Here is a 72,089-nt window from a genome sequence, read left to right as displayed (position 1 = left end):
TTTATGTCATGGAGTGTATAATGAGCATTTTTCACAACAACAACAAAAAAAAAAAAAAAAAAAAAAAAAATCATCATTTCTGTCTTCTTTTTTTTTTTTTTTGTTTTTTAAATATTGTGACTAATGGTCCGTTTGGTAAGAAGGAAGAATGGTGGAGAGAAGATAAGAAGTAAGAAAAAAAACTTCCTTCGTTTGGTGGAGATGAAACAATAAAAGGAAGAGAAAAGTCATCCTTCATGTTTTACTAACTTCCTTTGTTTGTTGTTCAGCTTGTATTTTCCATTGTCATTTCACGGCTTTTGCGTTGTATGTCTTTGGCTTGCTGTGTCCTTTTGGGGACTATGTACATTTTTTCTCATTTATACTAATTTTAAATTACAATACTACCATTTATAATTTTTAGATAAACTCAATATTAACAATCTATCTCCTTCATTCTCTTTTAACAAACAAATTAAGTAAATTGTTGTCTCCTTTCTTTCTCTTCCATCCAATCAAACAAAAAGAGAGAATTATATATGCTGTCATTTTTCGAGAAATTTCTTATCCATCCCTTATTCTTTTTCTTCCATTTAATTTTCTTCCTTCTTAACAACAAAACTGGTTGTTAAGAAGATTATGCGCATATTATGTAGAGAGAAAGAAAGAGAAAGAGAGAGAGAGAGCCAATATTAATTTCTCATAAAAATTATGCGCATGCTTAATATATATTTTTTTCTCATATATATTAAGGCATGCTTTCTATATATATATATATATATTGTGGTGCTACTGATTTAGTTTGGGAATCTTTGCCAAACTGGTTGTTACAAGTCTGTTTTGTTGATTGTGTTTGTTTATTCGTTTCTTAATGACAATAGTTGCTTTTGGTTAAAAATAATAATAATAATAATAATAATATATCATTAATTAGTCTACTTTTTGATTTTAAAGATAAGAAAGTCCTAAAAGAAATATGAGGTCCAGAAAGTTCTACTTTTAACCAATATTTTCAACTAATTTCAGAAGTCTATTAACAACATTTTCTTCCCAACATTGCCATTTCTTATAAATGCCTTAAATGTTATTTTCTTATTAAAATAATAACTATACCCTTTACCTCTAATTTTCTAATTACTATCAATAATAATTAAAAAAAAAAGCACATAGTATTAATTGCCACCAAAATTGACAAGTTATTTCAATTTAACCAATTTTCAGTTTTTTCGATGAGGTGCATTCATATACAATTAATTAAAGTTTTTTAAAAAAATAATGATAACTTTTTTCTATTTATGCTGTTTACAAATATGTAATTTTATGTAAATTTAAGATTATATATATATATATATATATATATATATATATATATATATAATATTTATAAGTCTATCAAGATAGTATAAATTTTTCTTGGAATATTTTTTTATATAAGAAAATGACATTAATGATATTTTCATTTAAAAAATAGGGCAATATTGAAAAAATAAATAAATAAATAAATTTGCAGCCGCCTCCTTCTGTGGTCTCCGTTTATTTAATTATTTTTATCTTTCTTTTTATTATACTCCTAGACATAGGTCATGAAAAGAGGTACGATATTGCTCTCTATCTCGTTAATCAATAATTTTCATCGTAAAATATATATATGTTACTAATCCATTTATAAATATTAGCATATGGACTTATTATTAAAAACATTAAGCAGGTTCCATAAAATTCACCAAATATGGGTTATGTTGAATTATTTTACACATCCTAACAAGTCTAACCTGGGCAAATTAATAATCTTGTTCCAAGATAATTGAGAGATTCAAAGTCAACGACATAAACGACATAAATGCACCATATATGTAAGTAGAGTTTGATTTATTCATAAGCATGCACTTTGATTTATTCATAATGCGACTGATTCCTTTGATTAGATTGGCACTCAATATTTTATACGATCGATTTGGGGCTTTTGAAGAATTTTTTTTTTTTTTTTTTTTTTGTCCTTTACAAAATTCAATACTTAATTAATTGGTTATTGGTATCAAGCCCGGACCATTAGTCCAGTTATTATAATCCTTCACGCGTTTTAGTTCAGTAGTTTACCACACCTCCTAAAAAAATGGTAGGGGGCTCGAGTATTTGTGGATGTGTGAGAGTAAAAGAATTTATGATTTTTTATTATTTTTTTGCATTGATGAGAAACACATTCGTACTTTCACACACGCACATTTTTGTCTGGAGGTTAAATTCCTCTATTCTTTGAGGATGAGAATATTATACCATTGAGTTACATATTCACTAATACTATCTAACCACCCACATACTCCAAACTTAAGTGTGTGTGTACACACACAGCATTATCTTCATGAGATTGACACCAAATTTAAGGCCTAAAGTAAAATTGTTAAATTAGGCATTCTACATGATTATATTAATAATAATTTTTATTAAAAATTTATTCTTTTTACTTAACTTGTAATAAGTTTAAGAAAATATAAAAACAGTATTTATGTTTTTAACTTAACAAAAGTTTGAGCTAGCATTCTATGCAAGAGAATCTAAAAATTAGAAGTACAAAACTAAAATATGCCCTCCTACTATATAAGCATAATAAATAAATATTACCAAACAACTCCTTAATTATCAAGGTATAATTTGTAGTTAGAAGACCTCGCAAAACCAACACACAGGGCCGGCCCTAAGTTTTTGGGGGCCCTGTGCAAAAAATAAATTGGTTCCGACTTAGCATAGGTTTCACTCTCACATAAAAATATAAAAATAAAAATTATTGTGCTTAAACTAATGTCATAAAGTAAGTTTTATAACTAAAATTTATCAAGAGTTTACAAACACCGTAAACACGTAGGCAATGAAACTGTATATGATCAATACAATAGAAAATTAATCATATATATATATATATATATATATATATATATGTGTGTGTGTGTGTGTGACAGTCCAAGTTTTTCAACCCGGTGCATCAATGAAGAACAGAAAGATGATCCGATAACGGATCCGAAATGCGGAAACAAAAGAAAAACAACAGTCTCTAGAGATACAACATGACTCTAAGACACCATTGTGACCCTCAACGAGGTCACGGGACCCAAAGGAATCAAATGCGGAAACAACATTTCAAAAACGGACAAGAATGTACCTAGGGGCAAAATTGTCATTTTCAGCCTAAAAGTGGGTGCCACCGAGAACACCATTGGAAATTCAACGAAAAAACAATGAACTTAGACTCAAAAATCGCTTGATTCGGAGTCCGGATGAAGAAGATATGGCTAACGGAAGAAGAAGGGGCAAAACGGTCAAAAAGATAGCAACCAAGAACATCTAACTGGTTAGGAGACCTTCCTAACCAGTTAGGAAGCCAAAAATCACAAGAAACACACTGCCCATGCACATGTAACCAGTTACGAAACCATTCGTAACCGTTTACATGTGAAGGAGGCAGAATGGGCAGCCCAAAAAACCTGGCAACAGGGGTTTTTCCGGGAAAAATGAAAATTTGAGGCCCAAGACGACATTTTCTGGAAAAACTCAAAGAAGAAACCCCCCTCAAAATTGAGCTTTCTATTCAACCATGTGAAGAACGGAATTTATTTCCCAAAGGAAATTCTCAAAATACCCTTAGGTCAGAAAATGCAACAAAAGTGTAAAATAAGTCCGTAGGAGGCTCATTTCACCAAAGAAGAAGCTTTGCCCGGAAACGACCATGCACGCAAATGTAACTTACCTAGTAAGATGTGCTACAATGGTCCATGGCCCAAAAATATGGCCGATGCAAAATATGACCCCCCCCCCCCCCCCCCCCCAACGGCCAAAATGCCAAAAATGAAGTTTAGAACGAAAACTTGGAATTCAAAACTATGAAATGGTTTCAAAATGCCGCTTGGCCCTTGGCTACACTTCATACATGGTGAATAAATGCTAATAAAAGAATCAAAATGGAATTCTCACACCCAATGTAAACATGGTGAATTAAAAACTCAATATTTTACGATATTTTCATAATATTCCATGAAGTCAAAATTTACATAGGATACAATTTACATGTCATTGGCCTCCGGCCTCATCTCATACATGTCAAATACATCGTAAAGAGTGTACTCATGTACACATTACATATAAGGAATCAAATGTACACATGTTGACATATAAGACTACAATTGGCATTCCAAGCCAACCTTCACCAAAAATGGAAGTCTCCAAGTCCGCAAACCATCCAAGCATAATGAAGACCTCAACTTTAATTTTTGTATTTGAAATATGCCCCAGTATCGTAAGGGTGAGTAACATAAAGCTACTCATAGGAAATGAGCATGCATCGACCTACGTTTTACAAGTTGCATGATTTAATCATTGTGGTTCATTCCACCTAACGTCTATGTCAAATGTGAGACTCAATGAGCATCCTAGCTACCTAAGATCATTTCTAGCATCAATCACCTCATTCATGCAATTTTAGCAACACAGGGTCATGCTTACACAAAGCAACAACATAGGAGCATGCTTACACAGAGCAACAACATAGGCACATGCTTACATAAAGCAACAACATAGGATCATGCTTACACAAAGTAACAACATAGGAGCATGCTTACACAAAGCAACAACATAAGCGCATGCTTACATAAAGCAACAATATAGGATCATGCTTACACAAAGCAACAACATATAGATTCTCAAGGTTATCAACTTGAAGTCTAAAATGCAACATCAACTAAATATAACAATTTAGTATAATTAGAATATCTAATACCACACATCATGACATAGATTCTCTAGGTTATCAACTAGAAATCTAAAAGTGTGAAATCAACTAAATATAGCAATTTAGTATGGATGTACTTAACAACATCAAAATCGCCAATAGCCAAAACCACAAGTTAATAAGGTAAACATGATTAGCAACTTGGAATTAAATACGAAAACAAATAGTAGGAGACTTGGACATCACAGCTCGGATTTCCGCCGAGACAAGGCAAATTTGGAGCTACTAACCCCCAGGCAGCTTACCCAATGCGCGAACTTTATAGGGCTAATTTGGAGCTACTAACCCCCAGGCAGCCTACCCAACGCGAGAACTTTTGACTTAGAGGACTCTTGTCCCCGTACTAGAGCCAAACCCTAGCCATCACAGCTTAACAATGTCCCAAGCAACTCCAAAATAAATAAGTTAACAACTTATACACATTATTACTACATAGTAACAAGTTAGCAATATAACTCTCAATTGTGCATAATAAGCATTTCATATCCATAATGCTACGAAATCACAAGCCAACAATATATTCATATAGAAACATACTCTCATGAATATAAATTTAACAACAATACTCTTCAATGCATATAACACAATCTAGTGAATACATCACAAGCCTAAATCCATGTTCTTAAAATAGAAATAACTTCCAAAACATGATTAGATCCATAGATACACAAGATAGAATTTAATTATATCAAAATAATTAAACTCTTTAGATTTCAAATCATTTCCAATTAGCCCCAATTTAATATATGTTAATAGACATATCATGGTCATTACATATGTTCACACACAAGCTTAATTAGGCCCATGAAATCACCAAAATAGATTTTAATTAATACCCTTAATTAAAGTCTCTAGATTTCCAAACTCAACCAAATGCTCTCAAATTAAAGTATGTTAACACACATGCCAAAACTTAATTTAGAAGCATAATACAACTCAATTCCATGCAAGGTATGACCATGAACTTAAATCTCTCACAAAAGATAAATATTAATTAAAAAGAGCAATTCTTATTTAATTAATCCAATTTTAATATATGTTAACCAACATACTAAAACAAGATTTTCTACCATGCCACAATTCAAAACAAAGTTATATATCATCATGAATTTTAAATCTTATGCAAAGAATTAAAAATTACTAACTTTCTAGATTTGATACAAGGCACATATATAAGTTGTATAATCATGCTAAACACTCAATACAATACACACAAAAGCCTAAAACATTCCCTACCTCCATTTGAGATGAAATCTCAAATCCCCACCAAAATAAATCGGCTCTGAATCCGACGAAACTCTTAGGTTTTGTCGGGGACAACACCACGAACATGAATCCCAAGGAAGCCCCATCAAAAACACAACTTGATTTCAAACCCAAACTCAAGAAATGGCCAAAATGAGATTCCAATCGGTTGGAATCGAAGGCCTCGCCGAGGGGAGCAATAAACACAAAGGCATCGCCACTTTTTAATGAAGGGAAGAAGTCCAAAAGAGGAAAGAGAAGATGGCAGCCATGGATGGAGCTTGGACCGGCCATGAGAGAGGAGAGAGAGAGAAAAATCTGATTTTTCTTTTTAAGACCTCCTATTTATAGAAAAACTCAAAAAGTGCCCCGAACGGGCCCTACCGGGTCCGGAAAAGTGGAATTCATGCAGACGCACTCAAGTGGCAAAACTCCGTGAACAAAAAAGATTCCAAATTAGAAAATATGAATAACGAAAGAAACGGCGTCGAAAACTGAGTCCCGAGGAGAGAGTTATGCCCAAAAAAAGTTTAGCGCAAACTGGGGCCAAAAACCCTGAAACTAGAAAACATCGTCCAGGAGGAAATTTTAAGAGTCCACGACTCGACGAAATGTGAAAATGAATCCCGTACGAGAATCAAGGCTCAAAACAAGGCATTGAGCAATAACTTTCATTAATTGCACAATGACCCCTCCAAAAAGTGAAAACTGTGAAACTGCCCCAGAATGAAAATATCTTCCAAAAGATATTTTCTTAGATACCCCTGAAATAAAATATCTTCAAAAGATATTTATGAAAACACCCCAAGAAAAGAAAAAGTTTTCAAAGAACTTTACATTTATGCCCCTATGGACACCGGGAGCAACCAGAGTACTTTCTCACGAAAGTAAAGATACGTATCTCATAGAAATCATTGGGAATGAAGATACGTGAAGTCAGAAATCAACTCCGAACACAAGAAGTGTGGTTACGCAAACAGAGTGACAAACGAGGAAAAGACGAAGTAGGGAAAAAGACAAAATAGGGAAAAGACAAAAAGTGAATAGTGTCGAAAAACGAAAAGTACAGAACTGACTCGGTCCTCAAAGGAAATTGTCAATCCACAGAAAAGAGTCTCAGAAATCACTCCAGAGCACTCGAGACGATACTAATTAACAAGAAACCAAACTTAGAAGGGAAAAGACAACGGAAAAAATTTATTCAAAAAATCCGGGTCATTACAATATATATATATATTTAAACAATTATCAAACATTCAAACTAATACTTTATTGGCAATTTAGCAAAGCATCAAGTTTAATTTTTAATATAACATAAAATTAGACATATATATTAAATTATTAATATATATATATAATATAAACATTATTGTCCATCACAAAACAATTATATATCAAACTAATGCTTCAAATTATAGGGAAAGTATATATTAGTACATAAGAAAAATTATAACAAAAAAAAAAAAAAATTGTGAAATTTACCATTGCCCAATGACCTATTAGAGTGTTTCTTAATTTCATAATAGTGTTTTATTTGAGGTGGAAAAATCTTTAGTTAAGGTGAAGCTATGAAGAGATCTGACGAGGCCACTTGATATATGCCAAAATAATGTAGTGAATGTGCGGTTCAAGAAAAGCCTTTTGGGTCAAATTTAAATTTATAAAAACCACTACCAACACTACTACTAACGTAGTAAGGGCGAGTAGGGATCGTCCCAAGGGATTGGAGTTGTCCTTGGTTGTGAAATCGCAATTAGGGTTAGTAGGTCAAGTAATCAAACAAATAGTTGGTTGGTTGATTAAACTAGAGAGCAAATTAAACTAAATAATTGAATCCAAATAAGAGTAAGTAAGAGAGAGAGAAATCTTAGGGTTTAGAGATCACCTCCAAGCAATGCTTTTCTATACCTTTAGCTAGTGACTAATGAGGGTAACGTATGGTGCAAAATTGATGTGTGTATGTGTTTGGTAGATTCAACTAGCAAGGGTGACCAATTAAGCATACATTGTCTAATCAACATGTGAAAAGTACAATATATCTAGTAATTAAGTATATTTTGTCTAAATAGTATTTGAAAAGCACAACATATCTAGCAAGTCATTAATCCTTTCATTAAGCTCACAAGCCAAAAACACCACAAGGTTAGAGACATATGCTTCTTGCATTCAAAAGTATAGAACATCAAACAACTAGCATGGATTGTCCTCTCATCTAACAACTGTGCTACCACTACGCTACAATTAAGCTAATGACATGAAATTAAACTAATTGAGCTAAGGGAGAGACACAATCCATCAAGAAATGAGCATGGACCATATACAAAATCACAAGAGCATTCTTTTAAACACAATGTTTTGACAATCTCTAGATCTATGGCATTAATACACATAGACATGTATCAATAACACAAGAAATAGAGGCAAACACATGAACATCTATTCTAGCATACATAGACATATGGATAGAATGCAATGATCAATTGGAAGTATTAAACCACATAAATCATTGAACAATTAAGATCTATATATATCAAAGTGTCAAAACATTAATTACAACACTAATCCCTCAATGATACACAAGATTAAGATATAGAAAGCATGCTCGGGGCTAACTCTAGCCCCAAGAAGATGTCTAGCCACTCATGGTAGTGCTTCTCCAACCCTCAAGGGCTAACTCATGGTTAAGATTTGCTCCTTGGATGATGAAGAGTCTCCAATGGTATCTCTAGCCTCCTCCTCCTGTAAACTTGCTCTCCAAGAGATGATATGAAAATGATATTAGCCTCCTCCCTAAAAAGCAATCCTTATCCTTATATAGGTAGGTCAAATGACACCCAAAATGAGCTGGAGTCGTGCACACAATATTCCCTAATGATTGGATAAAGGACAACTTTCAATGAGCTGAAAATTTAACTTTTTCGTACTGGAGGAAGTTCAATCGATCGAACCTTGGACTTGGATCGATCAAACTTGGCTGAGATCCATCGAACTTAGGCTAGATCGATCCAACTGGTTGAGCTTTTTGGGAAAAGACAAATCTGAGATATTTTTGAAGATATTTTTGGCAAAAGGACAAAAGTAGTTGGTAGGGTAGTACAACTAGATAAGATCAATCATTTGAATAAGGACAAAAGTGTTCGATCGATCGAACGGTGGTGTTGGATAGATCAAACTTTGGACTTCATGCTTTGGGTCAAGGTTTGGATCTATCTTAAAGTACTGAGATCGATCAGTGTTCGATCGATCGAACCTTGAAGTTAGATCGATCGAACTTTGCTGCTTCCCTCCTTTGGCTTCATTTGCTTCTTTCTTTCTCCACTTTGCTCCTTTCTTTGTTTCATCCCAGAATTGTTTCAATTAAGCTCTTATTTGGCTGAGTTAGCTTATTTTCAGGATAAGTGCCTAAAAATGGAAATAATACGAAATCAATCTAAAACGGTAGAGTAAGATAGATAAAGGTACTAGAATATCTAAGCTTAAGGGGTTTAAATACGTACTTTTCAGCGCTCATCACACCCCCAAACTTAAATAAAGTAAAGGAATGAAATGAATAACTATACAAGTATGAATCTAGAAAATAATAACTGGATAACGCCACTTTCGTAGGGAACACAATTGCACTTAGCATATGCAACAGGGCTTTTAAACCCCTAGGTTACCCCTAGTGGACGAGTGAAGTCTCGTGAGGGTTTCTAGAAATGGTACCCATAAACATTAAGCTCATTATCACAAAAGAGGTACCAATATTGCAAATAAGCATTGGGAGAAAACTACCTTAAGTATGCAATTTTTAAAACATTTCCAAGCAATCTCCCAAAATCTCAACATCAAGCAAGCAAGTATGGTCCTCTACACATCAAGAAAATGATCATGCAAATCAAAACAACTCTAGAATCCTTTTGAGTGGATCGGCATCAAATGTGTTGCTATCTTAGCTAACTAAAGAATTAATCACATCCTTACCCTCAAACTAGCACACAAATCTAGTACCGATCATCAAGACAAGAAGTGGATCTTTTATTAAAACTTTATTGTTCTAGGTGCGTTTATTCTTTTCACTCGATTTTTTTTTTTTTTTTTTAGGATCAAAGATGGAGCATGGTGCAATGTGTTGATCTATTAAGCTTTCTAGTGATTCATGAGGTCGAGCGTTAGGTCAATGACTCCCAAACCAAACGGCTTTAGGGCATTAGGCATTCAAATACCCCTACGGACTTACAAGCTCAAATCAATTAGGCTACAAATCAAGACAACAATCATCTAATCATTTCCCACTTCTCACCTTTTGGGAGAAGTCCTCACTTTTTTATTGCTTTTGCAACTTTTTTTTTTTTTTTTTTTTCATTGAACAAGTTCAATTATTAACCTAGAGTTTGGGCCCTCCACCTTTCGGTGCGAGAAGTTCAGTGCTTGATGAGGCTAGAATCCCGGCTACTTAGTAAAAAGGGGTTAATATCCACCTTTATCAAGAATGAAAGCTTTCAATGCACTACTAGCCCAATTGGGATATAACCAATTCAATAATCAACAAAGCATGTACCCCACAAACGAAAACTAGTATGCACCTGTGCTAGTGTAGTATATTAGAGTGAATCTCAAAACAATTACAAAATCAAGATGATGTGGACCACAAGTGCAAGCAAGATATCAATCTTTCGAAAAATTTACTCCTAAATGGCTTCCATAAAGCATACAAGGAGTATTGGACTCTCAAGTCAAACAATTTTTAAATTTTAAGCAATATAGTCCTCAAAAGATCAAAATCATAGCTAGATATGAACCAATTATAGAAATATCCCTCAAATACACAAGTTATGCTCAAAATTTAGAAATTTAAAGCTAACACTGCAAAGCACCATTCCCCCCCCAAACTTAAATGACACAATGTCCTCAATGTACAAGAAAACAAGGGAAAGAGTATACCAGTGCAACTAAGCAAGAATGATCGGGACTGAAGTATCCGAAGTGGGTGGCATGGTCCCTCCAAACTTGGGATGAACTGTGGTCCTGAAAATTGGCACTTGGATAAACTCATCAGATAACAAAATGGGATAATTAGCGCGCAATGGACATGCTAGTGTAAATGGGATAAACAGATAAAGAGATGAGAGAGGTATAAGGGTGGTCCTGAAAATCGGGTAGCACTCTCTCACTGAAGTCACTGTGATGCACCTGACGGAGTTAAAAGGACAGATGTATCAATAAAAGCATACGACATCCATCATAGATAAAAACAACAATAAAGTGCAATACATCCAGTGCCAAAGCCGACAGACCCGGTTGAAAAAATAATAGTATCACAAGTGTGGTAGACACACAACATAAATAGAGAGCATAAAAAGATAAAGAGACTGGGAGTCTTAGGCAGAGGGAACTCCGCGGATCTCCCTGGCTAAGTCATCAATGGCAGTCAAGATCTCCGTACGGAGGCGAGCAATGTCAGCTCTAATAGCGGCCATCATAATCAAACGAAGGGTAGCAATGTCAGCTCTAAGGGCAACCAGCATATCCTCTAAACTCTGAAGGTGCTCTTCTAAGTGACGTATCTGATCATGAGCCTCAGGTGTGGCTGAAGTAGAAGAACTGTCATTCTTAGCCATGGTCTGCAAAAAGGAAATCTTGCAATGGGAGTTAGCGCTAGAATAATTAATTGAAAGTACAAAATAGAAACAAGCATGTCAATTAAGATAGACAAATCATATAGATGACATAAATCTATACAAGTGACAAGATATGAAACATACTAAACAATGTAAGTATAAAATGCATCCAATGTGGAATATCACAGGCATTTGACATATATAAGATAGCATGAATACAAGATATGAAGAATGAAGTGTGTGTGTGTGAGATCTGTGAAATTCAATCGATCAGAAAAAGAAGTAAGATTGATCACAAAAGTTGAATCGATCGAAAATAAGTGAGATTGATCTCACAACTTCGATCAATCTGAGACACAAGTTTGATCGATCGAACTGTGTTCTGTGAAAAACGAGAACTCACAGATCTGTGACTGTGAGAGCACGGGATCCACATGAACATGTTCGTGGGCCCATCAACACAACAAACATCAATCCCAATCACCTAGAATGGCTCACACTCCCAAAAATCAAAGTGACTCATTACAATGGACACGACATAAAGACGAATATAGACATATATACATGAAAAGCTTAAAACTTCATCCATGGCCAACAATCATCATGAATATTGGAACGGATCAAACACTTAAAGCATACTCTTAACAAATCGAGGTGTGAAATCAATAATGGGGTCACGGATCTTACCTTGAATCAAAGAGAAGAGAGATGAAATGTGAAGAGGAAGAAGATCCGAGAAGAGGGAGAGATCAACACTTGGTTCACTTCGGAGATCTCGCCGGAGATAGAGGAAATGGAGGAACTAGGGTTTAGAAATGAGAGTGAATGAGATCTTATCCTTGGTTCTATTTAAAAACTGTCGCTCATTAGTTCGATCGATCGAACTAGAATCACAGATCCATCGAACTTTGAATAATCTCTTCACAAAGTCTTTTTTTTTTTTGAACAATCAGATAAAATAAAATGTGAATAAAATAAAATAAAAATATTTTTGGATTTTTGAAAATTGAAAAGTCAAAACAAAGTCAAACAATGAAATGGAGAACTAAAATCGATTGGAACAAAAGTTTGATCGATCAGACAGAGAGCAAAAATATACAGGTTTTTGGTTCAAAAATTTGGCTAAGTGTTAGAACTTGAAGATTGATCAAACTTTGAAGTTGGATCAATCGAAGAACTTCCGATCGATCTTGAAATGTTTCGATTGATGAGACAGAGAAGTGAAATATGCAGGTTGATGCAGGCTCAAAATTTTTCTAAGTGTTGAATCATGAGATCGATCGAACTTTGAAGTTGGATCAATCGAAGGTCTCTTGATCGATCTGAGAATAAGTTCGAACGATGGAACAGAGAGGTGATTTGGATGCAGGTGGATGCAGGTCGAAAATTTTTCTAAGTGTTGGATGCAGGTGGAAGTTCGATCGATTGAACTCTCATTTGAGATCAATCGAACTTATGCAAAATGCTTAATCACAACACAAAATTTCATGCAATCCTAATCAAAGTTCTTAGCAACGCATATGAACCAAAAACAAGTATCTAGACTTCGCAAGAAATGAAATTTAAGATAGAAATGAGGGAAGAATAGGGTTTTGACACCCTGCGACATGTTTTTGCTAGTCTTTAACATCTCTAGCAAGACATTGGGCTCTTTTAGCCCGGATCAAATATCTTATTATGCATCCCCTCCTTATTGGGGTGATGAATGCTTTGAACTTTTCCCAACAAATGGTTCTTTGAAGAACTTGTTGGATTAAGCTCAAAAGGAGCTTTTGGTCCCTTGTCAATGCAATCTTCTATGTTTTCATACATCGGGTCAACTAGATGTACAGCTTCCAAATGTCTTTGAAAGACTTGACCCTCTATGTGAGGTTTTGACCTTTGTCCATAAACTTTGAAAATGTTCCCCTTCTTCAAGTTTTTGATTTCAACCGCCCCATGAGGTGCAACAGAGATGATTTCATAAGGACCCTCCCATTTGGTTCTCAATTTCCCAGGAAAGAGTTTCAGTCTAGAGTTGAAAAGCCAAGCTTTTTGACCGGGTTCCAAAGACTTTTTCATAATATGCTTATCATGAAAGGCTTTGGTTCGTTCTTTGTAAATTTTGGCATTATCATAAGCATTGTGTCTCAACTCTTCTAACTCACTCAATTGAAGTAGCCTATTCTCTCTGGCTTTATCAAGGTCAAAATTGAGCTTTTTAACTACCCATAAGGCTTTATGCTCTAGCTCAACCAGAAGATGGCAAGGCTTTCCATATACAAGTCTATAAGGAGACATGTCAATGGGAGTCTTGTATGCCGTCCGATAAGCCCATAAAGCATCATTTAGCTTCCTTGACCAATCCTTCCGGGTGGTGTTAACCATTTTCTCAAGAATATGCTTAATTTCTCGGTTAGACACTTCAACTTGCCCGCTTGTTTGAGGATGGTAGGGAGTGGCTACCTTATGAGTGACGGAGTACTTAAGAAATAAGTGCCTCAAGAATTGATTGCAAAAATATTTTCCTCCATCACTTATTATAGCCCTTGGCATACCAAAACGAGAAAAATATTGGATTTAATGAATTGAATGACCATGGAGTGGTCATTTGTTTTGGTAGCACATGCTTCCACCCACTTGGAAACATAATCAACGGCAAGAAGAATGTACTGAAAACCATAGGACATAGGAAAAAGACCCATAAAATCAATGCCCCATATATCAAAGATCTCAACAACAAGTATATTAGTTAAGGGCATCATATCTCTTCTAGACATTGTCCCCATCTTTTGACATATCTCACATGATTTGCAAAAATTGTAGGTATCTCTATGAATAGTGGGCCAAAAGAGCCCACTATGAAGAACCTTCAAGGCCGTCTTCTTTGCACTAAAATGCCCACCACATGCAAAAGTGTGACAAAACACTAGGACACTTGGAATTTCACTCTCTGGAATGCATCTCCTCACAATTTGATCCGGACAATATCGGTATAAGACAGGGTCTTCCCAATAGTAATTCCAGATTGTTGGCAAAGAAATGATTCTTTTCGTTCTTCGACCAAGAAGTTGGTAGCTTGCCTACTGCCAAGTAATTCACAATGTCGGCAAACCAAGGCATTTTTCCATTAGAAATTTGAAAAAGTTGTTCATCCGGAAAAGAGTCACAGATTGGTAGACTAGGGAAAAGCTCTATTGATAACCTAGAAAGATGATCGGTAACCATATTTTCTGTGCCTTTCTTGTCCTTAATTTCAAAATTGAATTCCTGAAGAAGCAAAATCCATCTAATTAACCTAGGTTTTGTTTCCCTTTTTGTCAATAGATGTCTCAAGGTGGCATGATCAGAATAAACAATAACCTTGGACCCTAAGAGATAGGAACGAAATTTATCAAGAGCATATACTACGGCAAGTAATTCTTTATCGGTAGTGAAGTAATTCAATTGAGCTCCTGAGAAAGTTTTACTTGCGTAGTAGATGGCACAAGGAAGCTTACCCACTCTTTATCCCAAAACTACCCCCATGGCATAATCAGAAGCATCACATATGATTTCAAATGGCAATGACCAATTGGGAGGTTGCATGATAGGAGCAGATGATAATAATTCACGCAATTTATGAAAAGCGTCTAGGCATGCTTAGTCAAAGACAAAAGGAGTTTCCTTCGCAAGAAGGTTGCACAAGGGTCAAGCAATTTTGCTAAAGTCTTTGATAAAACGGCGGTAAAAGCCAGCATGACCTAGAAAGGAGCGAACTTCTCTCACCGTTGAAGGTGAAGGAAATTCAGAAATAAGCTCAACCTTCGCTTCATCAACCTCTATTCCTCTCCTTGAGATTACGTGACCCAACACAATACAGTCTTGAACCATGAAATGGCTCTTTTCCCAGCTAAGTACAAAGTTGGTTTCACGACATCTCTTAAGCACTAGATCTAAATTTTTGAGGCATGCATTAAATGAAGACCCAAAAATAGAAAAATTATCCATGAAAACCTCTAGATACTCTTCCACCATATCAGAGAAAATTGACATCATACACCTTTGGAATTTGGCAGGTGCATTGCACAAACCATAAGGCATCCATCTATAAGCAAATGTGTCGAATGGACATGTAAAGGTGGTTTTCTCTTGGTTTAGTGGATCGAGGGCTACTTGATTGTACCCCAAATAGCCATCAAGGAAGCAATAATATTGTTGCCCAGCCAATCTCTCTAGAATTTGATCAATGAATGGCAAGGGGAAGTGATCATTTCTAGTGGCTGTATTCAATTTGCGGTAATCAATGCATGCACGCCATGAATTGGTGGTACGCTTAGAGATTTCCTCACCCTTTGCATTTTCCACCACCGTAATCCCTGATTTTTTGGGAACTACTTGAGTTGGACTCACCCATTTGCTATCGGAGATTGGGTAAATGATTCCGGCATCTAAGAGTTTGACAACTTCCTTCTTAACTACCTCCTTCATGTTTGGATTAAGTCTCCTTGGGGCATCCCTAAAGGGTTTTGCATCGTCTTCCATAAGTATGTAATGCATACAAATAGAAGGGTCAATTCCCTTAAGATCCGCCACACTCCATCCTATGGCTTCCTTATTTTCTTTAAGCACACTTAAAAGAGCATCTTCTTGGTTTTTTTCAAGACTTGAAGAAATGATAACCGGAAAGTCTCTTTTGGTCCTAAGAATGCATACTTGAGATTGGAAGGTAGAGTTTTAAGCTCAAGAATTGGTGGAGAGACTAAAGATGAGACCGGTGGAGTGCTAGAGAGTGGAGGAAGAGGTTCTATTGGAGTTTTCCAAGATGGAAAATCTAAGCTTGCAATAGATTCCATGAGATTACTTACTTCATTCATTGATTTTTCATCATCAAATCCACAACTTCCATACATTTCAAGAAGACAAGAAGTAAGAGGATCATCAGATAAAAGAGATGAAAAACTATCCTCAATTGGTTGTTTCATTACCATCGTTGGAATCGATTCCTCTATAACCTCATCTAACATATCTACGAGGCAACACTCATCTTTATTTATGGGATGTCGACTTGCATGAAAAACATTAAGTTTGATCATCATATTGCCAGAAAAGAGGTCCATAATCCCGGATCTACAATTAATTGTTGCATTTGCGGTGGCAAGGAATGGTCTTTCCAAGATGATTGGGATGTGGTTAGAGGGATTAGCAACCGGTTCGGTATCAAGAACTACAAAATCAACCAGAAAGTAGAATTTATCTACCTTGACAAGAATGTCCTCAACCATGCCCCTAGGTGTTTTGACGGATCTATCGGCCATTTGAAGCACCACTGAGGTTGGCTTCAATTCATTTAACCCTAATTGGACATATACGGAGTAAGGAATCAAATTAACCCTTGCACCTAAGTCAAAAAGAGCTCTACGAATTTCATGGGTTCCAATTGCACAAGAAATAGTCGGAGCACCGGGATCTTTGACCTTAAGTGGAGTGTTTTGTTGAAGAATGGAGCTCACTTGCTCCGTGAGGAACACTTTTTTAGGGCTTGGTCCCTTGCTCTTCCTCTTTTGTGTGCAAAGATCTTTCAAGAATTTTGCATAAGGCGGAATTTGCTTAATGGCATCCAAAAGAGGAAGATTGATGTTAACTTATTTTAAAACTTCCATCATGTCATGTGTTTTCCCTTCTTGCCTCCCATAAGGTGAATTTTCTTTTAAAGCATAAAGGAATGGAGCTTTTGGCTCACAAGACTTTGCAATTTGAGAGGATGATGGAGAAGATTGAGAATTCTGGTTAGGAACATTTTCATTCAAAGGAGTAGGAGTGGAATTGGGAATTGGATGGGTGACAACTTTAGGTTGCACCGGTTCACTATCTTCCTTTGGTAGTTCAACCTTATTGTCCACTTGCTTACCACTTCTTAAGGTGGTAATAGCTTGTGCTTGAGCTTGAGAAGAACACCCCGATGTACGGTTTGCTTCCACACAAAATTGGACTTTTGGATTCCTCTTAGGTTGACTAGGCAATTTCCCAATTTCTCTTGTATTCAATGCATTAGCTATGGTCCCAATTTAGGATTCAAGCTTTGATATGGAGCGAAAGTGGGAATGCAACAAGTTGGTATCCTTTTCTAAGCTACCCAAGGCCATCAAAACCTTATCTTCAAATGTAGAATTACTATAAAGTGCTTGAGGATAATGAAAGCCAACTTAGGAATCATACAATTTAGGATGTAAGAGGTTATGCATTCTTTGATGAGGGGAAGAGGGAGAAGAAATAAACCCTAGAGAACCTCCATTTCTTTTATGAGGTGGAATGTATTTTCTTTGAAGATTTTTTGCTTGATAAGGGCTTTCATTCCACAATGGAACATATGCATTTGAATAAGGGTGAGCAAATGTAGCATTAACTTGTTCAAAGTGTTCATTAACAACATGTCTATGGGGACACTCAAAAGTAGTATGCAAAACACTTGAACATGCCATGCAAGGCTCACAAAGATGAGTTGTATGATGAAAAGGGGGTGAATTGATAGCCGGTTTTTGATTCAACAAGAATTAATCAAGTTTTTGAGAAATAGTTTTAACCTTGGCTACAATTTCCCTTGAACTTTCAATTTGACACACTGTTACACTTTTCTCCTTTTTATTAAAACCACGATCAAGCCGAGAAGTGTAATATTTGTGCAAAGAATTTTCACTCATTTTTTCAAAAAGGTGTCAAATGTCATCTTCATGTTTTCCAAAATATAAACCTTCACATGAGGTATCAACTATGTCCTTTTGTATGTCGGATAGGCTTTCATAGAAGTATTGGACAACTTGTCATTTTGGAATACCATGGTGTGGACATTTTCTTAGCAAATCATTCAATATTTCCCAAGCCTCATGCAACAACTCTCTTTCCCTTTGAGAAAATTCTCTAATTGAAGCGCACATTCCATTGGTCAAACTTGCGGGGTAAAATTTTTTTAAAAACTCATTTTGCATTTATGCCCAAGATGTTATTGAATTTACTCCTAAAGTATTGAACTAATGTTTTGCTTTATTTTTAAGTGTGAAAGGGAAGAGGAGTAATTTAAGAACTTCCTCTGGAACATCCATGTACCTCACGGTGGAACATAGTTCAAGAAATTCATTAAGATGCCTATATGGTTCCTCTTCATCCAAGCCATAAAAGAGTGGACACATTTGAATGGTCTCGGGTTTGATTTCATATTGATTAGCCTCAAAATTAGGCAACATAATGCAAGTAGGTGCATGGTATGCATGAAGATTATAATGATCACAAAGGACCATTGGAGGAATTGGAGTTTGAACTCCGATGCCATGTTGATTAAGAGGTAGGTTGTGCATGAAACATGGGTCTAAGTAGCCAAGATAGAATGTATGATATGACAAGGTCTATACAAGACTACAAATGACACACAAATCACAACAAAACAAGCATGCACTCCTCCTACGCAACAAATCAACAATCAACAAACTTCCTCCACATACAATGTTCCCAAACTCCCATGCTTTGATAACAATGCAAAGAAAAGTAAATTACCTCCACGCAGACTCACGATTTATCTAAGAAATTAAAAACAAGCCTCCACGCGGGCCGACGATTTAACTAAGGGATTGAGTAAGAAAAAGCTCACAAAGGTCCTTTAGCACTTCAACTCCAAATTTATAGCTTAGCATAGCAAATTTTTTAAATTTTTAGCATTTTTCCTTGCTTGCTTAGCTCCTTTGCTTGGATGCTCCTTTGCTTGCCTGCTAGCTCAATGCTCCTTATCAAAGATAAACAAACACAATGAGTAATCTAAAGAAAAATAAAAACAAAGTAAAGACACGATCAAAAGAGTACTAATTCCTAATGAATTCCACAAATACGAAGTTGCCTAATCCCCGGCAACGGCGCCAAAATTTGACGAAGCCGCTTGATATACGCCAAAATAATGTAGTGAATGTGCGGTTCAAGAAAATCCTTTTGGGTCAAGTTTAAATTTATAAAAATCAGTACCAACACTACTACTAATGTAGTAAGGGCGAGTAGGGATCGTCCCAAGGGATTGGAGTCGTACTTGGTTGTGGAATCGCAATTAGGATTAGTAGGTCGAGTGATCAAACAAATAGTTGGTTAGTTGATTAAACTAGATAACAAATTAAACTAAATAATTGAATGCAAATAAGAGTAAGTAAGAGAGAGAAAAATCTTGAGGTTTAGAGATCACCTCCAAGCAATGCTTTTCTACACCTTTAGCTAGTGACTAATGAGGTAATGTGTGTTGCAAAATTGATGTGTGTATGTGTTTGGTTGATTCAACTAGCCATGGTGACCAATTAAGCATACATTGTCTAATCAACATGTGAAAAGTACAATATATCTAGCAATTAAGTATATTTTGTCTAAATAGCATGTGAAAAGCACAACATATCTAACAAGTCGTTAATCCTTTCATTAAGCTCACAAGCCAAATACACCACAAGGTTAGAGACATATGCTTCTTGCATTCAAAAGTATAGAACATCAAACAACTAGCATGGTTTGTCCTGTCATCTAACAACTATGCTACCACTACACTACAATTAAGCTAATAACATGAAATTAAACTAATTGAGCTAAGGGAGAGGTACAATCCATCAAGAAATAAGCATGGACCATCTACAAAATCACAAGAGCATTCTTTTAAACACAATGTTTTGACAATCTCTAGATCTATAGCATTAATACACATAGACATGCATCAATAACACAAGAAATAGACGCAAACACATGAATATCTATTCCAACATACATAGACATATGGATAGAATGAAATGATCAATTGGAAGTATTAAACCACATAAATTATTGAACAATCAAGATCTATATATATCAAAGTGTCAAAACATTAGTTACAACACTAATCCCTCAATGATACACAAGATTAAGATATAGAAAGCATGCTTGGGGCTAACTTTAGCCCCAAGAGGATGTCTAGCTACTCATGGTAGTGCTTCTCTAACCCTCAAGGGCTAACTCCATGGTTGAGATTTGCTCCTTGGATGATGAAGAGTCTCCAATGGTGTCTCTAGCCTCCTCCTCCTCTAAGCTTGCTCTCCAAGAGATGATATGAAAATGATATTAGCCTCCTCTCTAAAAAGCAATCCTTATCCTTATATAGGTAGGTCAAATGACACCCAAAATGAGCTGGAGTCGTGCACACAGTATTCCCTAATGATTGGATAAAGGATAACTTTCACTGAGCTGGAAATTTAACTTTTTCGTACTAGAGGAAGTTCGATCGATCAAACCTTGGACTTGGATCGATCGAACTTGGCTAAGATCCATCGAACTTAGGCTGGATCGATCCAACTGGTTGAGCTTTTTGGGAAAAGACAAATTTGAGATATTTTTGAAGATATTTTTGGCAAAAGGATAAAAGTGGTTGGTAGGGTGGTACAACTAGATAAGATCAATCATTTTGAATAAGGACAAAAGTGTTCGATCGATCGAAGGATGGTGTTGGATCGATTGAACTTTGGACTTTACGCTTTAGGTCAAGGTTTGAATCTATCTTGAAGTACTGAGATCGATCACTGTTCGATCGATTGAACCTTGAAGTTGGATCGATCGAACTTTGCTGTTTCCCACCTTTGGCTTCATTTGCTTCTTTCTTTCTCCACTTTGCTCCTTTCTTTGTTTAATCCCAGAATTGCTTCAATTAAGCTCTTATTTGGCTGAGTTAGCTTATTTTCGGGATAAGTGCCTGAAAATGAAAATAATACGAAATCAATCTAAAACGGTAGAGTAAGATAGATAAAGGTACTATAATGCCTAAGCTTAAGGGGTTTAAATACACACTTTTCAGCGCTCATCAAGATCTTTGTTCAAGGTGGAGCACGTACATACGTGAAGAATTGTGATGCTCAAAATTACTGATTTTTTTGTTTACCTTGGCTACTGCTAAGTGGAACCGGTTCCATATATGGGTGGAACACTTAGCTACTGCCAAAATTCAACCGTTTCCAAGGGATAGAATCGGTTTAAGTTGGACTGTGAATAATATTGGGAATCTACAAATCAATCTCCTAATTAGTTTTGGAAGCCAGAAGACTTAGGAAAAAGGTTAAAAATTTAGGAAAGAAGTTATAGGAAAGAAGTTGTACCTGTTATTTTAGAGTTGAAGACTGATATGGTAACTCCTTATAGGCAAGTTGTGGAATACTTGTCCATTAAGAAATTGGGTTTGAAAATTTTATAAATAAAGATGGGTATGAGAGAGAAGAGATAAAATGTGTAAATAGTTTAAGGATGAGTGTTGTGAGGAGATAAGAGGGTATATTTAATTACCGAGTGTATTCATATTGCCTAAAAAGAAATGACAAATGGTTGAGTGTAGCCTTAAAAGAGACGATGAATGAGTGAGTTGGATTTTGACACGTGGTTGTATATTCTGTTTCGTAATTCATAATTAGTGAAAATCTCTTTCTCCATAGATATCCTGGAGTTGGGTGAAACATGTAAAATATTGTATTGTGCATGGATGTGAATGATTATTATCTCTATATATGCTTGTGATAATGTGATGCATGTGGTGATGCTTCTATTATGTGTAATGAAGGTGGGATTTAACTCTCAACAACAACCAACCGTGGAGTGGGTTAGGGGAAGTTAATTATCCCCAACATGTCCCCCGAGTTAATGGAAAAGAAAATTTTCAATTTTTGGTCATTAATCACTATCAGTAAATCAACGTGTGTTAGGTATAAACTTTGACCTCTCTCCTTTAGGTTAAAATAATATATCATATTCTACTCTTAAGTTTAAAAATAAAAAAAATAAAAAAAAAAGGAAAGAAGTTATAAGTGGGTTGGCTCAATTATAAATGGGTTGGATTAAAAACAAAATAGATTATGTTGTATTCTTCTCCACTCAGATTGGACTTAAAAAATAAAAAAAAATAAAATAAAAAAAGGGTTACAAGTGGACTTTATTAAAAACAAACAGTATTTACATGGAGCCCTTCATCAACTAGGCTGTAATTCAATTTATAAATAAAATATTTTTTTATAGTATATATACTATATACTATATATATGGGCTCACAAAAAAATTTGAGGACCCCATGTGGTGGCACCACCTAAGGGCTGGCCCTAATTGTGGGAAGAAAATCGTCTCCATTCGCTTCTCACTGGAACTGGTCCAGTGGTGGGCCCTGCGGCTAATGTGGCAAGGGAGGTGAAATGTGATTTTATTGTAGTTTTGCTTATACCCTTTCTGTAATGTACGCCCTTTCTGTATGTAACCTTTCCCTTTCTGTACCCTTTCTGCTCAAACTGTATTTCATTTTCAAGTTAAAATTCTCCCCAAAACCAAAATTAAGTTTGCCCCTAAAACTGATACTGATATATATATACAGATATACGCCTCTGCTCTGTAAATGTTCCACAACTCTCTTCTCAAACATCCAATAGTTCAATCAAGGAAAAAGGAAACCGAGTAAGAAGGCAACCAATACATTAAACACATAAAGGGAAAGATTTCTGAAGAGAAGGTCCCTGTTTAGACACACAAAGATTTCTGAAGAGAAGGTCCTTGTTCAGAAGCTCCGTTCGGAAAAATCACCATACATTCCGGCGAGAAACTGCAGTTCCGATCAGGGCTTCTAACAAGAAGCTGAAGCTCCGATCATCTATTCCGGTAGGAAACTGAGTGCCTAAAGCTGCACACTTCTCCATATGCATAGAAAGCAGTACAATCTCCTTTTTTTAGTCTTCCATATCTGCGAGTGACACCTAAAAGGAAACTGAGAATTAGATTGCATTTTTCAGAAGTTTCCCAAAACTTATAAATTACATGCATCATAAAGAAAAAGTGCCCAATTTATATAACAAAGGAGATAGATGAAAGTAAAATCTCGATTAATCCCATAAACCACATATTATTTATAGTTTTACACCCAAAAAAAAAAAAAAAAATTACCCATTTGCAAAGAGCAATACATAACGAAACATAGTGAATACCTCAGGATCTAATTATCTTTGTCGCAATTCACAAATCGTCAAACAACACAATGTACTCGGAATCGATTGAATTCGTCTGAATGTGAAGCTCGGTTGATCAAGATCAATTTGAATTTCAGCTAATGTTGCAGAGGTGAAAAGAGAGAAAGAGTGAATCAATTTTAGTGAAGCAGAAGACGAGCAAGAGTAAAGCTCTCTTTCTCTCTCGATCTCTTTCTCGATGTGAATGTTGGTAGAGAGTTATATCATATATGTCTCAATAATTCGTGTCTCTCTCTACAATTTCTCTCTCTATCTGCATAGCTGTAGAAGAAATAGTAAGAAAATTGGCTTACAAGGGACGAAAGTAGCAGCAGCTGTGAACTACTCTCTCTCACTCCACCGACACCAACAGTTCTAAAGAGAGAAATATAGAGATCTACCCACTCCAATCATTTCTCAATCTCTTTTGAACAGTATTCGTCAATATATATATATAGATGTATATATGTATGTATATAATGAATTACACAGAAACGAAAGTGAAGGCATGTAAATGGAGAGAGTGGAATCAACTGGAAAAGGCATGGTAACTTCAGACGAAGAGGAGACTACAGGAGTTGGAAGGAAGAAGAACAGTGGAACTTCAGACGACGCTGACAAAGATGACGACCAGAAGAGAGAGATTAGGGTTCGGTAATTTTAGCCAAAGGTAAAGTTGAAAGGAATTTTTAACAAAAAATATATATATATTAAATGTAATTGTAAATTATGTATTCTGATTTTGTATAATGTATAAGTGTATGGTATATTAGTATAAGTGTATGGGGTATTCATACATGTGGTAAATGAAAATAGTACATCAGTAAATTTTTTATGTAAATGTTGACCGAGTGCTGACTGGATGCTGATTGGACGATGATGTGGCAAATGGGCTGAGGTGGCCTTAGATCTACACTAGATCTGCTCCAGTGAGAGGTGCACTGGAGCAGATTCGGATCCCTAACTGTGAGTGTGGCAGAGGGCCCACAAACCCTATATTAAGGGATCCGCACCATTCCCACACTCACACTGCGGTCTGGTGCAAAATACTATTTTCTTTTGTAGAAAGGATAAATCAACAAATGATGATGTTAAAGACAGTGTAATTTTCTTATCTCAAGTAAGCCGTCTTTTTTTCCTTTTTCTTTTTCTTACTATGACCTAAAGAAAATAAGTTTAAAATGAAAATAAATAGGGTTAAGATATCTCGAGTGAACTTTGATCTTTTGATATGTTTTCACCATATATATAAAATGAAAGAAATCAAAACCCAACTTTAAATTAATGTAGTTTTTAGTGTGCCGGAAAGGGTTTGAGATTAACCATCAACATATGTGGTCTATATTATTGAGTTAATCTCATCCTCCATAATGCGTGTAATAGGATAAAAGTTCAAATAATAATTTGGGCTTAAATCATATCACCCCCCACTAATTTCTATCTTTGATCATAAAATTTCAACCTATTTCTAAAAACCCCAACATTTTTAAAAAGTTATCATATTGGCCCAATATCCGAATCCAACCCATTAACCAGGCTATAAAATAACAAATTTGACCTTATCATTTAATAGTAATTAAAAATAAAAAATTATTATTTTTTAAATTACAAAAATACCCTCTCTAAATTCCAGGTGGTAGTGGAGGGTTGTGGTTGCTGTTCAAGAATGGTTTAGAAGTCAATTCGCATAATGTGAAGGGGTAATTTGGACTAAAATGTATAGATTTTTGTCAAATTCAATATTACTATTGTAAAGTTATCATATTTGTAATACATTTAGTTAAAGTGACACCTTTCATCCATTCTTTTTGGACATGGTCGTATTTGTAATGTATCCAAAAGAAGTTGTCATTTATTAAATTTTCCCTGAAAGAAACCTTCTACATGTAAGTATGTGTCCCTATTTCAAAATAAGGTTCATAACTGTTTGGGTGTTTCTGTAAAAGATAATAAAATTGTCCTTCATCACCACCAAAATGCAAGTAGTCAGCCGAAAGACTATGCAAAAGATTGGCTTATTTGGGTGAATCAGCTGCCTCTGTAGCTTGAACTTATCTTTGGCACTGCGAGGCATATGGCTTTAGCTGCATAAAGAAAAAGAGTAATGTGAGTCGATTTACAAATAAACTCTAAGCACACACTACCTCAACAACTAATCGACAAGAAACTCCTAAAAGAAACTCCCAAAGGAGTGACTTGAGTACATTAAGTACTATGCATGCATATACTGATTTTAATGAGAATATATAAATGCAGTGTTAATTGTAAGGGAAAACATTCATTTTTTCCTAGCAAAATAAATTACTTTGCTTAAAAACCCAACATAGCAGTTCCTACATATGCTTCAGTAATTTCAAGCAATTCAACACATGACGCATTTTGGGCAAGTAACAACCTATAGCTACAACAATATGAATGGGCAACACAGCAGCAACTTCAAACAATAACTGAGGTGCACTCTTCTTCCACCAGATGCCTCATAGTTTCAAACAATTCAACACAACACATTTTCGGGCAACTAGCAATCTATAGCTATAATATGAATGATCTGCCACCACATAGATGAGTAACCATATGTTGAAACAAAAGCTGAATGGAAGATCACTTTCATTCCCTCACAACTAAAACTCAAAAGTAGGAAAATAAAATCCAGCAGCTACATCCTGGTGAGCTTTAATATGATCAGATTTATAAGTATGCATCACTTTTAAAATATGAGCAGCACCAAATCCCTCTAAAGCCCAAACCTCCATTTCTCCTATGTTGACCTTGAATCAAAAGTTTTTGATGATTATAATTCATTAATAATGTTCTATGATTACTAATGTCTTCTTGAGTGAAATTACAGAGCAAATGATTCATCAAAACAAGCACTATAATACAAGGACGAATTTGAAGAAACAACACCAAGGCATGATCAAAGGACTAAGCAATCAAAAGTCAAAGTCTAGTCATCACAAGTTATCAAAATGGGGTTAGCTAGGTTGGTGAGTTTCTTAGGAAGCCTTGTTAAAGTGTATATGAATATCTTGAAGTTCAAACTCTCCAACATTATACATTTCATCCCAATCACCATGACTAAGGAACAAAGGACCTAAGCATATCCTTATCTGAAAATGAGAATCCATTTCGATCTACCGAAATGAGAAGCACTTGTATATCAGTCTACCAAAATGAACCAAGAGTTAGGATCAAAGCTTCAAGTTATTTCGGTCTACCGAAATAAATCATCATTTCATTTCAGTTGAATATACAGATCCAACTAATAGTTATTTCGGTCGACCGAAATAACTAAGAGTTCACTTCGGTCTACCGAAATAGAAATACCAAGAGGGTGAATTTCAATCCTGAAACTATTTCGGTCGACCGAAATAAACATGGGTTCCTCTTCGGTCTACCGAAGCTAAAGTACTAAGAAGGGTGTCCAAACAGAAAACCATTTCGGACGACCGAAACTCAAAGGAGTTTCACTTCGGTCGACCAAAGCTGCGCATTTTAAAATTCTAACAGGCATTTCTGTCTTGGGGTGTGTATCCAACAGCTAGAAAAATATCAGACATCATCTGAAAGTGTATATAATGACTGAATAACTTCATAAAAGCTAGAAGAAATTATTGAAAAAGTTCAACTAGCAATCAAAGCTTTTTATCATCATTTTATACACATCATTTATCATAAAAGAGAGTTGAGCTTCAAGTTATTTATATATACTCTAGAGTGAGCTATATCTTGTACTTCAAATCTGAAAGAGAGATCATCTTGTACTTCATCTATATATTTCAAAAACTTATAAGAGCTGGTGTGGCTCAAGGAAGACTAAGAAAAGGTGTATCTCTTAGCACTTAGAAGCTAGAAGGTGCTTCTTGTAAAAGGTTTGCTCTCCACCCGCAAGGAGAAGCCTTAGTGAATTGGGAAGTCTCAAGAGGGGTTTTGAGCCGAAGAGTAGGAGTTTTCGAACCTCGCTAAAATCACTGAGTACATGTTTGCAACTTTTATCTTTATCTCTCATATTTATTGCTTCATGTATGTCTTGATATGCCTCTTCATAAATATTGACAATTAATGCTTAAATTCAGTTTGCATCATTCAATATTTGCCAAAGAAGTTAAGTTTAACTTTAATTGATAAATCAATATTGAAAAATTGACTTTAGTTTGCTTAAACTCTATTCACACCCCCCCCCCCCCTAAGAGTCTATACTTGGGCAACAATTGGTATCAGAGCTTGGTCTCTATTGAAATAACTTAAGTGTTTTAGAGATCGATCATGGCAAACTTAAATGGTCACCTTCTTCAAGAAGGTCAGTCCAACACTAGACCTCCTTGGTTCGATGGAACAAATTATGAGTATTAGAAAAATAGAATGATAGACTTCCTCCAATCCGTGGACTACCAAATTTGGTTGGTTATTGTTAATGGACCTTTTGTTCCAATGAAAGGATTTGGTGCTGCAAGAGTCCCTAAGACTGAAGCTGAATGGAACACCGAAGATTATAAACTTATCTCCTTGAATGCTAAAGCCAAAGTCAATCTTAATTGTGCTATAAGTCCTAATGAATATAATAGAGTCTCTACCTGTACCACAGCTAAAGAAATCTGGGATAAACTCCAGATTACCTATGAAGAGACATCACAAGTTAAGGAATCCAAAATTGATATCATTATGCATCAATATGAACTATTTTGCATGAATGAAAATGAGTCTATTAGTACAATGTTCGTGAGATTTACTGACATTATTAATGGCTTAAAACACCTTGGCAGAACTATGACTAATTCTGATCTTGCAAGGAAAATTCTTAGAAGCTTACCTGAAAAATGGGATGCTAAGGCAACTGCAATCAAGGAAGCTCATAACCTCAATACACTTGAGCTGGATGAACTTCTCGGTTCTCTTCTCACATGGGAGATCACTCTAAAAGATAGAGAAGGAAATCATCATCGAAAGAAAGAAATTGCTCTAAAAGCCTCTCAATTTGAAAAGGAAGTTTCCGGCAACGAAAGTGAAAATGATGATCTAGCCCTTATTACTCAATCCTTCAAAAGATTTCTTCATAGGAAGAAATTCAACAAGGGAAGGTTCAAAAAGGGAGAATCCTCTAATGAGCAAGGCAAACGTGACTCCCCCACCTATTTTCATTTTGGAAAACTGGGACACTTTAAAGCTGATTGCCATGCCTACAAGGAGGAAAGGAAAAAGAAAAGAGCAATGCAAGCCACTTGGGAAGATGACGACTCAAATGGATCCGAAAGTGATGAGGAAAAATCCATTCTTTGTCTCATGGCGAGTAGGGATGAGGTATATTCTAATTTTGACTCCTCTTCTAAAAATGAAATTGCTTATGATGATTTAGTTGATGCATATAATGGTTTACTTGATGGCTTCAAAGAATTGCATGATGAACTAGGTAAAATGGTAAAAAAAAATGTGCTTCTCAAAGAAGAGAAAAACTTATCCTTGAAAACAAACTTCAAACTCTTCTAAATGAAAATGAGTGCTTGAAAAAGGAATGTATTTTACTTAAAGAAACAGGACCACCTGAACTCATATCTGAAAATGAATCCTTGAAGTTAATCATTGAAGACCAAATTGATAGTCTAGCTAAGTTCACTCAAGGTACCAAAAATCTAGAACTTATGCTAGGTGCTCAAAGAGGTGTTTTCAATAAAAATGGATTAGGATATGACCCTTTTGACAAGAAAGCATGTCTATTGAATAAAAGAGAGTCCTTGGCTAATTACTTTGTCAAGAGCAAGAACAAAAATTCTAAATATAATTATTGTAAAAGAATAGGTCATCTTATTTAGGCCTGATCACGGTTCGGTTCGGATCAGTTTGGGGATAAATCCCAAGCCAAACCGGTCCCCACAGATTGGTTAAAACTGAAACCGAACCGATCCATGGATGCATTCAATCCGAACCAAACTGATCCGTTAGTTAACGGATCGGTTCCCCGGATTGGGCTGATTGTGGGCTTCAGGCCTTGAAACATTAGTATCTCTTCTCCAGTTGTCATCATCCAGGAAAAGAAATTGCTACAAAAATTAGTGGAAGATTGCAGTGAGAATTAAACATGTTTGTAAATCAGTGGAGTGGAAAATTCAGCCCTAAAAGAAAAAAAATCATGATACGTGGATTTCTAATAATATTAGTTTCCTTTGCATTTCTATTATTATAGCAAAATTCTTAATAATATGATTGTGTGGAACAGTGAGAAGTTGGATTTCAAAAAGTGAAGTTGGACGATTGTGTAGAACCCAACAGGCTCTGACAAGATGAAAATCCTTTGAACCACAAAAAAGTTTAGCTCATGGTTAAAGTAGCAAACCATCTAGATCTACCTCGTGATATGACATTTTTAACAATTCTACTGAAAATATTAACCCCGGTAAGGAGTACAACGGAAAAATCAACAAAGAAAATTAAGTAAAAAATATATATATAAAACTATACAAAAAATTTGGTTCAAAGAAGAGGAGAATAAGAAGATCCATGCAAAAATCTTGTGAACTCACCGGAAAAGAGGTAGATCCAGTCGAAGAGGTCGCCGTTGCTTCGATACGCATAGGTCGCCGTTGCTTCGAATCTGGTGAACGATGGTTGAGAGGTGTTGGATTGAGAGACGAGAGATTGGGAGGCGAGAGGAAGACAAAGGCGAGACTTACAGAGGCGAGAAGAGGCTAAGTTAGTGAGGGAGGCGCTTGGAGTAAAGTGAGTAATGAAGAATCGAGGCTCAATTAGGGTTAGGTTAACATTAATAGAAAAATGAATAAAGAAAAAAAAATACGGTGTATTGTATATATATATATATATATATATATATATATATTATTTAGCAACGGTTCGGTTCGGTTGTCTAACGGTTTGGGTTGACAATGGTTCAGTTCGGATCGGTTAACGGTTCGGATCGGATTTTTCATGGTCCAATCCGTTAACCGAACCGCGGATATCGGATTGCAGATTTTTCAAACCATTACCGAACCATTAGATCTGAAAACCAAACCGAACCACACAGATCGGATTGGTTCGGACCGGATTGACGGATTATTTACTCACCCCTAATCTTATTCAAGAGTGCTCAAAGAGAAAGCCTAAATTCATAAAGAAGTGGGTTCTTAAAGGAACATATATGCTCTTAGCTAACTCCCATGGACCCAACAAGATTTGGGTACCAAGTGAAAATATTTGAAATCTCTTTTGTAGGATGGTTTCAAAGTCTCCACGTCTTCCAAAGACAAATGGTTTCTTGCTAGCGGATGCTCGAGACATATGACGGGTGACCGTGCAAAATTCTCCTCTCTAGAAGCATACAATGGAGGAAGCGTAACATTTGGAGAAAATTCTAAAGGCAAGGTAATTGGCATTGGGATCATAAGTATTTCTCCTTCTTTGTCAATTGAACATGTCTTACTTGTTGAAGGTTTAAAGCATAATCTATTTAGTGTTAGTCAACTTTGTGATAATGGTTTTGATGTAACTTTTAAATTGGATAAATGCATTGTTAAAATAAATGAATCTCAAATATTTTGTGCTCCTAGAAGTAGTAATGTATATACCTTGCTCTTAGGTGACCTTCAAGAACAAGATGTTAAATGTTTCATGTCATCCAATGAACATAGTTGGTTGTGGCATAGGAGGTTACGCCATGCTAGCATGGATTTGATCTCAAGATTGTCTAAAAATGATCTAGTCAAAGGTCTCCCCAAGACAAACTTTTCAAAAGACAAACCGTGTAGTGTTTGCCAAATCGGTAAACAAATCAAGTCCTCCTTCAAAAGGAAAAAGGATATAACCTCTTCAAAACCACTTGAATTGATCCACATGGATCTCTTTGGACCGGAGAAAATTGCTAGTCTTGGTGGTATACTCTATGTCTTTGTGATCGTAGATGACTACTCTAGATTCACTTAAGTATTCTTTCTTGCACGCAAAAATGAGTCTCATTCAATTCTTTCAAAATTTTGCAAAAGGGTCAAAAATGGAAAGGAATGTAAAATTAAAACCATTAGAAGTGATAAGGGTAAAGAGTTTGACAATCAAGACGTTGAAAGATTTTGCGATGAAAATGGCTACAATCATAATCTTTCGACACCTAGAACTCCCCAACAAAACGGTGTGATTGAAAGAAAAAATAGATCTCTTCAAGAAATGGCTAGAACCATGCTAAATGAACACAAATCTCCTAGGTCCTTATGGGCCGAAGCCGTAAATACTTCATGCTATGTTATAAATAGAGTTGTTATCAGAAAGATTCTCAACAAAACACCCTATGAGTTATGGAACAAAAGAAAACCTAATATAGGCTATTTCTAAGTTTTTGGGTGTAAATACTTTGTCCTTAATGACAAGGATATTCTAGGAAAGTTTGATGCCAAATTCGATGAAGGCATTTTTCTTGGATATTTCTCTAGAAGTAAAGCATATAGAGTTTATAACAAAAGGACCCTAGTTGTGGTTGAATCGATACATGTTGTGTTTGATGAATCCTCAACCTCTCCCACAAAAAATGTGATAGATAATGATGAAGAAGTTGAACTTGAAAAGGGTACCAATGAACTTGATACAAATAGGTCCCTTATAGAGCTTGAGAAGAGTATCAATGATCTCAACTTAAATGAGTCACCTATTGATATCTATCAAAGTTCCAATTCAAGTAATGATACCTCTCTAAATAGAGCTACTCCAAATGAATGAAAGTTAGTTCATAATCATCCCATTGACTAAGTTATTGGTGATCCATCCAAAGGTGTTAGCACAAGGTCACAATTAAGAAATGTATGCAATTTTGTGGCATTCGTTTCTCAATTCGAACCCAAAAATATACATGAGGCTGAAAATGATGAATCTTGGCTTTTAACAATGCAAGAAGAACTCATTCAATTCAAAAGAAACAAGGTTTGGAATCTTGTCCCTAGACTTCAAAATAAAACAATTATTGGCACAAAATGGGTTTTTAGGAACAAAAAGGATGAGTCGGGAACCATTGTTAGGAACAAAGCTAGACTTGTTGCAAAAGGCTATAATCAAGAAGAAGGCATAGACTATGAAGAAACCTTTGCTCCCGTTGCTAGACTAGAAGCTATACGAATGCTACTTGCTTTTGCATCCCACAAAAATTTCAAATTATTTCAAATGGATGTAAAAAGTGTCTTCTTAAATGGTGTTATAGAAGAAGAAATTTATGTTGATCAACCACCGGACTTTGAAAGCTATGATTATCCAAACCATGTTTATAAATTGACTAAAGCTTTAAATGGTTTAAAACAAGCTCTTAGAGCTTGGTATGAAAGACTTAGTGGATTTTTACTTTCAAACGGGTTCGGTAGAGGTAAAATTGATAATACTCTTTTTACCAAAATCATTGATGGAAACTTGTTGATCATTTAAATCTATGTTAACGACATTATTTTTGGATCAACAAATGACTTTCTAAGTAAAGAGTTTGCCACCTCAATGCAAAACGAGTTTGAAATGAGCATGATGAGTGAACTCAACTTCTTCTTAGGGCTGCAAATCAAACAAACTCTTGATGGAATTTTCATTTTCCAATCAAAGTATACAAAAGATTTGCTAAAGAAATTTGGCTCGGAAGACGCCAAACATGCTAAAACTCCCATGAGTCCTACCTTAAAACTTGATAAGGATGAGAAAGGCAAGGAAGTTGATATTAAGAAATATAGAGGAATAATCGGAAGTCTTCTATATTTAACGGCTAGTAGGCCGGACATTATGTTTAGTATATGCTTATGTGCTAGGTTTCAATCTTGCCCCAAGGAATCTCACTTGAATACTGTCAAACGTATCTTTAAATACTTGAATGGCACTATCAACCTAGGTTTGCGGTATCCTAGGCACACTTCTTTTGAACTCGTAGGATTTACAGATGCTGATTTTGCTGGTTGTAAAGTTGACAGAAAAAGTACAAGCGGCGCGTGTCACTTTATAGGTCAATCTCTTGTATCTTGGTCTTACAAGAAACAAAACTCAATTGCATTATCAACCGCTGAAGTTGAATATGTTGCTGCTGGCAGTTGTTGTGCACAAATTCTCTACATCAAACAACAATTGGAAGACTTTGGATTATTTTTCGACAAAATCCCAATCAAATGTGATAATACCAGCGCTATTTGCATATCAAAGAATCCCATTCAGCACTCTAAAACAAAACATATTGAGATTAGATATCATTTCTTATGTGATCATGTTTCAAAAGGTGACATTGAATTGATGTTCATTAACACCGAGAATCAATTAGCAGACATTCTCATGAAGCCACTTCAAGAAAACAGATTTTGTACACTTCGACGAGAAATCGGAATGGCTATAGAAAGTGAAATTTATAACAGCTGCTAATCCTCAGAATCAACACTTAAAATTTTGCACTCAGGATCAGCATTTCGGTAGACCGAAATCATGCTTCGGTCGACCAAAATAAGAATGAAGTTTCCTCTCACCAGCCATTTCGGTCGACCGATGAAGCCATTTCGGTCCACCGAACCTTCGGGCCCCATCACATATGGCCCATCTTTGAATGTTAAAGACCCTCAAATCTCATTCTTACCTTCAAACCTCAAAACCCTATCTCTCTCGCTCCCTGAGGCGCCTCTCATCGTGCAAAACTTCCGCGATTTTCCTCCTTCATCCTCTCATGCGAATCTCTCACTATCTCTCAAGGTAAGATACACTTTGAACTCTCTCATATTTTCGTTATATTCTCTCTTGAGTTTAATCATCTCTGATTATCATCTATTTAAAGGACTCATCTACTGAGATTATTAAAACTCCTTTGCTTCATTCTAAGTTAGAAATGTTTTCCTTCAGTCAATATCATCTTGTTGCATCACTGTAAGATAGATCGTGTTGCTTTCAGTTCTGTTATCACCTCACATTCACTCAAATCTATTAACAGAAATTAATGGCACCTAGAAAAAATTCTTCTAGATCTGATAAAGAGAAAAGATCTAAGTTCACACATGACACTGAAGCTGGAGGGTCTAACCCCTCAAATCCTGTTCCTTCCGACCCTTACCCTACCCCAGCTATGCGTCTATTCCGTGAGCCTAAGTTCAACGAAATCTACGAAACCAAGTTTCTACACAAAATAGTTAAAAAAGGAAATTTTTTTAAGGAACATGACACTGAGGAACTCATCACATATACCTTTTCTCTCTTTGAAGCCATAGGGTTAGGTGAATTCGTCTCTACCAAAGTTCCTATCTACCCAAATTGGTTAGGCTATTCTATACTCATCTTCAGAGGGTCGTAGGAGAGAACACCTTTCTTTCATTCGTTGTAGGTACCAAAATCACACTCCCTCTGTCAGCCATTCATAGCATTCTAAACCTTTGTAATGACTCGGTCATTTTCTTCCTTTTCCCTTTTTCTTCAAATTTTGCGGATAAATTTTTTTTTCATTATCTTTTCCTTTTCGAGTACAATTTCTCGCCTCTTAGTGTCATCTCGAGTGCTCGAAAATGGTTTCTGAGACTCTTTCCTTTGGATTGACAACTTCCTTTGAGGACCGAGTTATTTCCACATTTTTTTGTTTTTTGACACTATTCAATTTTTGTCTTTTCCTTATTTCGTCCTCTTCTCGTTTTTCACTTTTACTTGCATAACCTCATTTTTTGTGCTCGGATTTGATTCCGGTTTTGCATACGTTCATGATATTTAAATTTCATGACATCTACATTTTTACTTTTGTAGAAATGCATATTAAATGCTTACTTTCTTTGTAAAAGTCATGAAAACAAGACTTTTTGCAATTATCCATAACTTGAGGGGTTTTTGGGTAATTAAGTAAAGTAATTATTTTTCGTCTTAGGGACCATTTTGCAAATTAAAATGAAGATATTTTCAAAAAGGACCTTTTTGCAATTTCTGAAAAATGTGACAAGTGTCACATTCCTATGGTGCCACTTGTTGATTTTGTGGTGGAACCACTTGGAGGCTTAATCTCATGACACATGGAGGGTGGAGATTCACCCACTTGTTATCCTAGGATTGGTGCACTTGTTGGCATAGATGGTTGACAAGTGTAGGGTTAATATTTAATCTTGGAAGCTTACTTGGATTCATGACAAGTGTAGGACTCACCTTTAGTCTTGCATGTGTGTGTGTGAGAGAGAGGTAGTGCAAGAGCACCTAGTGAGTGGAGAAGCCCACCAATTTAGCTTAGGGTTTACACATTTTAATTCATTCATCACTTTCCTCTCAAGAACCCTAAGGAAGCCACCATTAGAGAAAAGCTTGACTAGTAGCTTTGACTTCATTTTTGGTGCCCTTTCACTCACCTTAGAACTTTGAACTTAGAATACTTTTTGTTCCCCTCATCCTCCTCTTCAAAACCCTTGAAGGATCTAGCCTGACTCCTAGTTTTGCTTTGGTGTCTAGAGATTCAATTCTCTAGTGAGGTATTGATCTATTATTTTGAAGTATTTTTATGTCATTATTGAGTGTTTTACATGCATGGAAGAAAAGGACTTGTATTTTGCCCCTAAACTGTTTTAACTTGAAATTAATCTTGTCAAATTAAATATAGAATATCTTTTGGAGACGTGTTCCAGTTTTGGAGGCCTGGATGTGGTTGACTCTTAGGAGGAATTTTGGAGGATCGTTATTGGATATGGCATGCTTGAAGTTTTTTCGTCCTAGTTATGGCTAGGCATAGTTTTGAGGAATTGTAGTTCCAGTGATTAATTATGAATTGAAATTAAAGGATTTTGATTTAGCTTGGTGATGACAAGCACGGTTTTGAGAGATTCATTTTGTGACTTTAGTTGTCAGGACTTGATGTGTGTACCACTTAGTGGACTTGTATTTCGAGGATTTGGTCACCCGTAGTAGGGATTGTGATCCGATGTTTGATTTCGGTGTGGTTTCGTAGTTGATCTATTTTAGGATGATATCTGGGATTTCGGAGATGATGTTTTGTTTGTCAGGCTTTGGATTCGTGATTTATGTTGTTAACAGGAGTATTTTGAGGCATTGGAATTGTTAGTTTTGTTGTATTGAGGACTTAAGACCTTAAGCTTAGCGGTGCCTGTGACATTGTTGTCAGAGTTTTGGGATTAGCTACCCCAACTCTCACAAGATGCTTGGTTCCCGTAGTGCTTTTGGTAATAATGATTCACGACATTGATGTCATTTGTATCGAGAGGTTTCATGGGTAGACCTAGTAGGGGGCAGGTTATGAATTAGTGCCTTATACTGTCATGCTACCTTACTGACGAGCAAGTGTGGGCGGGTTCTAGTCGTTATTCGTACTGCCACGTTGTCCTTGTTTTATACTTCAATTTGATCTGTGATGATCTTGGAGTTCTTTTTGGGTTGTTTTTGGATCGGTATGATGGTTCATCAGGAGAAATGCTTACGGTTGTTATCTTCCGTTCCTTTGTCTAGCGCTGGGTTCTGTGAGTGACCTTTGACTTGTCGTGTGGCCGTACGGTCATTTTTCTTTTGAGAGGTTGTCCAGTCGTAAGCACGTGGGTGCAAATGTCATTGGCTTGAGCGTTGTCTTTCAGCCTTGGTGTTGTTTTTGTTGCATGTTGTTTGGGGTACTCGGAGATGTACTCCGTAGTTATCCTAGTTTTGCCTTTTGTTTTATTGGGGCTGGATTTCGGGGACGAAATTCCTTTAAGGTGGGAAGGTTGTAATACCCCAGTCATTTTCTTCCTTTTTCCTTTTTCTTCAAATTTTGCGGATAAATTTTTTTTTCATTATCTTTTCCTTTTCGGGTTCGATTTCTCGCCTCTTAGTGTCGTCTCGAGTGCTCGGAAATGATTTCTGAGACTCTTTCCTTTAGATTGACAACTTCCTTTGAGGACCGAGTCATTTCCACATTTTTTTGTTTTTTGACACTATTCATTTTTTGTCTTTTTCTTATTTCGTCCTCTTCTCGTTTTTCACTTTTACTTGCATAACCTCATTTTTTGTGCTCGGATTTGATTCCAGTTTTGCATACGTTCATGATATTTAAATTACATGACATCTACATTTTTACTTTTGTAGAAATGCATATTAAATGCTTACTTTCTTTGTAAAAGTCATGAAAACAAGACTTTTTGCAATTATCCATAACTTGAGGGGTTTTTGGGTAATTAAGTAAAGTAATTATTTTTCGTCTTACGGACCATTTTGCAAATTAAATTGGAAGATATTTTCAAAAAGAACCTTTTTGCAATTTCTGAAAAAATGTGACAAGTGTCACATTCCTATGGTGCCACTTGTTGATTTTGTGGTGGAACCACTTGGAGGCTTAATCTCATGACACATGGACTTGTTGGCATGGATGGTTGACAAATGTAGGGTTAATATTTAATCTTGGAAGCTTACTTGGATTCATGACAAGTGCTCACCTTTAGTCTTGCATTAGCGTGTGTGTGAGAGGGGTAGTGCAAGAGCACCTAGTGAGTGGAGAAGCCCACCAATTTAGCTTAGGGTCTACACATTTTAATTCATTCATCACTTTTCTCTCAAGAACCCTAAGGAAGCCACCATTGGAGAAAAGCTTGACTAGTAGCTTTGACTTCATTTTTGGTGCCCTTTCACTCACCTTAGAACTTTGAACTTGGAATACTTTTTGTTCCCCTCATCCTCCTCTTCAAAACCCTTGAAGGATCTAGCCTAACTCCTAATATTGCTTTGGTGTCTGGAGATTCAATTCTCTAGTGAGGTATTAATCTATTATTTTGAAATATTTTTATATCATTATTGAGTGTTTTACATGCATGGAAGAGAAGGACTTGTATTTTGCCCCTAAACTGTTTTAACTTGAAATTAATCTTGTCAAATTAAATATAGAATATAAAAATATACTCAATTAGCTTTCATTTAGTTTTGGTTTCATGTAATTTGGATTTAAAATGAATAAGTTATGAATTTTTGAAGTTGTAAGCTAGTTGCTAGAAATTTGAAGCTTTTCCTTTTCGGTCCGGAAATGAATTTTTATATGGAGCTGTGGTGCTTCAATTGCCTTGAAAGTTTTACTGAAACTTCCCCCATGGGTTTTACACTACTCAGAATTTTTTCACAATTTTAGAGCATTTCTAAATTTTTTTTAAAATCCGAAACTATCTGCTGTCCATGTTTTTATTGCAGCTGGAAAACATACTTTTTGATGATTTATTTCACTAACCTTTTGACATTGGATCATGGCTTAAATTTTCAGTTTTATACTCTCATATGTTTACTTCCAAAGTAAATTAGGTTTGCCTAATTTGGATGTCAAATGAATTTTTCATGAATTTTCAAAGTTGGAAGCTACAGGCTGAAAATGTGTTTTCTGGGCAGAATTTGTTCAAAGTTGTGGGGCAAAACTGTTTCAATTGGGAAAATATTTTATTAAACTAAATTGATATTATCAAATTAAAGTGTTTAACCTTTCATTGGGCTTTGGATTCATTCAATTTGGGTTAGAATTGATTTTTTTATGAATTTTACAAGTTGAAGGTAACAAGCTGAAAAATCTGTTTTGCGGACCGAAAATTTGAGGCAATTTCATTTCGGTGGTAATTGGGATTTTCATTCCAATTAAGGTAGGGAATGTTTTAGGATTATTTGTGTGTTGTATTGTGTATTTGCCATGATTATACAACATATATGTATGCCTTGTATCAAATCTAGAAAGTAATTTTTATTTCTTTGTATAAGATTTAAAATTTATGATGATGTATAACTTTGATTTGAATTGTAACATGCTAGGAAATTATGCTTAGATATGTTGGTTAACATATATTAAATTTGGATCATTTGATTAAGAATTATAACTTTTATTTAATATTTATCTTTAGTGAAAGTTTAATTCACATGGTTGTATCAAGCATTAAATCAAGTTGTAATATGGTATTTAAATAGGCCTTGGCATGTTCTCTAACAAATATTAAATTGAGGGCATTTGGAATTGTTTAAAAATATAGAGGAAATTAATTAATTAGCTTGATTAATTTTGTTTTAAGTGTTTTAATCACTTAACTTGTCATTTGATGTTATATATATGATGACTATGACATGTCTTTCAATATATATTAAATTGAGATTATTTTGATTAACTTGGAATTTAGAGAATTTAACTATTTATGTTTAATTAAATTCTACTTTATTACTCCATGGATTTAATTGCATTTTGGAAGTTGTTTCTATATTTAAATCATGAATTTGGATTTGATGTATGTTCACTTGATTACTTTTGAGCATTAGATAACATAGTTGTTACTTTTATATTCATGAGAATATGTTTTTCCTTATTGAATATATTGTTACAATATTTAAGGATTTGCACACTTTGTATTTGACATCTTACATGCCATAGTAGTTGTAAATTTTGAGCATGTATTGTATAAGTTTCCAAAATTTGGATTGTGCTTGGTAAATAGTTGATATCTTGTATATACATGTTGATATATATACGTTGTTCCACAATTTGTTGATTTTGGAAACTTGGGGATGTCGCTGTTTGGCTACGGCTAGGACTTGGTTCTAGTACGGGGGATTGTCCCTCTATATAGTCTAGTGTGCACATAGGGAGGTTACCCATGGGCTAGTAACCCTAAAGTAACTATGTTGTCGGTCTGATCCGGCGTGACGTCCGAGTATCCACTTTGTTTGATTTCGTATTTCATTTCAAGTTGATAACTAGATAATATCGTAACTTGTTGTTCCTTATTTGATTTCCTATTTTGAGCTTAAGATGTAGCTTTGTGAAAGCATGCTTCATGCGTTGTATTGGAAGTTTCATTGTTGGTTAAATTGCATCAATATCATAATTTGTGTTTTGCTGTTCAAATGTAGTTTAGGAATGACCTCATAGATTCATTTGAACATAGACGTTAGGTGGCATGACCCACACTTGTTGTTTTCGTATTTTGGATTTCAAGTTGAAGACTTTGAGAATTTATATCTTGCTATCTTGTATAACATGTTTCCATGTTGTTTGAATTGCATGAACAATGTGATTATGATAGAAATGATCTAGATAGCTTAGGATGCTCCCTAGGTCTCATCTTGACATAGACGTTAGGTGGCATGAGCCCCTTTAACATGTTTCACCATAAGGTGATAAAATTGTAAAATGCTAGGTCGATACATACTCATCTCCTACGAGTAGCTTTATATTACTCACCCCTACGATACTGGGGCATATTTCAGGTACAGGACTCAGGATTTGAAGATTCCATTGCTCCTTGGATGGCTTACAGTTTCTAAGTTTCTATTTTATGCAAGTGTTAGCATAAGATGCCTCTTTGTAGCCTTATTTGTTTAAACTTGCATTCGTTGATTCGTATATGTAAAGTGTACGTAATTGCACTCTTTTCAATGTATTTAATATGTATGAGATGAGGCCAGAGGCCAATGACATGTATCTCGTTTTCTATGCACTTTTGTTTTCAAAGTTTATTATGAAAATATTGGAAAATGTTAAGTCATTGCTTCATAACTTTCGCATCGGGTGTTGGAATTTCATATCTTTTCTGTCCGGACTCAGAATCAGACGATTCTTGAGCCTAATTTTGTTCATTTTTCATTGTCCTTCCAATGGTGTGCACGGTGGCACCCTTTTCAGTGAGAAATGACCATTTTGCCCTTAGTTCATCTCTTTTCAGGTTAGGCATTCTTGCTTCATTTGCTTGGCTCATTTGAGTTCCGTGGCTTCATGGAGAGTCATTTTGGGGCCTTAGGGATAACGTACATCTCTTGAGGTCATTTGGCTTCTTTCGCTTCCGCATTTCGGGTCCGTTATCGGGTCAACTTCCGGTTCATCACTAACGCACCGGGTTGAGAAATCCAGGTCTTTACAGGTGGTATCAGAGATCCTAGGTTTGAATACCTTGGACGACGGGTTTTTGGTGCATATCATGCTTATGTTGCCATGCTCTATGTGTTTATATGCTTCATGATAACATGTTTTGGTTTGATAACATGTTTATGTGCTTACGTGCTACATGTGGTATGCTGTTTGTTTAGCATGATTTAATTATTATGTAAAGAGCATGACATATGATGTATTCTAGATTAGATTTGTATATGCATAACTGTGTTGTATATTTGGAATGACACGAGATTGGTCATTGAGGCTCGAGTTGAGGTTGATGGTGATTGTAGTCACGGTTGTATTGTAGTTTAGGTTGTTGTTGACGTAGAGTTGGTTTTGAGGTAGGTGGAGAGACACCTTTTGTTTAGGCTCTCGTGGGGTGAGCCATTAGGCACAACCATAGTACTGGATTTGTTGATTTTAGGCCATAGTTAGGTTTTGGACCTTTTGGGATCCTTGGTTGTTTTGGAAGGTTCCTCTGAGATTGCAATTTTCGTGGGCGGGTACGTTGTGGGCGAGTGCATGGCATAGTCATGCTACCGTACTGGCAAGCTACGAGTGCAGTTCGGATGGAATCAACGTTGGGTTTTGTTCCGACGGGTGTAGTCCTTTTGATCGATAATGATGATGGTTGTTTTGGGGATCAGTCGTAGTGATCGATTTGGTTGTCTGATTGTATGGCTAGAGTTGTCATTTCATTTGAGTTCTCCTTGCGCGATGACGCTTTTGGGGTCAAGTCGATTGATAGATACTTCGGATAAAGAGAGCATTGCATTGTTAGTGTCACTTATAATGTCACCCTTAGATTCAGAGATGGATTGTAAGAGTCTTACCATTGTGGTAAGGGCTCACGTTTGTTTTGAGACAGGTTGTTGTTGCATTGGTTTTTGGAGTCAGTGTATGGCTAGGACTGGTCCTTCCTTTTTACCTAGGCACTCTAAGACACGATGTCCATAGGGTTCATTGTTGCATCACTTTTGTTTTCTGCAGTTTCATTTACTACCATGTTAATAGTATGATTTATGATATTGTGATGCATGAGTAGGTGGAGGTCTATCCACGTTTGCCTTTTTGTTGTGTGGTAATAGCATGCCTTTCTTATATGCTTCGAGATACCATGTTGTTACTGCGCTTTAATGACATGCTTTCGTGTTTATGTGGAGACGTGCATCATATGCTTTTGATTTTCACCTATATAAGTAGATTTTCTTTCTGGTAGTTGCATTCCTTGTCATATGCATGACTTTCAGGTTTGGTTTTCCCATTCGTTTCCCTTGGTCGCACGTAGTCTGTATGCGGGTTTCCACAATGGTTTTGTGCTGGTTCGTGTTAGGGACTTCACAAGGAGTGAGTCTCTTCCCTTCATTGTGTTGTGCACTGTTTTGGGGTTGGTGGGTCCATGAGGATCATCGTTGTTGTCTTGAGTCCTTGGTGAGGATTTGATAGATTTTGGTCGACTTACTTCCATGTAGGGGGTGAAGTCATTGACTTTGTTGTCTTTCATTTCAGAGATGGAGTCGTGGTGTTGTCCTTTTTAGGACTGGTGGTCCCCTTTCTTTCGAGTCTTTCCTTGGGGAGTTCCTGCCGTGGTTGTTGACGGTTGTGGTGCTCAAGTGAGTTGATTGGTGTGGGATCATTTTACGGAGACTTATGTCTATATCTTTGAGGATTGTTTGATTCGTGAGGTGAGCTCGATGCTCTTTTGAGAATGTCTTTTGGAGACTTGTTCCAGTTTTGGAGGCCTAGATGTGGTTGACTCTTAGGAGGAGTTTTGAAGGATCGTTGTTGGATATGGCTTGCTTGAAGTTTTTTCGTCCTAGTTATGGCTAGGCATAGTTTTAAGGAATTGTAGTTCCAGTGATTGATTGTGAATTGAAATTAACGGATTTTGATTTAGCTTGGTGATGCCAAGCACGGTTTTGAGAGATTCATTTTGTGACTTTGGTTGTCAGGACTTGATGTGTGTACCACTTAGTGGACTTGTATTTCGAAGATTTGGTCACCCGTAGTAGGGATTGTGATCCGATGTTTGATTTCGGTGTGGTTTCGTAGTTGATCTATTTTAGGATGATATCTGGGATTTCGGAGATGATGTTTTGTTTGTCAGGCTTTGGATTCGTGATTTATGTTGTTAACAGGAGTATTTTGAGGCATTAGAGTTGTTAGTTTTGTTGTATTGAGATCTTAAGACCTTAAGCTTAGCAGTGCCTGTGACATTGTTGTCAAAGTTTTGGGATTAGCTACCCCAACTCTCACAAGATGCCTGGTTCCCGTAGTGCTTTTGGTAATAATGATTCACGACATTGATGTCATTTGTATCGAGAGGTTTCATAGGTAGACCTAATGGGGGGCAGGTTATGAATTAGTGCCTTATACTGTCATGCTACCTTACTGACGAGTAAGTGTGGGCGGGTTCTAGTCGTTATTCGTACTGCCACGTTGTCCTTATTTTGTACTTTGATTTGATCTGTGATGATCTTGGAGTTCTTTTTGGGTTGTTTTTGGATTGGTATAATGGTTCATCAGGAGAAATGCTTATGGTTGTTATCTTTCGTTCCTTTGTCTAGCGTTGGGTTCTGTGAGTGACCTTTGACTTGTCGTGTGGCCGTACGGTCATTTTTCTTTTGAGAGGTTGTCCAGTCGTAAGCACGTGGGTGCAAATGTCATTGGCTTGAGCGTTGTCTTTCAGCCTTGGGGTTGTTTTCGTTGCATGTTGTTTGGGGTACTCGGAGATTTACTCCGTAGTTATCCTAGTTTTGCCTTTTGTTTTATTGGGGCTGGATTTCGGGGACGAAATTCCTTTAAGGTGGGAAGGTTGTAATACCCCAGTCATTTTCTTCCTTTTTCCTTTTTCTTCAAATTTTGCGGATAAATTTTTTTTTCATTATCTTTTCCTTTTCGGGTTCGATTTCTCGCCTCTTAGTGTCGTCTCGAGTGCTCTGAAATGATTTCTGAGACTCTTTCCTTTGGATTGACAACTTCCTTTGAGGACCGAGTCATTTCCACATTTTTTTGTTTTTTGACACTATTTATTTTTTGTCTTTTTCTTATTTCGTCCTCTTCTCGTTTTTCACTTTTACTTGCATAACCTCATTTTTTGTGCTCGGATTTGATTCCAGTTTTGCATACGTTCATGATATTTAAATTCCATGATATCTACATTTTTACTTTTGTAGAAATGCATATTAAATGATTACTTTCTTTGTAAAAGTCATGAAAACAAGACTTTTTGCAATTATCCATAACTTGAGGGGTTTTTGGGTAATTAAGTAAAGTAATTATTTTTCGTCTTAGGGACCATTTTACAAATTAAATTAGAAGATATTTTCAAAAATGACCTTTTTGCAATTTCTGAAAAATGTGACAAGTGTCACATTCCTATGGTGCCACTTGTTGATTTTGTGGTGGAACCACTTGGAGGCTTAATCTCATGACACATGGAGGGTGGAGATTCACCCACTTGTTATCCTAGGATTGGTGCACTTGTTGGCATGGATGGTTGACAAGTGTAGGGTTAATATTTAACCTTGGAAGCTTACTTGAATTCATGACAAGTGCTCACCTTTAGTCTTGCATTAGTGTGTGTGTGAGAGAGGTAGTGCAAGAGCACCTAGTGAGTGGAGAAGCCCACCAATTTAGCTTAGGGTCTACACATTTTAATTCATTCATCAATTTTCTCTCAAGAACCCTAAGGAAGCCACCATTGGAGAAAAGCTTGACTAGTAGCTTTGACTTCATTTTTGGTGCCCTTTCACTCACCTTAGAATTTTGAACTTGGAATACTTTTTGTTCCCCTCATCCTCCTCTTCAAAACCCTTGAAGGATCTAGCCTAACTCTTAGTTTTGCTTTGGTGTCTAGAGATTCAATTCTCTAGTGAGGTATTGATCTATTATTTTGAAATATTTTTATGTCATTATTGAGTGTTTTACATGCATGGAAGAGAAGGACTTGTATTTTGCCCCTAAACTGTTTTAACTTGAAATTAATCTTGTCAAATTAAATATAGAATATGAAAATATACTCAATTAGCTTTCATTTAGTTTTGGTTTCATGTAATTTGGATTTAAAATGAATAAGTTACGAATTTTTGAAGTTGCAAGCTAGTTGCTGGAAATTTGAAACTTTTCCTTTTCGGTCCGGAAATGAATTTTTATATGGAGCTGTGGTGCTTCAATTGCCTTGAAATTTTTACTGGAACTTCCACCATGAGTTTTACACTACTCAGAATTTTTTCACAATTTTAGAGCATTTCTAAATTTTTTTAAAAATCCGAAACTATATGCTGTCCATGTTTTTATTGCAGCTGGAAAACATACTTTTAGATGATTTATTTCACTAACCTTTTGACATTGGATCATGACTTAAATTTTCAGTTTTACACTCTCATATGTTTACTTCCAAAGTAAATTAGGTTTGCCCAATTTGGATGTCAAATGAATTTGTCATGAATTTTCAAAATTGGAAGCTACAGGCTGAAAATGTGTTTTCTGGGCAGAATTTGTTTCAAAGTTGTGGGACAAAACTGTTTCAATTGGGAAAATATTTTATTAAACTAAATTGATATTATCAAATTAAAGTGTTTAAGCTTTCATTGGGCTTTGGATTCATTCAATTTGGGTTAGAATTGATTTTTTTATGAATTTTACAAGTTGAAGGTAACAAGCTGAAAAATCTGTTTTGCGGACCGAAAATTTGAGGCAATTTCATTTCGGTGGTAATTGGGATTTTCATTCCAATTGAGGTAGGGAATGTTTTAGAATTATTTGTGTGTTGTATTGTGTGTTTGCCATGATTATACAACATATATGTATGCCTTGTATCAAATCTAGAAAGTAATTTTTATTTCTTTGTATAAGATTTAAAATTTATGATGATGTATAACTTTGATTTAAATTGTAACATGCTAGGAAATTATGCTTATATATGTTGGTTAACATATATTAAATTTGGATCATTTGATTAAGAATTATAACTTTTATTTAATATTTATCTTTAGTGAAAGTTTAATTCACATGGTTGTATCAAGCATTAAATCAAGTTGTAATGTGGTATTTAAATAGGCCTTGACATGTTCTCTAACAAAGATTAAATTGAGGGCATTTGGAATTGCTTAAAAATATAGAAGAAATTAATTAATTAGCTTGATTAATTTTGTTTTAAGTGTTTTAATCACTTAACTTGTCATTTGATGTTATATATATGATGACCATGACATGTCTTTCAATATATATTAAATTAAGGTTATTTTGATTAACTTAGAATTTAGAGAATTTAACTATTTATGTTTAATTAAATTCTACTTTATTACTCCATGGATTTAATTGCATTTTGGAAGTTGTTTCTATATTTAAATCATGAATTTGGATTTGATGTATGTTCACTTGATTACTTTTGAGCATTAGATAACATAGTTGTTACTTTTATATTCATGAGAATATGTTTTTCCTTATTGAATATATTATTACAATATATAAGGATTTGCACACTTTGTATTTCACATCTTACATGCCATAGTAGTTGTAAATTTTGAGCATGTATTGTAAAAGTTTCCAAAATTTGGATTGTGCTTGATAAATAGTTGATATCTTGTATATACATGTTGATATATATACGTTGTTCTACAATTTGTTGATTTTGGAAACTTGGGGATGTCGCTATTTGGCTACGGCTAGGACTTGGTTCTAGTACGGGGGATTGTCCCTCTATATAGTCTAGTGTGCACATAGGGAGGTTACCTATGGACTAGTAACCCTAAAGTAACTATGTTGCAGGTCTGATCCGGCGTGACGTTCGAGTATCCACTTTGTTTGATTTCGTATTTCATTTCAAGTTGATAACTAGATAATATCGTAACTTGTTGTTCCTTATTTGATTTCCTATTTTGAGCTTAAGATGTAGCTTTGTGAAAGCATGCTTCATGCGTTGTATTGGAAGTTTCATTGTTGGTTAAATTGCATCGATATCATAATTTGTGTTTTGCTGTTCAAATGTAGTTTAGGAATGACCTCATAGATTCATTTTGAACATAGACGTTAGGTGGCATGACCCACACTTATTGTTTTCGTATTTTGGATTTCAAGTTGAAGACTTTGAGAATTTATATCTTACTGCCTTGTATAACATGTTTCCATGTTGTTTGAATTGCATGAACAATGTGATTATGATAGAAATGATCTAGGTAGCTTAGGATGCTCCCTAGGTCTCATCTTGACATAGACGTTAAGTGGCATGAGCCCCTTTAACATGTTTCACCATAAGGTGATAAAATTGTAAAATGCTAGGTCGATGCATACTCATCTCCTACGAGTAGGTTTATATTACTCACCCCTACGATACTGGGGCATATTTCAGGTACAGGACTCAGGATTTGAAGATTCCATTGCTCCTTGGATGGCTTACAGTTTCTAAGTTTCTATTTTATGCAAGTGTTAGCATAAGATGCCTCTTTGTAGCCTTATTTGTTTAAACTTGCATTCGTTGATTCATATATGTAAAGTGTACGTAATTGCACTCTTTTCAATGTATTTAATATATATGAGATGAGGCCGGAGGCCAATGACATGTATCTCGTTTTCTTTGCACTTTTGTTTTCAAAGTTTATTATGAAAATATTGGAAAATGTTAAGTCATTGCTTCATAACTTTCGCATCGGGTGTTGGAATTTCATATCTTTTCTGCCCGGACTCAGAATCAGACGATTCTTGAGTCTAATTTTGTTCATTTTTCATTGTCCTTCCAATGGTGTGCACGGTGGCACCCTTTTCAGTGAGAAATGACCATTTTGCCCTTAGTTTATCTCTTTTCGGGTTAGGCATTCTTGCTTCATTTGCTTGACTCATTTGAGTTCCGTGGCTTCATGGAGAGTCATTTTGGGGCCTTAAGGATAACGTACATCTCTTGAGGTCATTTGGCTTCTTTCGCTTCTGCATTTCGGGTCCGTTATCGGGTCAACTTCCGGTTCATCACTAACGCACCGGGTTGAGAAGTCCGGGTCGTTACAACCTTCCTCATGGAGATACCACCTACTACACTACCTATGACTGGTATGACCGGGAAGGGTTTGACCCTTACCAAGCCGTTCAACAAATGAGCCAATTTCTTACCTACAATATAGACAAAATCTATGCAAGTCAATTAACGGTGTAAGCCCATCTCATTTATCATGTCATCATCCATTGCATCCTTCCTAAATCTGGTGGCCGCTCCGATGTCTCATTTATGGAGGCATTTCTTATCTGGTGTGTTCTGAATGGCAAGAAATTCGATCTCGTTTTTCTCATCTTTCATCATATGATCGATTGCGCCAAGAAAGAAAAAACTCAGCCCTTCTATGCAATGCCGCTTACCCTAATCTTCCAAGCATTAAAAGTGCAAATAAAAGGCGAGGACAAAAAGGAGCTCACTAACCTCTACAGAATTGACCGAGAATTGCTAAGTCGAATGGGTCTCAAAAAATCCGCACACGATATTTGGTATGATCCCAAACATGGAGATCCAGTGTATGAGGGCCATGATATTGATATGGCTGAACCTCAGGTAGAAGAGGTTGCAGGAGATAGAAATGAAGAAAGGGAAGTAGAACAAGTTGAGGTTGAAAAAGAAGAAGAGGAAGAAGAAGAAGAACAAGAATCCATGCATATCCCTCCCTCCGACGAACGGTCCATCCGTGAGCTTCTACTTGAAAATCTTGCCTCTCTAAAGAACAAATTGCCCTTGGCAAAGAGAACAAGGAACACATTCTCGACATGCGCCTTCGACTAGAGGAAGTAGCAAATGAAGTCGATCTCGTGAAAGAAGACCTTGCCGATCTCCCGTAACCCCCCCATCTTTTTGATGAATGCCAAAGGGGGAGAATTTGATTTGTTGTTGGTGGTTGATATTGTTGGTGGTTGATGTAGTTGATGTTGGTATGACTTTTGTGACTATTAAAAAACTGATAGAGCTACTAATGTAGGTTGTGGATGGTAATGGTAATGCTGATTGTAGTTATAATTGAAACATTGGTTGTAGTGGTCATTGGGGAATAGATGATGTATCTTGACCTTAAAATTTGTGAATCAATGAAAATACATGTTTTTGGTAATTAAAATCTATATGCTTTCATGCCTTCAATTCCTTCATGATTTGTTGTATGCCTTAAAAATGTTATACTTTCACTTCTAATGATGGTTAAATGATTGCACAAAAAAAAGGGGGAGTTTTGTAAATCTCTTATTCATCAAGACTATACACATTGATAGGAGGAGAATCACTCACATACCTTTTCTCACTTAACGAACACATCAATGAATTGTCATCATCAAAAAGGGGGAGATTGTTGACCTTGAATAAAAGGTTTTTGATGATCATAATTCATTAATGATGTTCTATGATTACTAATGTCTTCTTGGGTGAAATTACAGAGCAAAGCTGTAATACCCCTAATTTTAAAAGGATAGTCTCAGTATTTATTTATTTGTTTTAATTGTATTTTTTAATTATTTGACTAATTGCTTATGTGTTTAATTGAATTAGGTATCACTTGATTATTTGATTATGTATCTATGTATTATTTGTATTTGTTTATGTGTTAATTGGTTAATTAGATTATATGCTTAAATAGTGTTTTGATTAATTGTAAATTAAATGTTTTCTTTTCTTTTATTATTTTATTTTATTTTTCTTTTATAGTTATGGTTAGTAGTAATGGGCCAACCAATTGGGTCCCATAGACTACTTGGATAGGAGGTTGGATGTGTATGGATTATTACCCATGAATAATATATGTATATATATAGATATATATTATATACATATATAAAAAGGAAAGTAATTTATTAATTACTTTTATGGTAACTTGGGTAATAATATTTAATCTGATGTATATGTTTGATATTTAAATAATAAAAATATACATAAATTTGATACGTGTTATGTTTTAAGTTACTTTATAATATTATAGTAACTTAAGTATTATTGGATAATCCATTAATAAATAATGGAATGTGTATAATTTATTTATTTAATAAACATATACATAAATTATATACGTAACATATTTTACTTACCTTTTTAATATATATAAAAGGGAAAGTAAATTTATTAATTACTTTTATAGTAACTTGGTTAGTAATATTTAATCTGATGTATATGTTTTATATTTAAATAATAAAAATATACATAGTTTTGATACGTATTATGTTTTAAGTTACTTTTTAATATTATGGTAACTTTAGTATAAATAAATAATCTGATGTATATATTTTATTTATTTAATGAGGATATACATAGTTTATATACGTAACATATTTTAAGTTACCTTTTTAATATTTTCATTTTTTATTTTTCTTTATTAAGTTGACTTGGATTGGGAAAAGGAATAGGATTATTATTTAGCCTATAAATACACAACTATAGGTTGAAAAAGGAGTGAAAATATATCACATATTTATTCTAGAGAGAGAGAGTTAGAGAGAGAAGGAGAAAGAGGAAGGAAGGAGGAGAAAACCCTTTAGAGAGAAGATCAAGGAAGAAGAAGTTTAACTTTCAATCCGAAAGTTTAAGGTAAGTTCTTCTTCTATCTCTTTCCCTTTGATTCATGTTTCTGTACATGCCTAGGAAATTTCAGGATTTATTAAACACATAAAATTAAATAATTATGCATGTTTAATTGGGTTAGAACATAGGTTTTATGAAATTGGTTCATTTCTGTTCTTGTGTTATGAATTGATAAAATGCATAATTTTGATTTGATTTCTTATGTGAATTTTTACATGTTTAAATTACGTATTTTTCATATCTGTGGAATGATGGAACGTAGAAACATGCCTAGGATTCCTAAATATTAACTAGGGACTAGGTTTGGGTGTTAATAAATTTAAATAGACTCAATCATAATGATGCTTCCTATTTGAATGTTTTAAACAAACGAATGGATTTAATCTTTTAAAATATTTTAGCAATTGAGATTAAATGTGTAGGATGAATTGGATATAGAGAATCCTTATTTAATGGTATAATAAAATATCATCATGTATAAGATTCAGTTTGTGTAGGACATATGATATAGGAAGTTTAAAGAAATAATAAGTCATTCCTATTATGTAATAACTTGATATCATATTTATCATAGTTATTTATGGAATGTTTGATGTACTTCCTTAATTGCTACATCAATTGTTAGATTGTGTGGTTTAATGCACCGGTATGGGACGGTGGCATTCTAGGGATGGATTAACTTATTAGTTAAGTCCTACCTATTTTATATAAGGGAATGGATTAACTAAAATGTTAAATCCTACTTATATTTAAGTCAGGTCAGCTGAACAAGTTGAATGACTTATGGAGTATTAATTTATTATATAAGGGAATGGATTAACTAAAATGTTAAATCCTACTTATATTCAAGTCAGGTCAGCTGAACAAGTTGAACGACTTATGGAGGATTAATTTATACTGGATAGGATGGTTACTAGATTATATATATATAAGTATGGTGCCATGATATGAGCTTGAGTCTCAGGATCAATGGTTAGGGCGCGTATATCACCAGGGATGTGTAGCTAGATATAGTGTAGTTGTATACCCTGGTATGTCTAGGTACTCATGCCCACTATATGTGCGTTTTGCATGTTGCCTACTATTTAGGTTGAGACAACCCTATAGTCTAGTGAGGTTCCTTTAGTGTGTATATATATATATATACGGACTACTAGTTACTGTTGGATTGACTAGGATGTATACGTGTATCGGATCTCTACTTGGACTGTAGTAGAGTAGAACTTGTTTGTGGGCCTGACCTACCATTATTTTTCAGGTGTTCGTCACGAGTAGAGGTTGTTCGTGCTGAGCGGGGATCAGTCTACTTCATTCTTCCGATGCTACACAGGAGTTCCTTTATGATTCAGTTTCCTGTTTTAAATTACTGTCATTTGTTTAGTTTGGATTTTCTAGGGGTCCACACAGTATGGATTCCCGAGTTATATTTTGGAGGATCAGTTGTATCAGAAGAGTTTATTAATTAATGGAAATATATTATGAGGTTTATTATTAGTTTATCATTTTAGTTTTTCGTCAGCATTTTATTTATTCTTCTTTATTCTTTTGTACTCTGTGTTCGTTTATCATCAATTTGTTTTGATATCCTCGGGTATTCGGGCGTGAGCCTGGCCAACCCGCATTCGGAAATTCGGAGGTATCACAAAAGCATTCATCAAAACAAGCACTACAATACAAGGACAAATTTGAAGAAGCAACACCAAGGCATGAGCAAAGGACCAAGCAAGCAAAAGTCAAAGTCTAGTCATCACAAGTTATCAAAATGGGGTTAGCTAGGTCGATGAGTTTCTTAGGAAGCCTTGTTAAAGTGTATATGAATATCTTGAAGTTCAAACTCTCCAACATTATGCATTTCATCTCAATCACCATGACTAAGGAACAAAGGACCTAAGCATATCCTTATCTAAAAATGAGAATCCATTTCGGTCTACCGAAATGAGAAACACTTGCATATCAGTCTACCGATATGAACCAAGAGTTAGGATCAAAGCTTCAAGTCATTTCGGTCTACCGAAATGAGAAGCACTTGTATATCAGTCTACCGAAATGAACCAAGAGTTAGGATCAAAGTTTCAAGTTATTTCGGTCTACCGAAATAAATCATCATTTCATTTTGGTCTACCGAAATGAATATACAAATCCAACTAATAGTTATTTCGGTCGACCGAAATAACTAAGAGTTCACTTCGGTCTACCGAAATAGATATACCAAAAGGGTGAATTTCAATCCTGAAACTATTTCGGTCGACCGAAATAAACATGGGTTCCTCTTTGGTCTACCGAAGCTAAAGTACTGAGAAGGGTGTCCAAACAGAAAACCATTTCGGACGACTGAAACTCAAGGGAGTTTCACTTCGGTCGACTGAAGCTGCGCATTTCAAAATTCTAACAGGCATTTCTGTCTTGGGGTGTGTGTCCAACAGCTAAAAAAGTATCAGACATCATCTAAAAGTGTATATAATGACTGAATAACTTCATAAAAGCTAGAAGAAATTATTGAAAAAGATCAACTAGCAATCAAAGCTTTTTATCATCATTTTATACACATCTTATATCTTAAAAGAGAGTTGAGCTTCAAGTTATTTATATATACTCTAGAGTGAGCTATATCTTGTATTTCAGATCTGAAAGAGAGATCATCTTGTACTTCATCTATATATTTCAAAAACTTATAAGAGCTGGTGTGGCTCAAGGAAAACTAATAGAAGGTGTATCTCTTAGCACTTAGAAGCTAGAAGGTGCTTCTTGAAAAAGGTTTGCTCTCCACCCGCAAGGAGAAGCCTTAGTGAATTGGGAAGTCTCAAGAGGGGTCTTGAGCCGAGGAGTAGGAGTTTCCGAACCTCGCTAAAATCGCTGAGTACATGTTTGCAACTTTTATCTTTATCTCTCATATTTATTGCTTCATGTATGTCTTGATATGCCTCTTCATAAATATTGACAATTAATGCTTAAATTCAGTTTGCATCATTCAATATTTGCCAAAGAAGTTTAGTTTAACTTTAATTAATAAATCAATATTGAAAAATTGACCTTAGTTTGCTTAGACGCGCCCACCCCCGGGCGCCGGCGGCTAGAGTCTATACTTGGGCAACATCCTACCCTTTGACCCCCTTGCTTGGCTCTAGGGGTGTTTGTAACAAGTGCATGATGTCCACTGGAACGTCCATGGAATTTAACATCAACTTGAACTATATTATTTCTGCGTGTAAATATATATGATTACCACGAAATATAGGAGAGACTTACTTGAGAAAGCTTTAGAACATTTCACTTGGTACGCTTTTTCATCTAGATTTGGACATCTCCTTCGTTTATAAATACAATAATAATCAGAAAGGTTCTAATTAAACTTCAACTGAACCATGCCATTACCACAATGCAACAAGGGTTACTTTAAATTTTAAAACTATTCTATAGATGGATAGCCCTAGATTCACTACAGCCAGTTGTGATGAATAAACTACGAAGATACAGCAATTAACTAGAAACTAATAAAACGAATTTGGAGATGAGCTCTTTCATTGTTCCATTCACAAAATTCTGGAGTTTTTACCAAACATATTAAATAGCAATAGACTCCAATTCATAATATATTAAGTTGACAGAATTTATGATCCACTTTTAAATGATAGAACTAAAATTATGTGAGCTTTCAAGCCATTAATCAATCATTATTCTATTTGACCATCAAAGCTATTCTCCTCTCATATTTATGTTATTACTGATTTAACTAAACGAGAACTGGAGACAGTCTTACACAAGAAATCCATTATCAATCTAAAGACCACACAAATGATAACAAAATCCACGTCTGGTGAATACAATCAACCATCTTAATCGATTTACCATCAGTATTTGTAAATGGTTTCAAGACCTTCACAAGTACAATCAACCTGTAACGTTATACCAATTAGACAACATGTACACCAATGTGCAAACACGAAATTGCAATAAATTGAGCATTATTTCGGTTGAAGTAATTGGTGGTAATGACAATTTGGTAGTTAGCTCAGACAATGGGGTTAAAGTACACTTATAACTTGATATAATATAATATTGTAATGTCTATATTTTTATCATCATTATCGTCATAGATGATACTTCAACTATATTTCTGAAAGGAGAACATATGTAAAAGAACAATACAAAAAGATTCTAGAAATTTCTTTTGTTGGCAGACACGGAAAAGGTAAGGATGAGCAAAAGTGTCAGCTACTGTGTGCAGGAACATACGCATTAACGAAAAACTAACTAACTGCATACTAGGTTCGAAAGTGCACCAACAATTAAATTAACCTTCTAACTTCCATGTCAATAAGCATTTCTTTGCCATGCGGAACAGCAGTAGGAACACGCCTTTAAACTGTTCGATTTCATAGGAAAACAAATCTACATAATTATGGACGGAAAATGAGTACCTTGAAATTGGTTAATCAAGGACAACATAATTTGGTAATTTTTCATTCACCACAACGTACCCACCTGCACCAACATTATAATTGCAAAGTTAACAAACCAACCGATGAGAGTGAACCCCAAACAAATATCTTTCTATGCCAAGCTTATATCTTCAACAGATGTTTAAACAAACTATATCTTTTAGTGACCGCCATACGTGGACACATTGGAAGGGCATAGAGAGGCTAAATTTATAAATAGTTATAATGTCAGATAACATTCAATGGGAGCAATTCAAGGCTATTAAAAGCAATTCTGATACAAAGAAATTCATCGATATTGAAAGAAATGAGACAACTGAGACAAGGATCCACAATCCAGCAAACAAATTTGATTGCATTTTAGACAGATTCTGTAGGAGCAAGAGTAGCAATAAAATAAGTTTAATTGATTTTTTTATCAATCTTTGTTCACTATTGGATTCCTTTCTTTTTTTTTCTTTTTCTTTTTTTCCCTACATTTTATTTCTTTTATTTTTGGAGTTAACTTACTCTAAAGTTCTCATTTGGAGTAAAGAATCTTTGGAACAACCACATGATTGGCAAAAAGATTATATTTTCTCACTATTTCTTAAACTTTGTCCTCGAGGGAAAACGAAAAAAAAAAAAAAAAGATCGAGAGCTGGAAATTGTGTATCTACACTTTTTGAGTTCAATACAATGCTCTAAATTGGCTCCACATTTTATAAGTCTTGATAATCAAATTTGCTATCCCTTATTAGGAACATGGGGAATTACTAATGAGAAAATGAATTTGGAATGTGGTTTGTACTTCACCTTTCACCCCTCTCCCATATAGAAACAGTCAATGGAAAATTTTCCCCTCTAATTTCCTTTCCATAAAGAATAGAAAACAGAACTGTTATCAATATCCCTTCTCCCTTGTGCAAATCCTTTTCACTTCAGTCAGCACACTCAAATCACAAAATGGTAGGAATGGGTTAGGGATTTAAAATTTAACCACCCCGGAGGAGACCCGCCCCACCTCTACTGGAATGGGATTGGATGCATTGTAATCAGTTTAGGGGCAGGCTTGGAAAGAGAGTCAAAAACGCAAACCTGCCCCGATTAGCAATGAATACAAATACATACATATATATATGTGTGTGTGTGTGTTCTATAATTAACTAGAGTCTTTCTTTTCCTTGTTTGTTATTATGATTTAAAATTTTAATTATAAAGTCAAGAAAATTTATGAATATGATTGTTAAGTATTTTTTCTAAAAAGTTACTGTAAATTTATTCAGATTGATTTTTTTTTGTTCAATAAATGTATGCTAGCGGGGCGTCTTGAACCCGCCCTAACTCTAATATAGCATGAAGCAAGAAGGGTTGGAAATTAATATTTCTTTGTTGGTCGGGTACCTCCACGTTGACATCCCTACAAAGGATTCAAATGAAACTAGGGAGAACAAAAAAGTCTCTTCAACTTTCAATCTTGCCAACACAAGCACCAAAGGTTGTTCTATAAAGACCATCATTGAGGACGTGGAGTTCCTTAGGTGGAAAAATATGACAAAAGGTTTTTATGTGGAGTGAATTTTATCCACTATAATTTATGTTATATGGATTCTTCTATATGTGTGAAATATCGTACTAGACTGATGACACGAGGATATGGATATGTGAAGTGTGTTCGACATGTCTCATTAGACATGCAATTAGGAAGCATATCTAATTCACTATAACCTAACTTACATTTATTCTTCTAAATGTGTCAAATATCCATGTCAAACAATTGACACCTAGGCAAAGATATGTGAAATGTTTTTTACATGCCGGGGTGGACATGAGCCCTGGTAAGCATATCCAAATAATTTAACTTTGTTATATAATATACATAAAACACTGATTTCAGTAACTGCTGCTTTAACACTGATTTCTTTGCTACCTTGTAACAAGACGGATTCAAGAAATTGAAAAGCAAAAAAGATGTGAGGATTATGGCAGACTGAATATAGTTTCCTTCCAATAAGTGGGGTTTTTTTTTCTTTTCTTTTTTTAAATTTCTATTTTCTTTCATATTATAGGGACAAGTATATAGCTGTTCAACGCGTTCAAAATTTGGACCTAAAAGAAAGGAAACAGAGGTAATGCAAGAGGATTTATTCCTTAACCATAAAATGGGTGGAGAGGGAGGAGGTGATGAAATTTTATTGTTGGTTATAACATTAAAAGCATAAACACTTGACACGCTACGAGACTATGCATGGAAACGAGCGGTTCCTTTTTTTATGATATACCTTTTTTACCCTTTTTCTCTCACGATTAGGGCAATATTGTGCGATTAGGGTTTGTAGCTTCAAGGGACCGAGATACCATGGAGGAGGGCCAGTCCTCCTCCCCCACACCTCCGGCAAGTTCTCTAGGCCGGAATCCGTCCCCTACTAAACCTACTTACAGTAGTTTTTTTGATGAAACTCACGCAACTTTTAAGAATCTAACCTATCACAAAGAATGCAGAGGGGTTAAAAGTTTCTATTACTGAAGCGGATGTAGTTGAAGAAGTTGCTTTTTGGAAATCTTCTATTGTTGGCTATGTGATGGGTAAGAAGCCTTATTATCCATATTTCAAATCCTTTGTGGCCAAATATTGGTCGAAAGACTTCACGTTGGTGTATTTAAAGGATGGGTTTTTTCTAGTTTGATTCAAGAATGATTCAGATGTCCCTAAGGTGCTGTCTAGGAACCATACGTTTGAGGGACAACCTATTATCATGAAAAGATGGAACAAAAATGTAAACTTGCAAAAAGAAATCCTAGAAACAGTTCCAGTGTGGTTACGTATCTATGACTTGCCGGTGCACTGCCAGAATGAAGATTCTGTCTCAAAGGTTTGCTCCTTCTTTGCAAAGCCAATTTACATGGATGATCCAGATTCACACAGAGATAAAGGTCAGTTCGTAAGGGTAATGGTGGAAGTCAAAGTCAAAGAAGCTCTTCCAGACTCCATGGTTATAGATATTCATGGCATTGATTGTCACGTCACACTTGAGTATGAATGGAAACCTGTAGTGTGTAAATTGTGTCAACGAGTTGATCACAGTGAAGAGAGATGTCCCCTTAAGGTCACACAACACAAAGCCAAACCAAAGAAAGTAGTGGATCGCTGGGTGATTAAGCAAAAAGGGAAGATGATTGAAGATAAGGATGCAGACCAAGTGATTGCTGATTTGCCTGTGAAAAGGATTCAAAAAGAAGTCGCAGTGCCTACTTCAAATACTTTTGCTCTTTTGGAGGATAATAAGGTTACTAATGTTGTGGAGACTCCATTGGAGGTGGTGAACAAAGAAAAGCTGATAGAAGATGAGGTTACTGCTCTTTTGGAGGAGATTGAGACTCCTCGTGATGTGGACATTCCAGTGGAGGTGGTGGAAAAAGGACATACAATTGAACCCGAGGAGGTTGTTATTTTGGAGGACAATGAAGATACTAATGGTGTGGAGAATTTAGTAGAGGTGGTGAATGTGGTAAACCCTATGGATTTTGTAGGGCGAGTTAATATTAATGCTGCAGATGTTATTGGGACTGATAATGTGATGGATACAGTTGTGATAGAAGAATTATCAGTGGATGAGGATACGCAGGCTCAGGAGACTCCAAAATCTCAACTGGGTAACTCTAAGTCTATCCAAAGGAGTCCAAAGGAACAAGAGAGTTCAAGAGTGGGAAAGCAATCCAAACAAAGAAACAAGCTTGTGATACCCCCCTCAGACAGAATCACAAGAAAAATGCAAGCTGGTAGTGCCTCACTACCAAACTCTCAATGATGTTAGGAGCTTGGAATGTGAGAGGTCTAAATAGGCCTCCCATGCAGAAGGAAGTAAAACAGTGGATTTTAGATAATAAATTTGTGTTTACTGCCCTTGTGGAAACTAGAGTAAAAGAGGGTAAAGCACCCAACATACAGAAAAAAAATATACCCTCTATGGAGTTGGTTGGCTAACTACAAGTCTAGCTATTTGGGGAAGATTTGGATTGGTTGGAATATAGCTTTATTTGATGTGGAATTGATTCAAGAAAATGCTCAAGCTATGCTTGTTGTTCAAGTAAAACATATTGTCTCTGGCAGAAGTATATTTATTACTGGGGTCTATGCTGCTAATAGAGTTACAGACAGAAGAGAATTGTGGAAAACTCTCAAGATTCATGCTGAAATAACTTCAGGTCCTTGGATTGCTTTGCGGGACTGGAATATCATCAGATACAGTCATGAAAAGAAAGGAGGTCTTCAAGTCCCTCAATCTAGACTTGACGAATTCAATAGCTTGATTTATGATATTTGAATGGATGATCTTCCTATAAATAATGGTGAGTGGTCTTGGAGTAACAAACAAAATAAGAATTCAAGGATAAATACTAAGTTGGAGAGAGTGCTTGTGAACTCAGATTGGTTGCAACAGTTCAATGATTCCAAGGTCTCTCTTACCCCTGCTTCCTTATCTGACCACTATGGTATGGTAATTCGATGGTTTTTTGACTGCTCAAAGGGTCCAAAACCTTTTAAATTTCTCAAGATTTGGTGTTTACAAGAAGAAGTTGAGAAGATTGTTAGCAAAACATAGGAGATTTCAGTTACAGGCAGCCCTTTGTACATTCTTCAGAAAAAATTAAGAGCTGTGAAGGCTACTGTAAAGGAATGGAATAAGGATAGAGGTACAGTTTCTGAAAGCATTCAAATGGCAAGAGCAGAATTACATTCAGTTCAAATGGAGCTGTTACAAGGGCCTGAAACTCCAGACTGTATAGCTAGAGAGAGATTTTTGACTGGAAATTGCAAACTGCTCTTGATCTTGAAGATATCTATTAGGCTCAAAAGGCTGCAAGAGGGGGATAAGTGCACTGCTTTTTTCCACAATGTGGTTAGACAAAGGAGATGTTCAAATGCCATTACTCAACTGCAAAATGTCATTGGTGATACATCCTCTGATCCAAAAATTATCAAAGACTGGTTGGTTCAGTTTTATGAAGACTTGTATAAGAAGCATGGAGAAGTGGATGTTGAACTGAGGGCCCCTAGAAAGGTTCCAAGTGAAGAAGATAATCAAAGTTTGGATTGTGCTATTTCAGAAGAGGAAATAAAAAGGGTTGCCATGCACTTTCATCCAGACAAAGCTCCTTGCCCTGATGGTTTTCCAGCAAGATTTTATCAACACTTTTGGAGAGGGATTGGTTAAGATGTTATAAATACTTGTCAGTCATTTCTTCACTGAGAATACCCTTCCTCAAGGTATCAATTCAACAATTCTTACTCTCATTCCTAAGGCTAATCATGGTGATAAAATTGCAAATTACAGACCAATTGCCCTGTGTAATCTTGTTTATAAAATCATATTCAAGATTTTAGCAAATAGATTAATATCATTGGACCTGAGCAAGTTGCTTTTATCAAAGGTAGGAGGCTGCATGATAATATACTCCTTGTTTCAGATTTAATTAAAGGGTTTGGTAAGAAACATGGGGATCCAACCATTGCTTTGAAGGTTGATTTGCAAAAAGCTTATGATTCTGTTGATTGGGACTTTATTCAGAGAGTGTTACGCAGGCATGGTTTTAGTGACAAATGGATCAAATGGATTTCTGTTTGTACCACTTCTCCAAAATTTTCAATTTTGTGTAATGGAGTTCCTGCAGGCTACTTTTCTGCTTCGAGAGGCATTAGACAAGGATGTCCTTTATCCCCTTTGTTATTTTCTTTTGTCACAGAATTCTTCAATAATTTGATGGAGAATGCTATTACAGAGGGTAGAATTAAAGTTTCAAAAGCTATATCACAGGCAAACATGAAGATCTCATATACTTTCCATGCAGATGATTTATTATTGGTGGTTAAAGCAGAAATTCCAACTGTCAAGGCTATTGATGCAGTGTTCAAACAATTTACCAAGGCTACTGGTCTGCAGGTAAATAAGGAAAAAAGCACTGTTATCTTCTCTAAGTCAGCGAGAGGTAGAAGAAGGATCTCTAATATCTTGAAGTTACAGACAGAAAATTTTCCTTTCAAGTACCTCGGGTTGCCTTTATCAAATAATAATTTGAGAACAGGGGATTTCAGCATGCTTTTGGATAAGATTAATGGGAGACTTAATCACCGGAATACTATTAATCTTTCTATTGCAGGTAGAATTGAATTATTGAGATCAGTGCTTTATATCTTTATCATTGGGTTTTTGGATTTAAAATCCCTTGGGAGGTCAAGATTGGTTTAGAAAGGAAATTCAAACACTTCTTGTGGAGTGGAAAACAAGATGTTAAAAAGATGTCTCAAGTAAAATGGAGCCAAGCGACTCTTCCAATCTCAGAGGGTGGTTTCAATCTTAGGAAAGTTCAAGATATTGATGTGGCTGCAAAAATGACCTTATGTTGGAACTTTGTTCAGAAGAAGGATAAGCTATGGATCAAATGGCTGTATATGGAAACAATTGTTAGGTGTAAAACAACTGATTTTACAAAATGTTGAGTTTAGGATTGGTGATGGTATGAAATTTAAAATGCTTACTCCCTTGGTGTGATTCTCGAACTTTAATTCAATGTTTTGGAGCTACTGTGCTTAGACAGATTGACAGACAGACTTCATTGGCTTAGCTTATTGTTAATGGTAGATGGAAAAAGCCTGCATATTTCCCTGAGCGAGTTTTTAGTGTTGTTCAAAGGATAAAAATTATACCTGGTTCAGACATTATTGGATGGAAGGATGGTGGTTTCTCATTGAAAGCTGCTTGGGATAAGTGTAGACATTCAAATACTAATGTGCACTGGTCTGATTTATGTTGGAAGTAATGCAAACCTCGAGTTACTGTGGTGGTTTGCATCATTTTACACAAGAAGAATTTATCCTTGGTAAATTTGCAGAAAAGAGGTATTACCTTAGCTGCTATCTGTCACAATTGTATGAAGAATGTGGATTCAAATGACCACCTTTTCTGTTCTTGCCCCTATGCTAATAAGGTCTGGCATGAGATTTTTTCTTTGCTGAATATTGTTTATCCAGGTTGTAATTCAGTGTTGCAATTGGTGGAGTGGTTCACTTTGCAAAGTACCATGAATTCTACTAAATCTAAAGTGCTGAGTGCAATTTTTTCAACTGCTATTTGGAAAATTTGGGCTATTAGAAATGAAGCTTTGCACAAGGGAAGTCAAGATCAAGCTACACATGTTGCACAAGTTATTGTATGGGAGGTTTTGTCATACCTCAAGCTGCGACTGGAAGACTTAAATCTAATTTTTAATTGCTGATGTTTGCTCTGGTCCAGATAATTGGTTGCTGGTTTTATTGTATGGAAATAGATGGATGACATGGATTGAGACCTGTCTTTCGTCTGTCAAGTTCTCAATTCTTGTGAATGGTTCTCCAGCTGGCTTGTTCAGGTGTTCTCGAGGTTTAAGACAAGGTGATCCATTGTCATCTTTTCTTTTTCTAATTGTTATGGAGGGTTTAAGCAGACTTATGTGACAGACAGAGAATCATGGTCTTATCAAGGGATTCCGGGTGGGAAGAGATATTAACAATCAGGTGGAGATTTCACATCCACTTTTTGCAGATAACATTCTGGTTTTCTGTGATGCTGATGTGTCTCAACTTAGATACTTGAGATGCATTCTGGCTTGCTTTCAGGCAGTTTCCGGGTTAAAGGTGAATGTAGCCAAGAGTGTGCTTGTCCTGGTCGGGAATGTTGAGGATATCTCTTCTTTAGCTGCAGTTCTTGGGTACAGGGTGAACTCCTTTCCCATCCCTTATTTGGGATTGCCCTTGGGGGTTTCTTCCAGGTTAGTGGGGATTGAGATTCTGTGCTTGATAGGTATGCAAAGAGGTTGACTGGTTGGAAGATGCAATATTTATCTAAGGGGGGTAAACTAACTCTTATCAAGAGCACTTTATCAAGCCTTCCCACTTATTTTCTTTCTTTGTTCCAAATTGCATGCTCCGTTGCTGATAGAATCGAACAAATTCAAAGGAATTTCCTTTGGGAGGTAAGGGAGATGAGTTCAAGTATCATCTTGTTAGATGGGAGCAAGTTTGCAAGCCTATAAAGTTGGGGGATCTTGGTATTAGACAATTGATCCCTTTTAATAAAGCTCTTTTGGGTAAGTGGATGTGGAGATACGGGAAGGATAGACATCGTCCTTGGCGCAGATTAGTGTCCTGCAGGTATGGGGAAGATGTTGGTGGTTGGACTACACGTCCGGTACTATTGCGGGAGGAGTTGGGGCGTGGAAATCCATTCGACAAGGATGGGATGCCTTTTCCTCTCATATCAGATTCAGAGTTCGGGATGGTAGCTGCGTCCGCTTTTGGGATGATCTTTGGTGTGGGAACCAGCCTTTATGTCGTACATTCCCCAGGTTATATAGTATTGCAGTTGATAAACATGCCATAGTTGTTAACTGTTATCATCTTGATAATAGTGGGATTACGTGGAATGTTCATTTTCGGCGCTTATTTCAGGATTGGGAGTTGGAAGAAGTGAGCATTTTCTTAGATCAATTGTATCGGCAAGAAGGAATTGGCAGGGGTTTTGACAGTTTGAATTGGATTCCCTCCTCTCACGGGCGTTTTACAGTTAGGTCCTTGTTTTTCTGTCTGTCTAATTTTGCATCCTATGATTTTCCTTGGAAGACTATTTGGTGCTCCATGGTCCCTACTAGGGTGGCATTCTTTGTATGGACTGTTGTTTAGGGAAAGATTCTGACGATCGATAATCTGAGGAAAAGGGGAAATTTTCTTGTTAATTGGTGCTGTTTATGTAAGCAGAATGGGGAGTCAGTCGATCATCTCCTAATGCATTGCTCTGTAGCGCGCGATTGCTGGAATCTCATTCTTGGCCTATTTGGCATGTGTTGGGTAATGCCACGTTCTACTAGGGAGCTAATTCATACTTGGAGAGGTTGTCGCGTGAGTAGGAGCGTTCATACTTATTGGAGATCTGTACCACATTGTATTTGGTGGTGTATCTGAAAAGAGCGAAATAGTAGAATGTTTGAAGGGAAAGAGTTGTCTACAGCAACACTAAAACTTTTTATCATTCGCTCTCTTTTTTGTTATGTAAACAGAAGTTCGTGTTCCTCTTCTGTTGATTTAATTTCTTTTCTGGATTCGTTAGGGCCTTGAACCCCGGTTCCTTTGTCCACGGGACGCGTTCCCCTATTGAACGCCCTTTTTAATTTATTATTACTTATCAAAAAAAAACAATTCTTGAGTGTTTGGTTTTGCTGTGGTCTGGTTCATCAGGATTTCATTCTTGAGGATGGCTTTCTTTTGTTTGTTTGCTTTTACTTTCATTTTAAGAAGGCTTTGGTTTTCTTTCTGGTTTTTCTAGTCAGGATTTGGTTTCTAGTTTTGCTTTGGATGGACTTGTTGTCCATTCTTCTGTTTCTTTTGGAGGTTTACCCTCCCTTTTTGTAATTGTACCATTGTACTTCTATTTATAAAATTCAAAAAATATCCCATTCAGGGGCAAAAAAAAAAAAAAAAAAACTATGCATGGAAACAAATTGAAACTTCAATCAATCAATAACTACCATATTATACAACAATAAAAGGAGGGGCAAACAATAAAACCTTTGCGAGTATGAAAACCAGTTGGCTTGCAGTTCTTCCCCTTGTAGTAATCCCGTGGTCCTCTCTTTGAAGAGAGAATGTCAAGTGATGATGTCCGCTTTCTCCGCATAATCCTTCCTAAACCTAAGATCAGCCCCAGCGGCATTTCTTTCCCCTTGAATGGGGAGAAACAAGTGAACTTAAACTGGATGAGAAAAAGACATAAATAAGAAAATCAAGATAAACAAGCTGTACATGTCGATTGAGGGAGAGCAAACTAATCTAATGATGAAATTTTAGGAAAGACTCACTATAACGCAGATACCCAAAGGCACACATAATTCATTAAACTAGCTTGAATGTTCAGTTTTTTAAAACATTGTACTTCTCCTCCTGTTTTAACCAACAATGTTGGATCAAATAATTCACATTCCACAGTTGATAAACTTAACTTGAGTCGAACACCCAATGTATAAGACAATCAGAAACACAATCATAAAAAACACATTTTCTAAACAACGGTTCAAGTGTGAGCAAAACAAACATCGAAAATTCCGAATGATGTCATATCAATTAGACCAGGTAAAAATATGCTAACTAGTCTGCTTCTAAAGTTTCCATATTAGGGTTACTTCCAATTCTGTTTACATAATCATGGCCAAAACCCGAAAAGAAATATATATATATATATATATATATATATATATATATATATATATCAATGACTGAGCGATTCACTAGTATAATTGATTATTAAAAGAACACAACCTCCATAACAAGATGAATTTCAATGAATCAGTCTCCAAACCTGATAATTATCAATGAATTCGTTAATTTTTTCATAGATATATCAATGAGATGATGATGTTCAACAAAAACCCAAAATTGCATACAAGTTATCAAGAAAATTGCAACCCATTAATTAGCATCTCGACCTTAACTACAATTTTAATCACAAACATTTGCTAATACTCGAGACCAAATGATGTAAAACAATACATCCATATGCATACATATACATATATATATATGTGTGTGTGTGTATAAACACGTATAGAGAGAGAGAGCACTCACTGGTACTGGTTGTAGGTCCGCGAGCGAGAAAGATGAGGGTTTGATGTTAGCTAAAGCAGAGTCGAAGTCTGAGGCAAAGTTGGTGCAAATTTCAATTTTTGTTCTTTTATGCAGTTTGTTATATGGGCATATATAATATGTAGAACCAGGTTTTCATGTCCTTGAATGGAATAGGTTTCATGTACATACCAAACAACCATTTTAATCACAAACATTTGCTAATACTCGAGACCAAATGATGTAAAACAATACATCCATATGCATACATATACATATATATATATATGTGTGTGTGTGTATAAACACGTATAGAGAGAGAGAGCACTCACTGGTACTGGTTGTAGGTCCGCGAGCGAGAAAGATGAGGGTTTGATGTTAGCTAAAGCAGAGTCGAAGTCTGAGGCAAAGTTGGTGCAAATTTCAATTTTTGTTCTTTTATGCAGTTTGTTATATGGGCATATATAATATGTAGAACCAGGTTTTCATGTCCTTGAATGGAATAGGTTTCATGTACATACCAAACAAACCCTATTATTGATTGGGCCAAAAGCCCATGACCAAGATGGGTTGGGCTTGTCAGATTCAGCTCGTGTGAAAATGATTGGGCTTGGAAGGTTAGAAAGATTTTACTTTAATGATTGGAGTGGTAAATAAAAGCAAGTCATTGTCTTTTAAATATTTTGAAAACAAATTTAATCCATTCAAAATCAAGGTTTGAAAAAGAAAAAAATTAGATTGATGGTACAAATCATTTTCATTTTCATTTTCTAATTTAGAAATTTCAATTGGACCTTATGCTTAGTTTAGTTAGATAGAAATGGCAAGAAAAGAATAGAAATGAATTTTTTAAAACTTTTTATGAGTTTGGTTAGCAAGAAAAGAAAAATTAAATTTTGTGGGAAAGTCAATCTTCATACAAAAAGCACGGATAAAATTTGCTTTCTTGAGAAAACTATACAAAATTTCGGTTATACCCCTCTTTTCACTTTTTAAAATAAAATAAATTGTGTTTATGCATGATTTTTTATAAGAATATTTTACTAGCCACCTATCTCTTTAGGTATCTTATAAAATTTTATTACTTAGATTCTTATATTACTTTTATTTTTTTAAAATTAAAAATATATATTAAATTTAAATTAATATAGACCTATTGTTATATTTAATAAAAATATATATGGACAATTGAGGTAAATCATAATATTTTTAATTAATTTTCGTGCTATTCAAACTATGAAATGAAATTTTCTCACAAATTTCTTTAAAAAAAAGTCGCGCTAACTAAATGAATCCTAAAAAGAAATTATTTCCCTCTCCCTCACTTCATTTTTGTTCACTTTTACTTTCCAGTATTGATTTCCATCTAACCAAATGTTCTTATTTGCTTAATTTAAAAAATGTAGGATTTTTTTTTAATATCATGTGGTATATGCACATTAATGATTATTTTTCACACTTTACCCCTGTAAATATATATATATATATATATATATATTAAAGAAAAAAAAAAGAAAAAAAAAAAAGAAAATGAAAACGATAACATATACATAAATAGCATCTTAGCAAGTAGTTTCTTCGACCTTTTTCTAAAGAATATTGTTAATCGAAAATCATAAAATAATTTACATCTATAGAATATGCTTACAAAAAAGGGGGCGATTTGTCTGTGCTATATAATAGACTAATAGTGCTCAGAATATTCCTCAATTAAATTTTCATAAAAATTAAAATTTTCATAAAAATAGAAATAAAAATAAAAATTATCATTTTTAATTATTACAACCATCCAATTTAGTCAAGACCAAAAAATGACAATCTTAATCAACACCAAAAAGAAGTATATACTTTTGACACCACTATTGAAGTGGCAAATTAACAGAGTCTTTGCTGATAGAGTGGTGGGTGTGGGAGGGGGAAAGGATATTAGGGTTTAAAGCATTCCCTTTCTTCCATTCTCATATAAATCAAACTATTTATAGCTAAATTTGTATTGAAATAAAAGCACAACTTTGTTACAAGATGCGTAACAAAATCTAAATAGTAACTTTAAAAATTATTACACAATCTCAATAAATCACAAATTATGGAATTCACATCACAATTGTATCAAATACTTAATAGTTTAGCGATATTAGATTTCTACTTTTTAAATGAAAGGATTCAAAACTTAATACAGGCATAGTGATGATTATATCCTCAATAATACCGCGAGATTGTTCGACAAATATATCCATAAGTTGATAGACAAATGTGGTTGGTTTGAATTCTCCTAAAGTATCAACTAGGAGAAGAAAATATATATATATATATACACACACACGCACAAAGTAATTTTTTTCAAAAAATAGGTAGATGTCCAAGTTGGCAGACCACTAATTTCAATTGGCAAGTACTAGTACTATAATGGCCCATTTATGATTTAAAGCTTACAAACATAAGAATAGGCTTGGACCAAGCTAGTGTGTCTATTTCTTGAGGTCACTTCGATAGGTCTGCTTTATATACATATGGCATTTTGCAACATCTTTAGGGTTTTGAAAATGAAAGCTGTGTTGCTACTCTACTTGGTGAAGCAGGACTCCATGTAATGGGTCACCTCAAATTGGTTGGTTCAATTGCTTTGCTGATAGGACTCTTGAGCAACCACATTTATATTTGGAGAGACATATATACCCGCATGAACACACTTTATACCATGGTTTATAATTGTTCGATGTTATAGATTTGGATGAATATAAATGTAAAATGGGCAATAACGGTATCAGACTCTTAAAAAAAATATTATTAACAGTCCAATTCATATCATCACTCATTTTACAGATTTCATTTTCCATTAAAGCAACATATCATCCAAAATTATAAACTCTCGTACTATTTATATGTATGTATAATTAGCGGTGACCACGAATTGGGTCAAATTAAGTATAAATTTTAATTCGATTTGTTCCCAACGGATTAGACGGATCGAATCAAATTGAATCTGTATAATAACGGAACAGATCAGATGGAATCCGCAGATTGGGTTTTATTAAAATTATTCATTATTATTTTTATAATTAATATTATTTATTATTTTTATAAAATTTTAATTTATTAATATTAATTCATATATTTAAATAATTATTAACACTCTTTAGAGTTCATTAAATTATCATTAGCTAATTAAATTAATTAATATATTATTTAAAAATATATATAAGTTTTATGGATTGAATTAAATTTTTAACATTTCAATCCGTGAGTACGGATTCGATATTTTTGAATGATCAGCAGATTATTTGCCAACCCCTGTGTACTGTATGTATGTATAAGCATGCGTATCAGCAGTAGCAAAGGAAGAGCCGTGTAAGTTGGCTGGCGCGGTAGCTGAAGCCACTTTCGGCAGCTTACATCATACCCAGTACAAAATTAGGGCACAGAAATCAAGGATGGCTCAGACTATTTTTAGGGATCTTCCATCACACAGAGAGCGTGTGTGTGTGAAGTGACCAGATAGTCAAACATGGGTGACAGAGGAGAGAGAGATATGGGTCCCACTTCTGAAGAGATAGAGACTTGCACAGAGAGAGAGAGTGAGTGTGGGGCCTATTTTATCCTTTCCCCCATTGTTGCAGCCTTTTTTGCTTTCAATTTCATCTTTATGTGTGCTCTCTCTCACCAGTCTTCCCTTTACTTTCAGCAATATTAACTAAAGATGGAGGAAAAGGTCTTTTGTACACACACATGTGCATGTACAGAGAAAAAGAGTGGTTGAATCAAACGAAGGCAAACAGAGGAGTTTTATTTTTATTTTCTTTTTTCTTGTTAAAAAAGAAAAAAAAAAAATATTTCTATTTAGGTCACTTTATTATTAAACATATTTGAAACTAGTTATTGAACCCGAAAAGAGGGTTGAGACACCTAATAAGGATTTTATATTGCAATACTCTCGTTACAGTTAGGTCATTTTGTCCATTTAGTATTTAGGTGATCTTAATATCTCTCGATTATTGCTTGACGTGACACCAAACTAAAAATCGAGTCAGACTTTATTACTAATTATAACTTATCTCATGTTTTGTTATTCAATTTAAAATTTTAAATTATTTAAATAAAATTAACACTCAATTTATATATACCCATCAACTTTTTAGTCTGAATACATACTTACCGGACAAAAGTAGGTGAAACTTCTACATGAATACTATTGGGTGGATCCAAAAGCCATTGGTGTCTCTTCTTCTACTTTGGGGATGAATGTTAATTTCTTGAGGTGATGGGTTGGAGTGGGGTCAGTTTCCCACTAACCATGTGAGCCTAATGGGGTCTATATCCTTACAAATATACTACTAATATAATATAAATATGTTTCAATCTTCACACCTCTTTGTCTTTGTCATTCCACGCGCCAAGTTGTTATAATTATTTTTATTTTTTAATTTTTTTTAATTTCCAAAGACGTATACCCACTTTACCTTCGCAAAGATTTGATCATGAAATCTCGAATATGAAATCTGACTCTTTCATTTTGAATGTACAGCTAAATTATAGTTCTTAATTTTATTATTATTATCAAAATTAAGATATTCCCTAATTGCATTTATATATTATTTTGATAATCATCCTTTCATGTGTGTATGTTTTTTTTTTAACTAATTATCCTTTCGTTTATTCATTGGTAAATTTTTAAAAGATTGGATGAATAGAGATAAATTCGACTTTAATAGAGAGAAAATATTTCAACTATATTTCAAACTTGATTTTCATTTTGACAAATTTAAATTAAATTTTTATATTTTGAGTTATACTAAGATTAATCATAGAGTCCTGCTAAAGTTACTTGAATTTATGGATTAGACTCGATTTTAGCTTATTAGTGATTATGATACTCTTGTTGAACATTGAAGATATATATATATAGATATATATAATTAGAAATCATCTAGTCCACTACTTTCAAAATTATGATATATTTATTGATATATATTTGTGTGTCAAATATGTACTAATTTATTAACTCTCCCAAGATTTATTTTATTTTTATCTGCAACATTTAGATTCACACATTCACTTCGTTTTTTCGGTAATTTGATTCCTTAACATTCAACTTTAAAAAGTTAATAACTACTCTGTACACCTTATTTGTATGCCAAGAGTTTTGTAACCGGATGGTATTTACTTTACCTTTAAGATGGACGGATAAGAAAAACAAAAAAAGGTCAAGAAAGTGCTCTACACTCGCTGAAACTCGCGTGCCACATTGCTTTATCTTTTGCAAAGAGGTCCTGTTACCAGTTCCTTTCAGTGAGCCCTCTTGCCCGGGCTCCTTGGGGGCGTGTACGGCCCAGTGGGCCCCGCCTTGAAAGTGGACCCCTCCTTTGTGCGGGCCCACTTAAAGCCACTTTTCCATCTACTTGAGTTGGGCTTTTGGGTGGAATTCTGGGCCCAGCCCCAGGAATCATGGGGTCCCAAAGTCACCATTAGGCTCTCTCTTCATGTCCCCAATTTTTCTCCTCCATTTAGAGCAACTCCAATGCTCTTTTATTTGGGCCTCTTAAACTCAAAATATGAGAATTGGGTAAAAAAAAGCCTGTTCAACGGGTTCTTATTTGAGCTCTTAAAATTTGAGATTCTCAAATTTCTTCTCATATATAACGGCTGCTAAATTCTTTTGGCAAGTCTCTCATTTTCCAAAACGGTATCGTTTCTCGCCAGTCGTCACCCACTCGCATCTCTATATGTATATTATATATATAATATAATATACATATATATTATATATAATATATATAAATTTCTGAAAAAAAAAATTATATAAAAAAATTAATTTACAAATAGTGGTAAAAAAATTATAAAAAATTTGTTTTTTTTTTTTTTTTTGTCCTTTTTTGACCAGATATTTTAGATTTGTACTTCTTTTTAATTAGATTTAATTTTACTTTCCTTCTAATGTCTACAACTTAACTTGGAATGTGCCTAATATTAATATTACTGATGCAAATATGAATAGTGGGAATGATAATTGAAAAGAATAGTGGTAATGTTAAAAAATAGCATTTTGCGTGAAATGTATAATTGGAGCAGAATTGCTAAAATGTAGCATTTTGGCACTGTAACACCT

The 72,089-nt window shown here is 35.2% G+C and overlaps 1 protein-coding gene across 2 annotated transcripts; it reads right to left on the bottom strand.

The window, feature by feature from the left end:
- Positions 1-25,396: 25,396 nt before the first annotated feature.
- Positions 25,397-66,139, bottom strand: LOC132267167 (uncharacterized). 2 transcript variants are annotated; one of them, XM_059768243.1, is made up of 4 exons: positions 65,990-66,139; positions 64,937-65,120; positions 55,339-55,402; positions 25,397-25,657 (listed from the first exon to the last, which is right to left on the bottom strand). In XM_059768243.1, exons 2-3 carry the CDS (start codon positions 65,079-65,081, stop codon positions 55,350-55,352), a joined length of 198 nt encoding a protein of 65 aa, XP_059624226.1. In that variant the 5' UTR covers positions 65,082-65,120; positions 65,990-66,139; the 3' UTR covers positions 25,397-25,657; positions 55,339-55,349. The 2 variants fall into 2 exon arrangements, with proteins under 2 accessions (XP_059624226.1, XP_059624225.1); XM_059768242.1 differs by lacking the exon at positions 25,397-25,657 and having other exon boundaries at positions 55,207-55,402.
- Positions 66,140-72,089: the final 5,950 nt, after the last annotated feature.

This window comes from Cornus florida, unplaced genomic scaffold (genome assembly GCF_030987335.1).
Source record: "Cornus florida cultivar Cherokee Brave unplaced genomic scaffold, ASM3098733v1 CherokeeBrave_3.0.0_Hap2_Chr07, whole genome shotgun sequence".
NCBI classification, from domain to species: Eukaryota; Viridiplantae; Streptophyta; class Magnoliopsida; order Cornales; family Cornaceae; genus Cornus; species Cornus florida.
This window is presented reverse-complemented; position numbering and strand designations above follow the sequence as displayed.

What these genes read in the sequence shown, in the direction of transcription:
- LOC132267167 (XM_059768243.1), bottom strand. Translation starts at nt 65,081, where the DNA reads ATGCCGCTGGGGCTGATCTTAGGTTTAGGAAGGATTATGCGGAGAAAG. An exon ending in TGGTTTTCATACTCGCAAAG is followed by an intron (nt 55,403 to 64,936) that starts GTTTTATTGTTT and finishes ATGTTGGTGCAG; the next exon opens with GTGGGTACGTTGTGGTGAAT.